The sequence below is a fragment of the Lampetra planeri genome, chromosome 29 (assembly GCF_965212315.1).
Source record: "Lampetra planeri chromosome 29, kcLamPlan1.2.h2, whole genome shotgun sequence".
Classification (NCBI taxonomy): Eukaryota; Metazoa; Chordata; class Hyperoartia; order Petromyzontiformes; family Petromyzontidae; genus Lampetra; species Lampetra planeri.
In genome coordinates this window covers 2,081,911-2,153,999 of record NC_136135.1, presented here as the reverse complement: position 1 = coordinate 2,153,999, position 72,089 = coordinate 2,081,911, and the positions used below count along the sequence as shown (strand labels likewise).

Genomic DNA, 72,089 nt, shown 5'->3' with positions numbered 1-72,089 from the left:
GTGGGTTAAAAAACGACCGAAAGATTTGCACGGTCGTAAGCGCGCAAGCAAGCAAGCAAGTGAACTTAATATAAAGGATTTTTTTTTAAACACGTGGGTGTACGAGGCCCAGGGTAGCTTCCCAGGAGAACCGGTCTGCTGGGAGCCCAGCACGTGGTGTCATTATTATCATCTCGCATCGTTACCTCGGTGTAATCAATTAGTCCACCACGTGCACCTGACGCTGGAACGCCGCATGTGAAAATTGTGAACTGCCATTGCTGTACGCAAATACACCACAGTCGCACTTGTGGTGAAGTAACCTAAAGCCGTTAAGATGCAAAACACACTTGTAGCTGCCATCCACTGAAATAGTCTATACTTGTCAAATTTACGCTATGCAGGCAAGATTTCGATTTAATATTCACGCATGCATTTACGTGCCGCTGCTTTTAATTTCTTTAACGAACAGCTTGAACCAGACTGTTTTACAACCTCAGAACATATCCGGTGTTAATTATTTTCATGATTTACTTTGTTGTTGTTTTGCTTTGTAAACATTGCCATTAATCGGCAGCTTTCATCGCGAGTGTCATGGCGTGCCAGTGTGGGCGCATTCGATGCCTTTTGTGATTCTTGGCTGTGCCTGTCGCCTTTACCGAAAACAAACTCATTTAGACGCTGAAGGGAAGATGAGACGTCACCGTCCTTGGCGGTGAGACGAGACGCTGGCAAGCTATGAAGTCTCTCATCGACTTTGTGACTTCATAAACGCTTTTCGTTGGCTGGTACACTGGACTGAAAGTAAATTGAGGGAAAATCCCTGAGAATATATGCATATATTAAACCGTTTTTGTACAATTTTTGTATTTTACCAGGTAAGGCCCACCGAGCCATATAGCCCCTTTTTTCAGAAGCGACCTGGAAACAAATGATTGCTCAACGAAGTGGCTCATCATCGCGTGGAAATGTACAGCAGCCAAATACTCTGAACGCGTGATGTTGATTTTAAACGTGGAGGGAAACACCGGAGGACCCGGAGACAAATCCACGCGACCTCGGGGAGAACGTGCAAACATGCAAACTCCAAATATACAGCAGGCGTCAGGGTCGACCTCCTACATACGAAGTGAGGGAGTTCACATTTCCCCAACGTGGCACCGTAATATATATATGTCGTTACAAGCCTGTAACTTAGCACTGCTCAGCTAATGTTCTCTTAAATTTTCTTGTATTCTTTACCGAGTTGCTTTTGTCAAGTAATAACACTTTCAAACATGAGTCTGTCTTCAGAAGTATTCAATAAAGCACTAACCTATGAACCAGGTTCAACCATGTTCGTAGCTGTCGGGGGGGAAACACATATTTGCATATTTGCAAATATTTATTTGTGTTGTCTCCAAGTTTTAGGCAACGCTTTGATCAATTTGTCCGGTTTTCAAGATTCGGTTCCTAATTCCACCATAACTTTATACAACTGTTTGGTTCATACTGGCTCATGTTCATGAGTCATATTCACCACCCCATAGCCAACGCTGAGCAGTGTGAGTTGGTGATAAGGAGCATTGGCGTTGGAGAATAGAAGTATAGTTTAACAATGTACCTCTGATGCCCATAACATAACGATAGCAGCTTTACAATACCTGTTTCATGCGCGGTGGTCGTCCATCCAAGCACTTATTCAGACTCAACCCCGCTTAGCTGACGAGATCCGATGTGATTGTACGCATTCTGGGTGATTTATGTCATCGGCTTATTCGTCTAATTTTTTCTATTTCTGGTTCTCAACTAAAATTAACGAGAAGAACGCCAAACTCCTTGAAGCGCCACACTGGCCAACGTGCTCACGATTATCCCATCTCAAGGACCTACTCAAGATGTGCAACTAGAGGGAACGCGCTTGCTTGATGCCCTTGAACGTGAAATTTCAGCTCTGCGATCAGTCTTCCAAAGCTGAACCCACACAATGTTTTCCACAGTTGAGCTGTTTGCACTCTCTGTTGGGACAGTGCTGGATTATGCTGAACCCATACAATGTTTTCCACAGTTGAGCTGTTTCCACTTTCTGTTGGGAGAGTGGCGGATTAAACTGTTGCGGGGCCTGTAGCATATGTTATAAAGAAGCCCTAAATAAAATAAAATAAAACACATAAATATTAAAACACAATATTTTTTACTTGCATAGTAAAGTAATTGTATTTTTTTCATTTGCTATACAGCCAGATAATCCGACAAATCGCTAACCTTAAACACCGTTCATAAAAGTTGAAGGCAGTGTAGTACTATAGTAATAGAGCAAGTGCAGAATCACTGAACCGGAATTGATAGCTTGAAAGCATTTAGCGCGGAGCCCTTGAAAGTGTGGGGCCCGTAGCATATGCTACTTTTGCTACTAGGAGAAACCGGCACTGTGTTGGGGTATTAATCGGGAATTGTAAGGGGTAATGAACGCCGCAGAATTAAAAACTTTCCAACTGACAGAATGGCGGTGGGATTCCTTTAAGAATCCAACAGATGGGCATGCCCTCCCACATCCAGGCGCGTTTTGTGCAATCGTCAGAAGCCATCAACCGGGCATCTTTTTAATGGGCCATCTGAGACAAAATTTTGCAAGTGGTGTATGAAACACTTTTAGACACCCCTCCCCGTGTTCGAGTGATTCAACTCTTGGGAGAGTTTTCAAAAGGCGCATCGTTGTTGGGCAATTCCAGTGAGGATCTCCGCTGGATCAGCCTTTCGTGACCTGGTTTGCGACCAGACTTGATTAAAACAATGTCCAACACGAGCCCCCGTGTAGTGGAGAGTACCGCCGTGAAACCTTCAATAAAGTGCCGAGATGTCTCACCCAAAAACCATTTGAGCCCTTAATAACACGTGACATCAGATTCAAATGCATTACATGGACGGTATAAACTTCTGCAAGGAGCGTGGATTAAAACTGCAAGCTTTGCTCGACAAGCCGACTTTTACCGTAGTGTCATCCTTCGCCTATCTCCACATTTGCATTGCAAAATATGACCCCACAACAGCCACTTACAAAAAAATAAGCTCCATCCACGATTCTGCCCCCCCCCACCACCACCACCTTTTGTAAATGACAGGACACAAAAAAGTGATTTTCATAAACGGGATATAGCGAGGGCAATCGTCTTCTGTCTCCAAAGGACAGCTGCCTAAGAGGACTTCAGAATAACTCTGTGGGGAGAGCAAACTTGGCTCCCAGGATTCGGGCTGGCGAGTTGGATCGTGGACTTTTTATCTCTCATTTGTTATAACCTTGTAGGGTGAACAACCTGCCAGAGCCAAGCGAAGCCTCATTTGACAAAAGATCAATGGCAACATCGCGGGGGGTTATTGTATGTACAGTTTCGATAGCTGACATTTGTAAAGCAGCCTACTTGACCTTCATTAGTTATTACAACCTACACAATCGGACGTCGGGTGCAGTGACTTTTTCCGAGAGCGGCAATATTGGCAGCATTATACGATCTCTCAATTGAGCCGTCCCGGCCTCATTCGGTCGTTCGGCTCTGACACGGATGCTATGCCTACGCATGGAAATGTATAACAATTATAATTTTTTTACCAAGATATATTTCTTCGTAATTGTCGTCGGACAATCGGAAACCCAGGCCGAGCCGTTCACCCCTGCGGTGGCTACCTCTCCCTCGGGGGTTTGACATTACATTATTGATCACATTCCTCTACAACGTCTTTCCATGTGTCTATCGAGCCCACAAGACAAGGTGACATTAAGAAAGGGCTGTGATCCAGTCAAGGATATCTGCGATGTTGCTTGCGACCCGACAGTGTTTCGTGGTGTGAGTTACATTGCTTGGCATGTGTTAGCTACAGTTTCAAGTTCACATTTGCTGTGTTTATCCTGACGACTTCAAATTGTTCATTTAAAATATGATCGCAATAACATTTCTCGCTTGATAGATTATATATTTTTAAAAAAACATCCCAAATCTGGAAAAAAATGTTTAATCTGCAAATAACTCAAATGGGTCGACGCTACCGAAGAGTCTCGATACTCAGGTTGAGGCTTTCTGGGTAAACACAACGAGCAGGTTCAAGGCCACGTGATCAAGGCGTCCCAGAATCCTCTCACAAATAAACGATCGCGTTGGTGCCACCATGACGCTGGCTCACCGCCCAGTGGCTCGCAAGCCCCCGGGAGACACCGAGCGCATGGCAGCTCGCCCCTACCAGCACCAGGCTCAAAGCCTGCCGAGCTTACGAGATCCGAAGTGATCGAGGCGGATTCTGCACGGTTTCGTCCGAGAAATTGCGATTTATAAATATTGTAAGATTTTTTTTTGTATTCCTTTCGCAAGTTGCCCTGTCCCACCAGTTGTGCGATGATCTAAAATGTTTTGGCATTTATCCTAAATTGCCGTCTTAACAATGCAGCGTCTTGAATAGGGGGAGGGGGGGAACGCCCCTTGAAAATAAATAATTTTGTAATGCTGGGTTGGCTGTGCTGCCAAAAGCACGAATAACATTGACAAATGTTTCTTAAAATTTATTTCCGACGGTTTACACACGGAAATATGCTGCCCTCTGCTGGCAAAACTTACATTCACGACATAACGTGTGACACCAGTCAAGGGGTCAGTTAACACATTCCTGCGGAGGGAACTGGTAGGAACGTTGGTTTGCTCGGTCAATGGCCAGGGTCAACGGCGGCGTGGTGTATTCCACAATATGCCCGACTGAGGGCGGGCACAAGCCGGCGTGAGTAGGTTAAACGTTGAGTTTTATAAGGGCACCACGGGGTGACCAGCCCCTCCCCACCCAGCCCCACCCCTCCCACCCCCCACCCAGCCCCACCCTCCCTACCCAGCCCCTTTTCACCCTCCCCACCCAGCCCATCCCCACCCTTCCCACCCAGCCCAATCCATGGTGGTCATTTGGCAACTAATTAATATGTCAAAAAGGAATTTCATAAACATTACAAGCTTTTAATATCACCTACATACATGTGTGGCACGTAAAAAAACATGACCATTTAAACGAATTCATTGTACATTTTATTAAATCCGAAGGGGACGTTTGATGATGGTGATTTAAAAGCACGTGCGTTGGCTTGATTGGAAAGCCCCGTCCACTTGCAGGGTTAAATTGTCCCGGGAGGTCTGATGGACAGTTTGATGTCAAACACACGTGCTTACACTTGCTCATTACAAATGTCAGCAAAACTGGGAATTGATTACCGCTCAAGCCGGGGTCCCCTTTCACGTGAAGATGGCACAGAAAGGCTTGTCTTAACACACGTGGTCACTTATAGTGCTTATTCTTCGTTGTTGATTGTTATGGTTGTGTTGCTTGCTTTGTTTTGCACTGAGTTACTATTACTGCAGTATTCTCCAAGATAATGAGACGCTCCTGAATGTAAGATGCACCACAAAACATAGGGCTTATTTATAGTAATAGAAACAACACGCGTTCTAATCGGCAGCATATGGCACTTATAGAGAGTAATCTTCCGGAAGATGATTCTGAACGACTATAAATTAAAACACAACTAAACCAAAAGACAATGCTTTCTCTGGATCGCGAGGCAACACCAACTTTTGCTTTAAAATGAAAATTCTGTCGTATTATCCAGGGCATGCGGTGGTACACCAAATGTGGACTTCGACTGTTCCATAGGAGACTGTTGTCCCCCTCACACACGTGGCGTTTTCTCCACGTGCTCTGGTTTTCTCCCACATGTAAACACTCATTAAAATGACCGACAACGCCTTCATATATTGAGGACTGCAGAGCTTGGGTCGTGTGGGATGGGGATTTTGCTCCGGTTCACTGCCTGGCTGCCTTTCCCACTCGTCTCTGGTTCCTCCTCGTGCCTCTGAGTCGCGGTCTCTCTCTCTCTTTAGTCACTTTAAGATGTTTTCTTGTTCATGTTTTTGTTTTCTGTTTGTTGTGGTTGCACCCGATTCAAGAGCCGAATGGCTCACAGGGCTATACCTAATAAATTAACTTGAACTTGAACTCTTTGAGAGCGAGCGAATATTGTGTGGCACGTGACAAGTTGAAATTACTATTGTTGTTGTACTCTAAAATTCAGGCGAAGGGGGACTTTTAATATAGAAATAGGCTATGCAAACCATAAAGCAGTGTTCTTTACTCATTTTCCGAGGCGGGGCCACTTTGGCCGATAAGACATCATCAATGTAAGACGATTGGGGGTTCGACAGCAGCAAGATGATGGTGATAGGGGGGTGTCACCATTTGTGTTTTGTGTCGGGGCGGCGCATGTCAGGGGCCGCACTAAAGGCCACCAGAGGCTGCCAGTGACCCGCGGGCCTTGCAAGGAAAAACACGCCGTACACAGCCCAGTGGTGACAATAGTAGCGAATAGCTACTAACACAGATAGTGCCAAGTGCGTGATGGCTACATACTAATGGGGCGGAGCAGTGATGCACTATGCTATGAACCAAACCTCCTGGCTCCGATTCCCTGCCAACTCTAATATCAGCGGCGGGTTATATCGGAACTGATCATGATGCCTCCCTTCACTAATCCACCTTGTCCAGCGTGGTTAATTATGGTCAAACAACCTCCATCCAGCAGAGGATTGACAAAGGACTTTGAACATTGCCACTATATTCACATGGTATTATTCCTTAGCAGGCAATTATAATTTGGTGGGGAAATCCTACGGTCTTTTGCCCCTTGGGCTCTCTCGTGAATTCAAAATTGTATATCCCATTCCGGAAGAACCATGGTGAAATGATGTTTGAGTGGTATCAGTGCCACTCGTACAAACGTTGATTTCAGGTGGCACTTGATGTGCTCTCTCAAACTGGGAATGGCACCACGTCGTCACGGAGACCGGTGTGCAGTGTATGACGCTATTTTAAATGCCATGTGTCAAGGCTGCAACAGATGGTAGCTATTGTATTCGCTGGACAATACACGTTGGCATGATATAGCGTGCGCCCATTGAGTGCTGTCAACCATTGCACATAGATTTATTTAAAATGTGCACTTTTAAATGCCAAAAAATTGTTATAGCCTTATTTTCATTAGATTTTTATTTCAAATTAATGCATAATTAGTTTAGTGTGTCTGTATAGTATGATGAATTATCCGTGCAATCTGTAATTATGTAAATGGCCGTAACATTTTTCTCTTTGAAAGGAGAAAAAAACGAATTGCTGCAATGTCCTAGTGGTATCACGTTCGCCACTTGTTGCAAAGGTTCACGGTTCAAAGGTACTGGCCACCCTGGTTAATACCGCTGGTGTATAAAGATCCCACGGCGTCTTTGTCAAGAGCAGGCCATTGTGTGCCGGAGGAGACATGGTCCAAATCTGCTCAATTTGAAAAATGACACCGCAATTTATGCATAGCAAGTATCCCCGCTCTACTGGCAGACCGCAGTTGTTGGCACCGGTTTCTGGATAACTTCCAGCTTAGCTGCGGTTTCCTGGACTAATACGCCAGATGGACTGAACGGCCTCCTCTCCTTAGTAAACTTTCCGATCATCTGATTCTTTACTACAAAGTGCACCGTGTTAAAGTTTGTGTTTTTGAGTTGGACATTAGGTTCTGTACGTGCCCTCATGTCTGTATTGCCCTGCATTTCCAGGCCTACCCATCATAATGGGTGGGCAACTTTTCTAAAGAAACGTAACCTCAATTTAGACACAATAAGAGCGAATATTAAACGATAACATTAATATTTTAAGGTATGTTTTACGTACAACATATAAGTGCAGTCACGAATAGTAGAATTCCATGAAACCTATTCCCTCGCAATGTTTTGCTTTATCATTGATGTTTCATCTACTGAGGTTGATCAATGATACAAAATATGAACTAAGCCACCGAAATCCTCCGGCTCGATGTAGTGGACATTGAAAAGGGACATAATAATTGATTCTGTGTACGATGGTTCCGTCCCCTTTACAGCAAAAACAATTTGGAGAGGCATCAAAGATTTGCCAACGCCAATGGATTAATGAATGAATGCACATAATTTCAAGGCGCAACACGGGATTTGTGGAAGACCAGCTGCCGTATTCTTACCACAATGTGCGCTAAGAGCCCATCGCCCAGGCTCTGCCACAACCGGGAGAAGGCTTTGTGTGTACGTACGTGTGCGTGAACATCTTTCGCCACCGCAACGTGAGTCAACGGCGCTGACTGGAGGTGCTTTCACGGAGCACGGAGAGCAACTGACGCTTTTCCACCCTTAAGGGGGCTCCAATCGAAGCCTGCAGGGGTCTCGGAGAAGGGTGGGTGGGCAGGAGCCACCGGTACGCGTCAGATCCCACGGCAGAGGTCGCAAACGGGTTTTGATTCCTTACCCGTACCCGTACCCGGCCACACCAGGGTCGCAAATGGGTACCCGTACCCGTATCCGGCCGGGTACAGGTACCCGTATCCTACCCGTACCCTACCCGAAATGAGTGACAAACGGTGACTCACCAGTGACTCACGGCCTACCCGTACCCGGCCGCACCAGGGTCGCAAACGGCTACCCGTACCCGTACCTGGCCGGGTACGGGTTAGCCGGGTATCGGGTAGGGTATGGGTATCGGGTACCCGGTTGCAACCTCGGTGGACATTCACCGGCTCAGTCACGTCCCAGAGGCAGTGGATCTGCAACCCAATTCCTCTGCCATCGGCAACAAACCGAGGAGGGACATCGGTGTGGAGAACAGGCCTCAATATTGGCAATTTGCAAATCACGTTGTCTCTGACAACCGGGCCCTGTGTCCAGTGCTCGCGTGGATTTAATCCTTGAAACATTGAGACGAAAAAAAAGAAATGCCGTTTGTTTCGCGAAAGGAACGGAGTTGTGGCGGCATCGGCAAAAGTGGTTTTCAGCTTCAATTTTAATGAAAAAAATCAACTTGTTTTAATTAGACTTTTTCAGACATATTCACACATGCATTGTTTTTTTTCAAAATCGAAAATACTACGCATTAGACACATTTACAAAAATCACGCGGCTTAAAAAATATTTGAAAAAAGTGCTTATTATGTGTTGTCTGTTTATGTTTCTATACCAAGCTTTCCTATCCAATAATGAATCCCTCCTTGCTATGCTGTTAATCACATGACCGTACCATTATTCACTGTATCTGACGCATGTCTGCCTATTCGCTGTAGATTTCTCAACACCCCCCCAACCAACCTTGTGAACCCCCACCCCCTAGCCCCCCCCCCTCGCCACACCATTGCTTACTGTACTCACTTGCCTGGAGTCTGTGTTCACTTCGCCTCCATCCCTTCATGTGCTTGTAAACGTGTAACTGCTTTTGGCTGGCCATCGAACAGAGACGGTCAGCGCATCGCGCGTTCTCAGATGCGCTTCTGCGGCCGTCTGGAACGCTCTTTCTTCCGGATATTAGGAAGCCACTGGAGCTATACACTTTTAAATCAACTAGATTGAAAACTAACTTCTTTTGAACTGCTTTTTGCGTTTAGTTTGTTGTCCTTCCCCTCGCACATCCGATTAGCACGGTGGGCTACGTACGGCGCGAAAGAAGTTCAACAGACATGCATGGAAAAGTAGAGTAGCATTCTAAGGAGCACTAACAGGCCACCTTCCGTAGAGTCATTTCATATCATAATAATATAGTGATAAAAGCAACCTTAATAATAATTTAAAATACATATCAATAATAAAAGTAACAGAAAGAGCGAGAGCCAACCCTGAAGACATCCACCACGATGCTTGAGTCTCCTATCTCTGTGCTCCAGCAAACCTTGTGTGCATGATGGCATTACGCGATTGTGACGCAAAGCATAAGCAAGCTCGGGCAAATGCTCAGGGCTCCAGGGAACTCAAGGGACTCTGGATTAATGTACAAAATAGGGCCGAACCAAAATTTGAGCTCGAATTAAAAATCTTAACGAACTATAAAACGGCTGATTAACATGAAAAAGTGAATAAATATTAAACGCTTAATTAATCTCTGTCATTCCTATCATGTCTGTATCTCTATTCTCTCATCTAAGTCCATCTTTGTCTCTTGTCTGCATGTCTTTCCTTCAACTAAATCCGTCTCATAGGTATCTCCTTTCTCTCATTGCTCTACAGCTCCGCCTTTCATCTGCGCATTGCTCATCTCACGACATCGTTATATCTTTCTAAATCTCCCAAGAAGTTTCTAAATTGAAAGGGGTGCACAATTATTCCGCCAGCACCGTCATTGGTTTTAAGGCCCATTACTTAAATCTCAGAGCCAAATCCAAAAATTAACTGGGTGTAAGAATATTTTACAGTATAGTGATTAAAACGTGATCAATTTTAAGTAAAACCATCATTTACCACAATATCCTCTCTTCCCCAATCGAAAATAGTGACCTGTCCTTTTACCTCCATTTACCTTCTGAAGTTTTGCAGCTATGGGCACCAGGCAGCCGATAATATGAAGGTCACAGGCGCAATCAGAAGTTCGACACAATAGCGCGTGTAGTCACCAAAACATTGCAAGTTGCTCTCTGTGTGACCTCACACCAAACGTGGCCTTTCTCAGTAAGGTCACGGGAGGACAAAGGCATGGATAACATTTTTTTCTTAATCCATTGCACATTGCAAACATCAGCACCAGCTTAAAAGCTTTGTGTTATCATGCATTTTCTATTTACGCCCTAGGCAATGTTCCCACGTTCATGCGCATAGCTTAAAGGAGAGAAGGAAAAGAGGTGTAAGTTTTGCAGGAAAGCTACAACTTGATGCAGTGGTCTCACTAGCAGGGATTTATATAAGGGGGCAGTTATGAAAAAGGCTGATTCAGCTTACGCTTTCCGAGTGATGAGTGTACATGTGTTAAAAATAAGTCAGACTACCTGGATGGTGGCGTGATTCCACAGCAAAGGCGATCAGAAATATATGGGTTTACAAGAGGGCGGAGTGGGTGGTGGTGCAGTGGTTAGCGCGCTGCACTATGAACCCAGAAACCTAAGTTCACATTGCCGTTGTTGAATTGCTGGCAATCAGAGGCAGGTGATTCTAGATTTGAAGCTTTCGTGACTGCAAGTATTCATATTCTTAGGTTTTTTTCGGTAAAGTCACGTAGGTAAAAAATGTAAATAAAAATTAATAAAAGTAAAATAAAACTAAAATAAAAATCAAGACGTTTTGGAGGCAACACAAGCTTCCGTCTTCAGGTGGAACCGTCACAGCACGATAGCTGTATCAAGTAAATGAGAGATTCCAAGAGATACTACCCCGTATATATACTGGTTGAGGGGGGGGTGGGCCAGGAACGGCCCACTTTTTATTAATTTTATTTTTATTTTACTTTTATTAATTTTAATTTTTTACCTACGTGACTTTACCAAAAAAACCTAAGAATAAGAGGCAGGTGATGTCTACACTGGCCCTGTGCCCCAGCATTTTTGACCAACCTGCACTCACCACAGTGAAGCATGGTCAAATTGCTCCCAAGGCCAAATGGGAATGCCTTCAGCTAGCAGTCGATTGACATACGACTATACATTATTACTGTTTAACTTTCGATTTAAAGCTTTCGTAACTGCAGGGATTCATCTTCTTGGTTCTTTCGGTAAAGTCACGTAGAAGGGAAGTAATAAAATAATAAAAATAAAACATAATAAAATTTTTTTTTATTTTATTACTTCCCTTCTACGTGACTTTACCGAAAGAACCAAGAAGATGAATCCCTGCAGTCACGAAAGCTTTAAATCGAAAAGTAATCATCTGGTAAACAGAAAAAATACTGTCATTTGTCGTAATTTCCTATTTATCTTGCGACTTGCATGTGTGCAACAGATTATATCCCCGCTTTCGTGACGCATTTGTAAAAAGTCAAACTATAAAGTGCTCCGCGCATATACATTGAGCCTCATCTCACAGCTCTGAGCCCTGGGATGGCTGCCCTGACCATGACCCCTATCAAGAGGCCTAATAGGGCATACAAAGAGGAGCCTTTGGCAACTCAAAATGAATATGGCGGGCCCCTAGGTTTTTATAATCTTGAAAGACCAGGGATTAATTATCTCCTACTCAGACGAGGACATATTTCATCACAAGCTGCTGTAATTTATGAGTTGCGTCTTGTCTGCTTCACCACGATGAGATAAGATTCATATTATATCTACAGTATGTATTACCAGTGGGAGTTTGGTGAGGTGACCCAATCTGCTTATGGGAGTTTTTTTATTCAAAGTTGTATTTTTACCAAAAGTATTCCCATCAGGGGCAACCCCATGCGGCAGAGTTTCCATCCAGAACTGTCACGGCAAGTGGCGCAGAGAGCAGCCCGTGGAAGCGTATATTGTAGAGCTACTCCTGAGATCCAAACAAGTGACCATTCTGTTTAAATCCACGCAGTAAAGGCAGACTTACCCACCCTGTCACGGAGAGACGTAGCATATTATTAACAATAATATTTACTTTTGATTTAAAGCTTTCGTGACTGCAGGGATTCATATTCTTGGTTCTTTCGGTAAAGTCATGTAGAAGGGAAATAATAAAATAATAAAAAATTATTCTACAATTTTAAATAATAAAAAATATTTATTTTACTTCCCTTCTACGTGACTTTACCGAAAGAACCAAGAATAATAATTATCAGAGCTGCAACTTGACAAAAGTGAAAAATGCATATTCACGTGATTATTTGTGTGTGCAGTTTTTTAATGACTGTAAACAATCAACCCGTTACATTTGAGGTCACCTCTCTGTGCGTAGGATTTCATTGCTACTCTTTGGTTTTTACGGTAATGTCACGTAGGTAAAAAATAAAATAAAATAAATTAAATCACGACGTTTCGGCACAACACACACACTTAAGCGATTGCGCTTTCGCTACGTTGTCCCCACCTGAAGAAGGACGCTTGTGTTGCGCCCGAAACGTCGTGATTTAATTTATTTTATTTTTTACCTACGTGTCTTTACCGTAAAAACCAAAGAGTATGAAGCCTTGCAGTCACGAAAGCTTCAAATCTAGGATTTCAATGCTTCCCGCTCAGTCGTCTCACCCCCTGAGTCACAACCAATGTAGCTGAGCTGTGCGTGTATTTTGATAATTTAATTCAGCCACTTGAATGTTTCACCTGATACTGGGAGACCGTGCTAGAGTGCGTCATTGCCCACACAACTGCAGAATACACAACATGCGACGTTGTTCATTGTGTTTAACAGCAGTGGGAGTTTCTGAGTGCCCTTGTCAATTCACACTCGAGGACAATGATAACCTATTTAAAAAAAAAAAATACCAGCTAAGGCCTACTGAGCGATTTAGCTCTTTTTCAAAAACGACCTGGCCACAAATGATCGCCCGACAAAGTGGCTTTTCATTATGTGGAACATTTACCACAGCCAAATAATCTAAACACTTGTTTCTAAATGTGGAGAGGGAAAATCGGAAGGCCCGGAGAAAAATCCACACGACCACGGCGAGAAACATGAAAGCTCCAAATATACAGGTGTCGGGGTCGGGATCGGGATCGAACCGACGACTTATTGTATACCAGGCGAGGTAGTTAACATCTCGCCACCGCGGCACCTGTATAGCCAAACAGAGTGTTGGAGGAAGCGTTGTTAGTGCACACCATATTAACTAATTCACAGCCACAACTTAGTCTTAGCTTTTGCTTACTGCATGTAATTGTTTTCTTTCCATTTCATGGCGATTTGGGTGGCAGATTTGTGGCAGAAAGGTGCCAACATGTTAACCAAAACAGGCCAGCACGTGTGGGAAATGCAGTGACCAGCACATTGCCCAGCCTCTGAGACTGACGTGAACTCACCGCACCAGGTACTCATTTACCACTCAGTCGGCCTAGCAGTAAGAATGGGCTCAATTATTTATTTCCACTGATGTTATCCATGGCCAGGAACCAAACTCAAGTTTCTGTATTCGTAGTCTGGCAGTTGTATCTCTGGCACTGCCGCTCCCCGTGGTCAACACACTCACACAAAATAAAAAGACAAAGATCCCCCACATAGCCTCTAACAGACTGCTAGGGCAAGTGCTGTTAGCGAGCAACTATGAAGGCCGGCACGACATACGAGGGGTTTGGATGACCAACACCACGCCCGGCCGCCTTTGTCTCCCCGGTGGTGATGTTTACACACCGCACCAGGTACAGTGCTCATACGAGGCTGAGTCGATGTAAGGGAGGCCCAGGACCGGTTCAGATAATCATCACCAGTCTTGGTGTCCGTGAGTGGGAATCGAACTCACACAACGCAACACCGATACACAACTGGGTAAAATGAAAATGGATTAACGGCACCCATGACGCTGCGCTTACGAACGCGACAAAGAAACCGCGCAAGCAGTTTCTACTTCTTTTGCATCATGGTGCTGATGAGGTCCATGGGGAGCGGGAAGATGATGGTGGAATTCTTCTCGGACGCGATGACCGACAGCGTCTGCAGGTAGCGAAGCTGCAGGGCGGCCGGCGCCTCTCCGAGCACCATGGCAGCCTCCTTGAGCGCTCGCGACGCGTTCACCTCGCCCTCGGCCGCGATCACCTGCGCGAGGATAGAGGAAGGGTCAAGGGCAGGGTCAATCACTGCCACTGTGGCACACGTAATAGGCAGAGGATCATTCAAATACACACCACACGTGCACGCAATCTGACACGTATACAACTAATTCTAGATATGAAGCTTTCGTGACTGCAAGGATTCATACTCTTAGTTCTTTCGGTAAAGTCACGTAAGTAAAAAATGTAATTAAAATTAATAAAAATAAAACAATAAAAATCACGACGTTTCGGAGGCAACACAAGTCTCCGTCATCAGGTGGGACCGTCACAGCCAGATTTGCTGCATCAAGTGAGGGAGGGATTCAAGGTATAAGCTCTTATTTTTATTGTTTTATTTTTATTAATTTTAATTTCATTTTTTACCTACGTGACTTTACCGAAAGAACTAAGAGTACGTATACAACTACTCAAACAACCATGATAGCCCAACCGCACATGCATCCACATGAACGTACAACAGTAAGAGGGGGGTCAATGTGCATGTGATTTATGTCAATGTAGTTGTAGTTGAGATGTCACGTGTAGCTGTATGTCGGTGTAGTTGCCGATGCACGTGCGGTGGTTCCATGACCAGTCGTAATCATACCTGTCAACCCCTTATCAATGCCCTACCTTTTTATAGACCAATTCAGACCTTATTGGTCACCCCGTGTCCTTATAAATCCCAACGTTCATTATACAAAGTCCCATCACAAGGGAGAAACACAAATAGACACAATTAGGTTTAAAAAATGTTTGCCCGCATTGAAACGGCTGTACTCCGTATGGACCTAAAAACTCAATATCCCTGTAGAAAAATACGGGGTAAACCGTATGGGTTGACAGGTATGCATATGCATGTGTGATCATACGTGTGGCTGGCTACGTATGCTGCGAAGTTCAACATACATAAGTGTGTACATTGTTGTACTTGTAGTTGTATGTTCATGTGGATCTATGTGCGGTTGAGCAATCGTGGTTGTTTGAGAAATTGTACACGTGTGTGTTTGGTTGAATAATTATCTGGCTAGTATGTGCACCACAGTGGCAGTGCCCATTCGCTTAACCTTCAGCAATGCAAGTTTGACCTCGATGAAGCATGTAGAGCTGAGTGGAGTTCAAAAGAACTCACAAACAAACACTGCCAACGCTGTGAAAGACGCAACTACAGAAGATCCCCTGGGGTTTCACCTTCCGCGAAGCTGCTCACGGGCCACCCTATAAAGCCGCATTCACTGCACAACCCACGGCAGCAGATGCCGATACCTGACGATGCACTAATGGGAAATTTAAAACTCTCCGGCGGCGTGTGACTGTGGTCATCCGGAACAGAGACGGTGCAGCGCGTAACGACGCAATGGCCGATCGACACGTATGAAGGAGACATTGCGGCGACGATGCACCACTCCCCACGTGGTTATCTGTGCTTGACCACCTGCATGAGAAATTGTCGCTGTTGCTCTGCGTCTACATCATCCGTACGACAAGAAGAAGAAACAAGTATAACCCGTAAAAACAAAGTTTTTCACTATAAATCCTTTATATGCGTGGCGGCTAGAGTCCTCTCGTCCTCTGGCTTGAGATGGCTGCCACCTATGGGTCAGATGATTGCATTGCACCATTAAGCAATTGGTAATTAAATATAATATTTTTGTCCTAAAAAGTGTAAAACTTTGGAAAAAAAATTGTCACGAACATTAATTGTCACGCACAACGAGTCTGTGTGGAAAATGTCAGCTCGATTGGATCACGGGAAGTGGGTTAAAAAACGACCGAAAGATTTGCACGGTCGTAAGCAAGCAAGCGAACTTAATATAAAGGATTTAAAAAGAAGCGCCCCTCATACGCGAGTGTGTGCGCGTGCCCCCCACGTGACCCTCTGGGCCTACACACCTTGGCACGAGCTTCTCTCGTGGCTTCCGCCTCAGCAGCCATGGTCCTCTGCAGGTCAAGGGGCAGCTTCACGTCTTTCATCTCCACGCGCTCCACGCGGATCCCCCAAGACTTGGTGGCATCCAACAGGATGGACTGAGCAACCACACAAAGACAAAGATCCCCCGTATAGACTTGACACACTGTCGGGGCAAAGTGCCCGCTCTTCGCGAGTGGCAACCTATGAAGGACGGAACGGCACACAAAGGGGGTTGGGTGGCCAGCACCACGCCCGACCGCCTTTGTCTCCCCACAGTGGTGATGTTTACACAACACACCATCTTCTTGGTTCTTTCGGTAAAGTCACGTAGAAGGGAAATAATAAAATAAAAAAAATTTAACATAATAAAATACAATTCTCACGACGTTTTGGCCACAACGCAAGCAGCCGTCCTCAGGTGAAGAACAGGTCTGTCGGAAAGACGCTGTCCGACCTGTTCTTCACCTGAGGACGGCTGCTTGCGTTGTGGCCGAAACGTCGTGAGAATTATTTTATTGTTTTATTTGTATTATTTTATTATTTCCCTTCTACGTGACTTTACCGAAAGAACAAAGAAGATGAATCCCTGAAGTCACGAAAGCTTTAAATCGAAACAACACACCAGTTACTCATTTGAGGCTGAGTCGACATATGCACACACGCATATCCACGCGTACACACACACACCAAGACAAAATTCCCCCATATAGCCTAGAAACTGCTAGGACAAGTGCTGTGAGCTCCTACGACGAGGTGAATGGTGCACGTGAAGGAGGAGGTGTGATCAGCATCACGCCTGGCTGCTTTGTCTCCCCATTGCTGGTGCTTTACACATCATGCCAGCTCTTCATTGAAGACCAGATTCTGATATCACTCACCAGCAACCAATCTTAGCTCTGGCCAGGAATTCAACTCATAGAGTGCAGTGTGCTAACCACTACAGCACCACGTCCCACAAAGCTCACACACGCACACATAGATGGTTCGTTAAAAGCACCATATGAGCAATGTGGTGCATTTTTCTCAGGTTTTTTCGGTAAAGTCACGTAGGTAAAACATTAAAAGTAATGAAAGTAAAATAAAACAAAACAAAAATAAAAATAAAATTCACGACGTTTCGGAGGCAACACAAGTCTCCGTCATCAGGTGGGACCGTCACAGCCAGATTAGCTGCATCAAGTGAAGCAATGATTCAAAATGTAATCCCTTATAAGCAAGTTGAAGGGGGGGAGGAGAGGGGGGGGGAGTTCATCAGAATGTGGTAGCCAATGAATGGAACGTATCGGGAGGGAGGGGAGTGGGAGGGGGAGGGAGCCAACAAAACATTTGGCGACGGCTTGGACGCGGCTGCTGCGCACGCCAACACAATGGGCAGAAAGGGTGGAGGGGAGGTCTGATACACATGATAGAACAAAGGAACGAAAATGCCCATGTTTATACCAATGCAGGCTGAAAAATGAAGAGAGTACTGTTAAAAATAACTGGGGATGTTAACACTCGGTGAAGTAAATTAAAATAGTGCCTGTCAGATAAGATGGTCCAAAAAGTGTAATTAAGTCTTTTTTGCGTGGTTAATAACATCTTTCCAGTGATTACTGAGTTTGTACCCATCATCACGGTTGAAATTATGTCTGTGTTTGTATATTTGTATGGCTTCGTGTACAAACCTTTGATGGTAGCCAGGAGGCTTGCAGAGAACCTTGGTCTCGGAAAAGACAATATCATGAGAGCCCGCCGAGTTGTAGCAATGATCGGCAACGGCCGAAGAATCAGTTCTGCCGTGTTTCAGATCTGACTTGTGCAGAACTGATTCTTCGGCCGTTGCCGATCATTGCTACAACTCGGCGGGCTCTCATGATATTGTCTTTTCCGAGACCAAGGTTCTCTGCAAGCCTCCTGGCTACCATCAAAGGTTTGTACACGAAGCCATACAAATATACAAACACAGACATAATTTCAACCGTGATGATGGGTACAAACTCAGTAATCACTGGAAAGATGTTATTAACCACGCAAAAAAGACTTAATTACACTTTTTGGACCATCTTATCTGACAGGCACTATTTTAATTTACTTCACCGAGTGTTAACATCCCCAGTTATTTTTAACAGTACTCTCTTCATTTTTCAGCCTGCATTGGTATAAACATGGGCATTTTCGTTCCTTTGTTCTATCATGTGTATCAGACCTCCCCTCCACCCTTTCTGCCCATTGTGTTGGCGTGCGCAGCAGCCGCGTCCAAGCCGTCGCCAAATGTTTTGTTGGCTCCCTCCCCCTCCCACTCCCCTCCCTCCCGATACGTTCCATTCATTGGCTACCACATTCTGATGAACTCCCCCCCCCCTCTCCTCCCCCCCTTCAACTTGCTTATAAGGGATTACATTTTGAATCATTGCTTCACTTGATGCAGCTAATCTGGCTGTGACGGTCCCACCTGATGACGGAGACTTGTGTTGCCTCCGAAACGTCGTGAATTTTATTTTTATTTTTGTTTTGTTTTATTTTACTTTCATTACTTTTAATGTTTTACCTACGTGACTTTACCGAAAAAACCTGAGAATATGAATCATTGCAGTCACGAAAGCTTCAAATCTAGAATTAATGTGGTGCATTCTATAAAAAAAAAAGAACTCACCGTCTCTAATGAATACCGCCCCTCTGCCCTTTCGTCTCCATTGCTAATCAGCATGCTTCTCCATCTCCTCCGCTGGGTCTCGCAAATTACAGACGCCGTTACCTTAATCGTTACACGTCACGGTACGCGTGTCCGTCTGTGCCGTGGTTGAGACGGCTTCCCGCACGGGCGGTGTCGCGCTCCTGCCGCTGCTCAATCCGCCCAGCCCGTGATTTTGTTTCATGAGCTGTGTCTCGAATGTGCCGTCTGTGCCCACGCGCTTGCCGCGTGCGGCATCTTGCGACGCTTCAGATGTTTAGATGCTACGTGCATTTTATATATATATATATGATTCATATGGATCTGTGTTGGAGAACCTTTCCCTTACTCGCAGCCAATTCGGACTTTCAAATATCTTTGGCGGGTAACCACACGTCAACACACTGACCTCAGACACATGTGTGAGTGAGGTCCTTGCAATGAGTCAGCACGATACAGCTAAAAAAACAGTGTTGCCAGCTCTAAAATATACCCCGCTAGTACCTGCACAGTGACATATAATGCCTGCATTGATTGGACGTTGCTTTTGGTGCCGTTTCAAAGTGGTAGGCCTCGTGTATGAAACGAGGTCACAGGTCGGATGTGGCTGCCGGACCGTGGCTTCCGCAACCCTGGACTAGAGGATGTGTACCTCCATGCGGTCAGCCATCTCCTCGCGGTCGGTGAGGATCTCCGACAGGTTCTTGGTGCCCAGGACGTTGCGCAGGGTGGTCATGGCTAGCAACCGCGTGGAGTCATTCGCGTTCTCAATGTTGGCCACCGACATGGTGGGGTTGACCTTGCGGTAGTAAACCACGGCATCCACCTGGATTGTCACCGAGTCCCGAGTCAGGATCTGCAGAGAGGTCAGGCGAGAGGGAGACGTTGTATTAGATGTTGTGCTTCAGTAAGACACGGAAGGGACGTGGGAATGATGTATAATGGGGGGGTGGGGGCAGAGAGGAAAAGTGGAGGTTGGTGTGAAAAGTACAGGGATCATGACCAAAAGATGGAATGACCAACAGGCCTCTCCCCGGCATAGATTTTCTAAATATTTCCAATTGCACCACGAACCTCTTGGGGCGGAATCTGGAAGGAGATGGTCCTCAAGTCCACGCGTATGAAGTTGTCCGTGCATGGTATGACCATAAAAATACCTGCAACAGACACGGAAATTAACCATCTGCGTGCAATGCATGAAATGAAAGGTTTAGTCCATGGATCGGAGCAGAGACTTGGTACCTCCTAAGGTAGCAGCAACTTTAGTGGGACATATTTATTAAAATGGTGAATATTAGTGAATTACTTGAAAGCCCATAATTAATGTAATGGCCACACAAAAAATTGTAACCACTCAAGTTATGCCAAATCCGATGGTAGCGACAAAGTTAATATGTGAACTGGTGGGCTCGTGGACTAATTGATGTTACATAATTGGCATCTCTTAGAATCCCTTGTACACTAAACTTAATTATTTACTATTTTACCAGGTAAGGCCCACTGAAGCTGGACAGCTCTTTGTCAGAAGCGACCGGGCCACATGTGGAAATTTATAGCAGCCAAATACTCTAAACGTATGTTTCGAAATGTGGAGAGAAACTCCAGAGAACCAGGACAAAAATATCCACACGACCGCAGGGAGAGAGACAGAGATTGATACACGCAAACTCCACATATACAGCAGCAGGCGTCAGGGTCGGGATCGAACCCACGACAGCCTGTATACCAGGCGAGGTAGTTAACATCTCCTAGCCACCGTGATGATGATGAGAGATAGAGACACGCAAACTCCACATATACAGCAGCAGGCGTCAGGGTCGGGATCGAGCCCACGACAGCCTGTATACCAGGCGAGGTAGTTAACATCTCCTAGCCACCGTGATGATGATGAGAGATAGAGACACGCAAACTCCACATATACAACAGCAGGCGTCAGGGTCGGGATCGAGCCCACGACAGCCTGTATACCAGGCGAGGTAGTTAACATCTCCTAGCCACCGTGATGATGATGAGAGATAGAGACACGCAAACTCCACATATACAGCAGCAGGCGTCAGGCTCGGGATCGAACCCACGACAGCCTGTATACCAGGCGAGGTAGTTAACATCTCCTAGCCACCACGGCACCCCCTCATTACCGCATTGGCCATGATAACCGTGCAATGCGTCGGTGTCTTTCATACGAACTGAAGCTGGGCAGCAACGTGAATATGCTTATTATTCAGCGTTCAAAAATGAAATATCACACACATGCAGTATTCGCGCCAGCTCTCGGACAGTGTTGATATCTTTGAAGTCCTCTAAAAAGACATATCTTTAAAAAAAATGCTTTCTTCCAAGCGGCTTTCTTTCCTCCGAGGCCTTTATTCTTACGCCCGGCTCCTGATGTGTTTTCTCGAAGGGCGCCTAATAAGTGCAAATTTGTATTATACTGGTAGGAACGAAGTGAACCAGCCTACAATAGATTATATCGTCCGTCCGTCCGATGTCCGATTAGGTGTAGCAACATCGCCCCCTACTGCAAACACTTGGCAGGACCCTACAAAAACCTTTAGACTCAGTGAGGCTTTCCTGGCTAAACAAGTGTAACATTCCCTTATAATTCCCTGAGATAGTTTTTAATTAAAACATTTAAATTCAAAATTAACTCACAGCGGCCTAAAGCCTACAGCTAGGCCTAAAGCCTAGAACTAGGCCTCAAACTCTCCCTTCGTATCGTACCCCCGCCATTTCATTTTATTATAGCCATTCATTTGTTCGTTCCTACCAGCCCACCCCGCAGGGATCTGTTTATTATTTTGCGTGCACTCGTGTCCGGTACGGAGCTTATCTGGAGCGACATTGCCCTCTCTGGCGCGTTAGGGCACTGCGCGTATTCGCTCGTTCGTCACGAATAATAATGTAATAGTCACACCAATAATAATTAATCACAGCTTGATGCTTTGTTTCCTTATATACAAAGCTCTTTCTGAAATTACCGCATTTCGTCCCCCCCCCACCACCACCCCACACACAAAATACATATTTATACAGATCTGAGAATTAATATTGCTCGTCAGCTGTGTGGTGGGTGTTTTCTTTTATAAATGTGGGAGGGGGGGGTTGTATTTTTTTTTCACTGAAAGCAAACAAGTTAAGTGTCCTTGGACAGAGATAATATTTACCAGGGTACTAAGTAGCCAATTGGTTCCTTTCAAACCCAGGGAAAATGTTGGCTTCAAAGTCGAGCTGCCAAAATGTGGCCCCATCGCAAACAGGCACTTCAACATTTCACCACCTAAATTATGAAAGCGAGCCATGCCATTAATCATCGCGGCACAGTATTCAATTACATAATTGGCAGTGTTGGTCTCCGCGTGCGCCGTGCAATGTGACGAACGCATAGATAGGCCTGTCATGAGGCTGTCGCACAATGACCCATAGCCGCCGGGTTTAACGAGCGCACCATGTCACATGCGTTGCAGTCCCGGATTAAGCGAGTGCATATGTTATAAAGGGGCCTTAATTTTACTTTTTAAAAAACACATACATATGAAAACATACATTTTTATCTTGCATAGTAAAGTAATTACATTTTTTCATTTTCAATACAGACAAATATTATGGCAACTCGCTAATCTTAAACACCCAGTCGTTTATAAAATTAAAGGCGGTATAGTACTATAGTAATACAGCAAGTGCAGAGTCACTGAACCGGAATTGATAGCTTGAAAGCATTTAGCGCGGGGCACTTGAAAGTGCGGTTCCCGTAGCTGCTACTGTACATATGTAGCTACTTTTGCTACTAGGAGAATCCGGCACTGATGCGTTGGGGCCGGTGTCTTCGGTTTTGATGCGCGCCGTTGTTCGGTGCGGATGAAGGAAACCTCAAGGGTGCGGAAGGGGGTCACACGACCAGGTGAGCGAGGTGGGTGTCTTGTCAACACTATGCCACCTCGAATTTATACAAGGTGCAGCCACCCCCATCACCTCGACGTTCCTATAAGAAGGCCAGCCAACCAGGGACATGCATCCCGTAAAATGTTGCAGGAGCAATAAAACAAGAGATTGCGAAACGTGTTTGTTCAGCGTCGCTGGACTGATTTGGAGCGGGTTATTTACATCCAGCGTTGCCTGTGACCAAACCAACCCAATGTTGTCAGATTTCAGAAGCTAGGTGAAGTATGATCAAACAACCCCCACGATGGATTGCCATAAGAACTGTGCATGTACACTTACAGCATTACATGACGCAAACTCCATCATATGCTTAATTAAAACGGAGATTATTTCGCGTGGGAAAAAAAACTGAAGACGGTAATATCAAGAGAGGTGATTTTTTTGGTGTTTTAACGAAGGCAGCGTTTTGTTCGTGAGCACAAACAAACGTGACGCCAATCAAGCGTGAAAATTACTGATGTAAAAAAAAATGAAAAACCGCCGGGCGATCAACTCAATCAGCAGCCCGGAGAAAGGTCACTTGGGAATGACCTTTCTCCTAAAACCACCACGGAGCACAATGGCTCTTGGATGGACCAATTTAGCAAGATTGTAATCAGTGCCGCCAAACCACGTGTATACGCCCGGTTGTAAAATGTTGCGTTATTAACAGCAGTGCCAACCTGCTCAAAATATCATTACCTTGTGATTTATTTTCAAATATGTGTGTGTGGTTTTTTTTTTAAGCGGGAGAGTTGGTGGCAGTTGAGGAAACGACGGGGGCGTTTTCATGAGCGGGATTTTACTCAGTAACCATGGTGACGTAGGATAAATAACTCGGCTTCATCTATCATCATCATCAGCAGCAGCAGTAGCAGCAGCCATAATCTATCCACTGCTGGATGAAGGCCTCCCGAAGCCGTCACCATCTCTCCTGGTTCTACGACGTGACAGTCCGCCGAGCAAGCTGACTTACATCGCTCCACCACCTCTACGGCCCATGCTTTGGCCTCCGCTATGTCTTGACCATCGGTCATTATCCCTCACAGCAGGGGTGACCAATCCCTAACAGACAAAGAGCCTTCAAATACCCGCGAGCTCTGCGAAGAGCCAAGTCTGTGTGTGTATATTGACAGTTTTTTGGCCCAGAATGGGAGACATTCATTATTCTTTGCTACTGTGACAGGATCCTCTGCGTTGTGCCCCTTCGATAGAGGCGCGTGTAGTGGATTAAGGAGCCGCATGCGGCTTGGGAGACGCCAGTTGGCCACTACTGCCTGATAGGGAAGTGTCCTGCTCAAGCCGATTTACTTTACTGAACAGTTTTCAATTAATCTATCGTACAATATTTGTAACGTGCATTATAGAGCAAAAAGCTGATCCATATGGTCTCTTCTTTTTATATCTCAATGAATGTATGTACTCATAATGCATGTTTCTGGGTTAGATCGCGTAAGTATAAATGAGCCGTAACCCTCCACTACCCTTCTTACACTCGTCCAAACCGATTACATGAACGACTTCTTACGAAGCGATTACCCCTAATTGACGAAAGACAACACCTCAGTGTTGACCATCGTTGTATGTATTCAAGTATTTTTAGGCTGTGATGGAGAAACAAACATGACTCGAGACAATGTTTAGCGAACCTCCTAATTATTTTCTCATTTTACAGGGTTATTTGCAGTGCACATGACTGTGTCCTCGCGTGTTTGCGTATTTTCTTGATAAACAAACTTGCGCAAATACATAATAACAATACATGTCGATGCGAACATTGGTGCGCCGCGAGGTTGGAAACAGCACGACTACGTACACGTTTTAATATGCTACCACGATAATGAGGTTTTTTTTTTAATACAGCAGCATCATTGTTGCGACTGCATCACACAATTCGCAACGCACGGAGGCCCATAGACTAAGACGTCTTCAGCCAATGATTGAGTATTTATACACGAGATATATGAAACTGCTTCCGTTGCATGATTCGCTCAACTTTAACCTCAGAGGCATGCATATATTCATGAGCATTCAATGGCCCTTAGCTGTGTAGAGGTGTAATTGTGTATGGGCGCGGATGGCTAACAAACACAAGGGGCGTGGTTAGGGCCGTACACAGAGGAGGTGCTCACACCGACGTCCGCACCTGCATCCCCCACGGGCCCCTCCCGGGGGCCGAGTGCTATAAAAGGTGGTGAGCCGGAGGGCTCGAGGTCGAGTATCAGCTTAAACCAGCGAAGACTGAAGACCAGCTAGAATAGGCCCCGGAGCTCCCCTGGCTCGCTGTCCTTGTCAGGGCCAACCAGGGCAAGCCGGTGGCGTGGCCCCGAGAGCCCAGACTGACGTTCTCATAAGAGCCGGTCTGGAGACTCAGGGTGCCGGGATCCCAGCTTGACCAGGGCTGGGATAGGTAGCCTCCCCTAGCTCCGTAGTGGAGGACTTGGGCGTAGGATAGCGGGGTTAGATGTTGCGTCTCCCTGTTAGCCGGGTAAAGGGAACGATAACCCCTTAAGTACTGTGTGTACCCGTTACTGTGCACAAGTTGGTGTTAATAAATAAGTGTGCCTCCGACCCCGTCGTCAAAGCCTCCTGAATACTTACTACAGCTGTACAACCCTGAAACTTGATTAGCCGAAAGCTGTATAACAATATAAATGATTCCTTCACGTGGTTGTTTTTTTGTGTCCGTGAGTATCATTTAATCACGCATTTTATGTGTTTATAAGTAAGATGTTTTTTTTTAATCTGAACTTAAAACTCAATTGATTGAAAGTGGCAGATAAAACTCTAATTGTTTTAAGGTGAACTAATTCGTGGCTCAAATTGAAATGGAATTCCACTAAGCAGCAGCACCAGTTGATGATGATGGCCAGTTAAAAATGATCGCAATTTCAAAATAAATGAACAAACAAACAGAGCATCATCATCAAAGATGGCCACACGTATCATCGTGAAAGGTGGCCAATGACCTAGGCATTGAATGACTTGATTATTTTCTTTGCTAAAGATGAACAGAAATCGGCGCGTCATGTGACCACAACGACAAATTATGATACTCCTACTGATACTCCTGTTATGGAGTGACTCATGCAGCCAGCTATGGCTGCAAAGTTTGGCAGTACATGTTGTGTATATCGTTTATTGTAAAATTTGAATCACAGTTCCTATGATCACTGTTACATTGCTTTTATAGCTTTATTTTGGTGATTTCGAAAACGTTTTGGTTAGCATTATTTGTTTGTTGCAGTACAGAGTTAGACTGATTACTTTAATCTAAATTGTCTTATGGCTGTTATTATTTTACTTGCATCCCACTGGGATGTTTGCACACAGCGTTGATGTGCGGTGCCTTTTCTGGAAGACTTTGCAGTTTTTTCCTGGATTTTTCTGTTTGCGTGTAGTCACTTTAAGATGTTTCTTGTTCATGTTTTTGTTTGTTGCGGTTGCACCCGATTCAAGAGCCGAATGGCTCACAGGGCTATACCAAATAAATGAAACTGAAAACGGATACAACGGGGCTATCTCACAGTGCTTAGGTAACATTACCTGGGCCCTTGGCTCCTCCCTTCGCGATTCGTCCGAGTCGGAAAATCACCGCACGTTCGTATTCCTGCACGACCTGCAGACACAAAATCAGGACCGAGATGTTATGCCCTGTGGAACGTGAAACCCGGCGACAATCTCATCGCAGGCCTATCAATGTGCTGTGAAGAAGGGCCATGGACCGAAACGTTCACTATGAATAGAATTTCGATTTAAAGCTTTCGTGACTGCAGGGATTCATCTTCTTGGTTCTTTCGGTAAAGTCACGTAGAAGGGAAGTAATAAAATAATAATAAAACATAATAAAATAATATAATAAAATAAAATAATATAATAAAATAATATTATATAAATGAATAGAATGTTTCATTTTTTAAGGCAGTGTTATTGACGAATTTGTTGAGCGTGGGGTCGGGGGAGGGGGTTATTGTTGTTATCGTAGGTGAGTAAATAGGAAAGTGTGTGTACCCTCCTGTGTGATGCTAAAAACAGGGCACTTGAAGACGTTTTTGTGGGGGGAGCGTCCTGCGAGAAATCAGTGTGCTGCTCTGTAATATCTACAAATAGATTTTGTAATCACATAACATGACACATCTAGCAATGGAATACATTTTGAGGTGGGTGGGGAATAAGATAAAAGACAAACCAGCATGTGCAAGGCTGTACGTAGTCAACCGTGATAATCAGAGGTGTTAAAAATGCTGACACATAATTTTTCGCAGTACTATGCGATTTGACTCCGGTCATCAAACTCCTTAGATTTGAGAAACCAGTGTGATCACGAGTGGCTGAATAGAATTGCAACCGAGGATCTCGGCGGTGAAGACTCGGTCATCTGACACATCGTTAGACCCCTTGCACCACCAAGACACTTAAATCTACTGATTTTTAACACCAGTTTGCAAGGGGAAAGCATCACCATTTAAACGCTGAGAATGGACTCTGAGCCACACTAAGTGATGCCCCGGGTGAGATTATCACAGTTAAAGGGCCACTGCGCGACCCCATCTTTGGTTTCCATTGAGAGACCTAAACCAACTGGACTTTGCTCCAGTCAGCTTGAAATCCCTACCCTTAAAGCAGTGCCGTTCAAGCGACAAATATAATGGCAGATAAAAGTCCTGTGGTGTTGTGCGTAGCTACAATTGCGTCGCCCTTTGTGAGCCGTTGTGAATGCAAGGGATGCTACGAAAATAACCTTTCGATTTGCTCTCTGTCCACCTGCGTAAACACAAGCAGCTTCGGGCCAGTTGGTTGCGGGATAGAATTACAATTCGTGGAGCAAAACAGATGTCCGTAACTGTGTCATTGAATTGAGGTTTGTGTTTTGTTTAAATGTTACCTCTGAATTATCGTATAGGTTCGCACTAATTGTAGTTTAACCTTAAATTACATTGATTGTTATGAACTAATTCCCCCACCACACTGAATGCCAGCCTTCTCTTTTACATTTGCTCTCAAGATGTATTTGGTTTGCAATTACAGGGGGTCCCCACATTTACGACATATCACGTTATTGGAATCCCCCATCGTAAATCGGGACCCTATTCTCCCATAGACAGTAGGAACAGTGGAAACATTACCTGACGGTGTGTTTTTACTTTCATCATCCATATTTAACAGGGTTTAAAAAGTAAAAAGCCACACACAAAAATTTGAGAAAAGAAAAAAGCACCACGCCAAAGTCACATCGTAAAACCAGACTGACTCTGTGTGTTCGGGGTCATGTCAGAAGATGCGTCGTGAATCAAGTTTCGTTAAGCGAACCATAGTGGCATTATATAAACGTCGTAAATGTAGATCCTCATAAATCGGACCGTCATAAACCGGATACCGCCCGTAGTAGTATTATTATATATACGCTTGTTCACCCAGGAAAGCCTCACCGAGTTCTAGGGACCCTTTTTTTAGGAGGATTCTGTCAAGTTGATGCAACAGGGGGCGATGTTGCGTCTGCGTGTAATCTCAATTGAGCAATTTTCAGGGTCATTTTTCAGCATTGACATGTTTTTGGCTGACAACAATTGCATCGTTTTTTCTTTTTTTTCCTTAGAAAGGAAACCAAATAACTCGGATGAACCCGCATGCACAACAGGGGGAGAACGTGCAAACTCCACACAGGCACCCAGTCGGGAATCCAACCCCGGTCGCTTCTTGCTCTGAGCCACAAGCATTACCACTGCGCTAACGTGTAACATTTTTAAATATATATACATTCTGAATAAACAAAAACATATTGGTATCATGCGAAATGTCATATCTATGCACGGTGTTCGATTCGCACGGTTGACTTCTAACGGTGTGAAAGAAGTTCAACATACATACATACATTTTCTTGGTTCTTTCGGTAAAGTCACGTAGAAGGTAAACAATAAAATAAAAAAAATATAAAAACAATACATTTGTATTGTTTTTAAAATTGTATTGTTTTTTTTATCAAATTGTATTCTTTTTATATTTTTATTTATGTAAAGCTTTCGTGACTGCAGGTATTCATATTCTTGGTTCTTTCGGTAAAGTCACGTATATTTGTATTATTTTATTGTATCCCTTCTACGTGACTTTACCGAAAGAACCAAGAATATGAATCCCTGCAGTCTCGAAAGCATTAAATTAAAACATACATACCGAAAGAACCAAGAAGATGAACATACATACATGTTCAATCTTTTTGTATGAACATGAAAATCGGGAACACGTCCGTAATATCGCCTTACCCACCGTGTACCATGCACATTTACGTAGAGCATTAGCAACCTCGGACAGCGTGACACACACAACAATACACCCACCTTGATGCAGAGCCAAACAGAGATGGGGAAGGTGACGACCAGCAGTATTGCTGAAAAGACGAGCAGCAGAATCCCACAGGCACCATAGCCATCTTCCCTCTGCGAGTCTGGGGTCAGATCGACGATGCCACGGGGAACATTTACAGGCGATGTGTGTTCACAATCACGTGGGTTGATAACGACGCGCGCTCAGTAAGTTCACAACGCGACCACCGACGGACAATTTCCAACGCAGGCATTTCCACACTCCCCCCCCTCCTCCAATGTGGCTGCTATGAACACGAATTTAATTGAATCTTTTTGCAGTCATTTAAAATTGGAATTGGAATCCGTTAGCCGGCTGCTTGCAGAGGAGCTTACACGTAACTCGTGTTTAAAGTTTTTTTTTAGCATTCATAAGGCTCGAAAGATATATTCCATTCAATGCAAATGAATTGTGTCAGCTCGATCAGATTCACATCCAGGTGACATCAGCAGTGTATATTATAGAGCAGTGATTGTTGTTAAGTTTTATTAACGGGTAAATATTACATTGTAAGTATTTAGTTAATTGTTATTAAACATAAACTAAATATATTATGTGTTAGTTACATGTAAATCTAATCAAATATATCTATGCATTTGTATTAAATATAAATATTATGTGCAGACAATTGATAGTTCTGGATGAAGCGTGCATGACAAACAAAATATTGCAAACCACTGCACTATAGTATATGTCAAACAGACACACGCACACGTGGGCAATATTTTTTGGTCACGTGCCACAAAAACCAACGTTGCAAACCGCCCTCCATCGAGGGAGCGGCAGCGTTTGCAAGGCCCCTCGATCGGACAGGTAATCCTGTGCCCCTTCACGGAACGCTTCAGCCGAGAGAGCGTCTTGAGCACACTCGAGTCTCCCGGAGCGCGACGTCCGTCGGAGCATCATCGCTGCCAACAGGAGGGTGATGAACCCCACGTCGCCTCTTCACTCATGTTGCTGCAGCGAGCCACTTGCAACCGCCCAGACGAATCGTAATCTGAACAGATTAGCTCCAGTAGGTAAACCTCGAATGAGCGGCGGACATCGCAGCCGTGTTGACTGGTATGGTATTATGGAATCCCCCACGATATCCTGTGCAAACTAAACGGTGTTCATTTAAATTAACATGGAGGTTTTTCATCGCCAAAACAATCGTCCACGTGTGTGCTTGGGTTGGGCCACGTGGCAAAAAAAAATTAGGGCAACATTCTCGTCTCAATGAAGCTATCTAAAGAGTAAAATCGTGGAGGAAACCCATCTGCAATGTGTACTATCCAAACCGATTACACTATGAGTGACAGCCCTGCCTCAGACTGGAACAGCCGGGTCAAAGTTTGTAGCACCCTCCAACTGGCGCCACGAGCCGCGATTCCACTCAGCGACCGAGTGCCTGACTTGCTGACACAAGCAAAGTGTTTGCGGTTCAGTCGCAGTATGACGGAATTCTGTGCAAACTGGGCGTATGAACACTTCACGTGGCCCGAGAGGTATCGTCTGAAGAACACTCATCGAGTAGGAGGAGGAGCGGGTGTGGTCGCACACACCTGCAATCGAACACTCTGGAGGCGAGGGGTTGGTGGCTCGTACATGTTTGCGAAACTCCTGAAGCCACTGAAAAAGCTGTGAGGTGGCCAGGAGGGTTTTTAGAGGCATCAAAACGGATTTCTTCAATTTCTCCGCGTGTGTGTACAGCTTGGAGTGTTATCCTCCTCGCTTGCGTGGGGGTTTTCACACAGATCTCTGGTTTCCTCCCATACGTCAAACATTAATTACATCCTACTCTTCGGTAGGTACGTGGCTTTACCGAAAGAACCAAGGAGTATGGATTCCTGCAGTCACGAAAGCTTCAAATCAAGATGAATTAAATCAGCGAAACATCCCGCTATAGCAGTACGCGCCTGAACAATAAAGGTCTTAAGACGTGGTGAGACTCTCGTAGCTTAATAAATCATCAATTTTATACATGTTAAACATGAAGGAGAGTTTTACAACGAACAGTGTTTCTGACCCACTTCGCTGCAGTATTTATGAATTGCAGGAGTAAGTAGGTTGTTATGGTTAAGTAATAACTGAGCACGACTGACACTTAAGCACTTGGACGCATATCTAACAGAGAAAGGGTCTTGCCTATAAACATATCTGACTTTTCGCCAGCATTGGTTTAAGCGAGCCTAACTCTGCTGAGATACTAGATGTTGAAACCGGTCCAGAGTGTGCTTGTTCTAAACCAATGGTGCTGAAAAAAACACTTCCGGAAGCCTTTGTGGCCAATAGGGTGTGAAAGAAAAAACAACTTAAATAAATATTTTTTATGTTGAGAGAGACGAATTGTCTATTGATGTTGATACTTAAACGCACTTGTATATGAAAGCCAACCTAGCATTCATGCACTGCTGTGAAAAATACTGGCTGGAGAGTGCAGCAGTAGCGAGCTTGTACAATCTCGATTTAAAGCTTTCGTGACTGCAGGGATTCATCTTATTGGTTCTTTCGGTAAAGTCACGTAGAAGGGAAGTAATAAAATAATAAAAATAAAACATAATAAAACAACTCTCACGACGTTTCGGCCACAACGCAAGCAGCCGTCCTCAGGTGATTTTATTACTTCCCTTCTACGTGACTTTACCGAAAGAACCAAGAAGACTTGTACAACCTGTTAGCTGAGAACGAGTCTCAAGGGTTCTGCATAGCAATGTGCCTAACACCTTGCAGGCTTAAGCAGTATTTTACATGACGTGTGAACCCATGGCATCTCGGCATAAAATCCACATATGCTGGGAGATACCACTAACACCCCTCAAAAGGCAGACAAATAACCTACTTGCTGTACTGCGCTGCGGTGGCTACTTTCTAACTACCTCGTCTGGTATACAGGAGGTTGTGGGTTCCGAATATGACACCTGCTGTATATTTGGAGTTGTTGTGCTCTCCCCGTGGCTGCGTGGATTTTTCTCCGGGTCCTCCGGATTTCCCCTCCACTATTTATAAGCATGCGTTTAGAGTAATTGACTTCTATACATTTCCACATGATAAGCCACTTCATTGCGCTATCATTTGTGGCTGGGTCGCTTCTAAAAAAGAGCTGTACATCTATCTCAGTGGGCCTTACCTGGTAAAATAAAACATAAATAGTTTAAATAGAAGGAAAATAATAAAATAATAAAAATAAAACATAATAAAATAATTTTTGACAGACCTGTTCTCCACCTGAAGACGGCTGCTTGCGTTGTGGCCGAAACGTCGTGAGAATTATTTTATTATGTTTTATTTTCATTATTTTATTATTTTCCTTCATACTTGCCTTTACCGAAAGAACCGAGCAGATGAATCCCTGCAGTCACGAAAGTTTAAATCGAAATTTAGTTTAAATGGCTTTTAACACCAGCCACCCCCATACACCACACAGTGAAACCTATTCCATGATTACGAAGTGCCGGATTACAGGCGTGTGCGTGTCGGTTGAATGGACGGCAGCTCCAAGCCTCTTACCTCCCGACGCCTCCATGCGCTCAGTCACAGCGGCTACATTTTGATCGTCCACCGAGGAGCGTTTTTGAACTTCGTGTGGCTCCGGGTTTATCGGAGAGACCCTGGCCGTGTCCATTCGTCAACTCAAGCCTGGAAGGACAGCCGGACAGACATCGGCGGCAGACCACAACTGCGATAAGGGTTTGCGTGCGTTTTTTTATTTGTTCTGTAAACTTGTCTTTAGTAGAGGGGGGGGGTCAAGTTTCAGGATTATTTTGTGGAACCGGGAGAGTGAATTATGAATTGAGCATCCAATCCCCACTCTCTATCTCTCTTCACCATTATCCAAACACGCACTGTTGCACTCTGTAGTATTAGCTCAATCTATGTTTCGATTTAAAGCTTTCGTGACTGCAAGGATTCATATTATTGGTTCTTTCGGTAAAGTCACGTAGAAGGGAAATAATAAAATAATAAAAATTTAACAATAAAATTATCACGACGTTTGAAATTGCACCTGATGATGATTGCTTGTTTTGCAATCGAAACGTGGTGAACTTTTTATTGTTTTATTTTTATTATTTTATTATTTCCCTTCTACGTGACTTTACCGAAAGAACCAATAATATCAATCTATGTTGTTTTGTCACTGACAGGGGACAGTGAGGTGGTGATCGGTGAGCAGTTCTCTTCACTAGACGCGTTTGGGTTCACTCCCCAGGTCAGATCCACGCCCTTTTACGTGACAAAGTTTCATTTGTGATAACGGGAATCATTTAGTTATTTGGTAATATCTTTCTACGACTTTTGTTTCTGGAGTTTTCGCAAACCGACAAACAAACGTCGTTTAATAAGTTAATAGTGATCCGATGATAAGAATAATAATGGTTTGTTTTCAGTGAGTTTTTAGGCAAACACAGTGGCAAACAGACATCTATAGAATCTGACTGCCTCTAACATTGCAACTGAACTCAAGGACGCCAACTTCCCCCAGCTCAATGCCCAGTACACGAGTCAATGAAAATGTTAACCAGCATTGCTCAGTGCACATAATACCCCCCCCCCCCCCTATAATCCCTTCCCTCTTGCCGAACAAAAGGTCACACTTTCAATCTAACGTACATCTCCGTACATGCGCCCTGCATATGAATTTTCCCATCGCTCTATGCAGCGTATTATTGAGTAGTGCAGCATGTGTTTAACAAGTCCACGCTCTGATGGAAATTGAAACTGGTCCGGTTTGCCTGTTGAAACAAATGCTGTTGGAAACCATTTGTTTTTTTAAGCCTCAGGGGCAGCCAGACAAAAATGTATTGCTTTTGAAGTTTACACAGTGAAAAACAACCATTTCTATACTTATTAGTTATTCATCATATGTTTGTCTGTCTCAGCATCAGTACTGTGTCTTAATATACCTATGGTCATCAATATGAGCCACGTTGCATCTGCTGCTGGATGAAGGCCTACATACACCATGTGGGTTATTCGACCACACTTCGCCAAGCTGGTCAGAGCTGGTTGGTAAAGGTGGGCAGCGTAGACACGAGAGCATAGAGGTGCGGTACAACAATGGATTCGTTTTTCCGCACTGGAATCTGCTGCACGGATGGTAGCCCCAAAGCAGCAGCCTCTAGCACCTATTCGTGCGCGGTGGTTTCCCATCTCAGAAATGTCCAGGCTCAATACTTGCTTAGCTTCTGAGATATTGTCCATATCGGATGCGTGCCGGGTGCCAATCTCCTCGTAAGTCTGGCAATGCGCCTGTTTAGCTACATTCAACAGAGCAATGAGTCAGATGCTGAAAGATGAGCCACTTTCATCACGAGGAGCTGTTGCTCTGATCATGTTCGTAAGCGGTCACTCGGTCTCCGGTGACACGAGTGTGCGTGTGCGTGTGCTCGTGTCGAAAATATGAACCGGTCCTGGGCCTCCCCTAGGTCAACTCAGCCTTAAGCGAGTAAACAATTGGTGTGTAAACATCAGCAGCATTTGGGAGACAAAGGTGGCCAGGCGTGGTGTTGACCGCCCAGCATCTCGAGTTCCATGCGGGCCTGAATAGGTATTTTCTGACAGCACTTGCCCCAACAGTCAATTAAAGACGACATGGGGGATATTTGCCTTTGTGTATGGCGTAAAGGGAGTGGCGGCACAGTGGTTTGCACACTCAAGTTCAAGTTCATTTCAAGTTCATTTATTTGGTGTAGCCCTGTGAGCCATTCGGCTCTTGAATCGGGTGCAACCGCAACAAACAAAAAACAAAAACATGAACAAGAATACATCTTATAGTGACTATATGCAAACAGAAAATCCAAGAAAAGACAGCAACATATTGCAGAAAAAGCACCGTACACCAACACTGTGTGCAAAAATCCAAGTGGGATGCCAGTCAAACAACAACAACCACAAGACCACTTAGATTAATGCCATCAGTCTAACTCTGTACTACAACAAACAAACATGGCCAAACCAAAAAACTTATCGAAAATCACTTAAATAAAGCCATAAAAGCAATGAAACAGTGGTCATAGGAACTGTGACCGAATTTTCACAATAAACGACGTAAACAACATGTACTAGCAAACTCTGCAGCCATAGCTGGCTGCATGAGTCACTCCACAACAGTAGGAGCATCAGTCGGAGTATCAACATTTTTTAATGCACCTTTAAGATCAGCACACTAAATCAAAACACACTGCTGCGCTGCGAACTGGGCCACCCGAGTTGAATTCCCAGTGAGTACCTGATGCAGTGTGTAAACACCGGCACAGAGGGAGACAAATGCAGCCTAGCGTGGTGTTGGCAATCACCAACCACACGATTGCCATGCCGACCTTTATAAGCGCTCGCTAACAGCCTGATAAAGGCACCACATGGGAGCCCTGTGTCATTGTGCTACTGTACGCCTTTGGTATATTCACCTGAATTTCGTGAGTCACTCTACAGGTGTCCCTGAGCTAGCAACACAACTTGACCCAATGCTGCAGGGTTTCCTTTGCAGAAATAAAAAATATTAACTCAGCTTTGTAAATTATCCCAGATGGTTTGACTTCTCTCATTATTACCCATCCAATTACGAAGCAGCTTCTGTGATCTGACATTTAGGTTATTGATTTGGTCGTTGGCAAGATGGCGAGTGAAAGTGAATTCTGTTAGGATTTTGTTAAATGAGTGGGTTAGAACGGTAGTGTCATTTTTACATTTTGTAAAAAAAAAAAATCCATCTCAAATGGTACCAGCAAGTGACGTATCCGGTCTTCTTACATTGGACTTTGAAATCCCCTCTTGGAACCACACCGATTGTTGGAAGCTTAATGAGTGAGATGCACACATGCATTATTAATGATTTATTAAAAGCAAGACCATGTGATCCATACTCTGTGGTTCTTTCGGTAAAGTCACGTAGGTTTAAAATAAATAAAATCACGACGTTCCGATCGCAATACAAGCGACCGTCACCAGGCGGAACCGCAACAGCAGGAGGACAACTGCAGCTGATGACAGTCACTTGTGTTGCGATCGAAACGTCGTGATTTAATTAAATTAATTTCATTTTATACCTACGTGACTTTACCGAAAGAACCAAAGAGTATGGATCACTTCAAATCTAGATTAAGACCGTGTGATTTTAGTCAAACGAACCCAAAAAAAAATAGCTTTAATAACATTCGGATAATCTGCCATAGAGTGGACACCAGGCCTCCACCAATTGCCATCGTCTTGAAGGTCAAACTCTGTTTTACGTTTCGCTGCCTTAGTCATAACGTCCACCGCTGGGTTGTAAAACTGAATAACACGTGGCACTGTGACCGAAATGCCAACAAATCATGTCAGTCCACCACAGTGGACATGCATTTTGCTTGACCCCAGCTGGTGCTGACACGAGTGGAAGAAAGCTTCATAGCTCATCAGATTGTTCCAGCTGAGATGGAATGTCTACGGCTATTATTCACAAGAGGCTTAACCATTCCACAAGAGCTCCTCCTTACCTCCGTTACGTGAGATTTGTGAACCAGATAAAAAACAATTTAAAGCCAAAACCTTTGTTTAAGAATACAGGATGTCCTTGTTTGCCCACTCTCACACAAACACCCATTTTCTCTAATTGAAAATAAAAAAAACGAACTGCTGATGTGCATTATGGCTGGAGTATGTAACACGTTTGGCTGCCACATGAACCACTGTTGTATGATCATACGGCAGCCCAGACGTGTTTTCCTGTTCCCTAATTATTTCTCCTGGAACGACCAAACCAGCACATCTCAGGCAACAAGGCGACATCGCGTTCAACAGCGGGGATGACGGCTCATGCGACCACAGCAGGTCGGTTTGGCACTGCACCAATTCCTCCTCCAAAGAACTCTGGCAATGCACCCCGGTATTACACGTGTTCTACAAACCATTGTCTGTAAAATCCCCTAGAGTAAATCAACATTAATACGAGTATCACGAGTATTGCTCCGTGAGGCCTGTGTTGTTTACAATTTTCACCGGGTTATATTTAGATCACTTCATCGAGATCAATTAATGCAAACAATTAAGGGTTGTTGTTTTTTCCCCCCGTCACCTGAACCCCCTACGTCACGCGTTGTGGAAAATCCCCGGGATGCCCCCACAGAACAATGCCTCGTGCCGCAGTGCGCAGGCTTCACGGCAATTTGTCTCCTTCGCTGACAATGTTGTCCGTCTCCTTCACAAATCCGTCCATCCACAGAAACAGTTACGTGCGAGCATTACTTTGACAAGCCCATCGGCCGCGCAGCCTTCGAGGAGTGCGTCATTCCAGCAGATTCAACACGCAGCGTCTCATCAGCAGTCTGGCTTGGTTAAATCAATGCCGGTGAACTGCAGATCTTAAACGCAACGCAATGATCCTCTCATTTACGACATGGTTTTCGACCAACGACATTCGCATATTGTGGCATCCTCCTCACCCTGTGACATTACAAATGGCACAATTCAGCCCACACCTCCGCTAGCTTGATGCTCAATGACCCTTCTATACCCCCCCCCCCAGAAAGGACAGTCGAATAGAAAGGACGCAGTCACGCAGGGCAGCCTCTTATGAAGGCAGTGGGTCCACAAAACCATAACATGCCGTGCCCTTTATTGGGATTGACATTCACTTCGAGAGGAAGGCATTTGCAGTTCAATCTTTCATGGGCATGCTCCTGAGTTCAAGGAACGATAATTCTGAAAACAGTATTGCGATGTGGGCAGCATATCATTCTGCTCATACAGTATTGACACAACCATGCATATACATAGAAAACGCTTTTTGTCGGTTTAAATATTAAACGTAAATTTATTAGAATAATTTGCATGCACAAATAGCCAGTACACATGTAATAAACATAATTTAATAAGATATCCAACACCACACCTGTTTTTAAATCCTGGACATATTAAATAATTGTGAGTGGTTTTAATTTTAGCGATGTTCTAGAAGGGCTAGAAAGATAACATTTGGCACATATATAATTAAGTCCCATGTTTCTAACTACAAATAAAATAAACCGAAATTTTTAATTTGGGTTCCCAAGGATTACTGCCAAGTTGTTGAATAGTTTAGCAGAATCCACCTAAGATTATTCATTCCTTTAAAGTCTTGTAATAAACACGTGATAATATACAATTCCGTCATCAGAGAGCAAAGTAACTTAACTTGTCTTCTTTTAAGTGTGACAAGTGTTTTTTACAGCCCATTATCAATTCACTTATAGGTGAAGGCTTCCTGGCACCAGATAATTTATGGGGCGTGTTTAACCATACTTCACCACGCTGGTCACTGTGGGTTGAAGGGGGGAGCCCAGGACATCCGTGACAAAATATCACTCGGCAATGAAACTCAGGTCTCTGGGTGCGGATGATAGTCAGCTAACCACCACAAGAACTACCACTGCTCCACCATAATGTGTTACTGCTGGTAATCAGCTACTAGCAATGCTGTGTACACATCATGAGAGCAGCCACAAGACTTTGATAATGAGGCTTAAAACATAAGCACACAATATACACTGACACTAATTGTCCATCCCACCATTCATGTATTACGGCACAATTCTACTCTATGTGCAAATGTAATGGCCTTCAAAAAAATATATGTAAACAGACAGAAACGTGTATTTATATCCTTCAATCTTAAAAAATAAAAATTGACCGTCCATGATTGCCGGCCACTGCTGTGTTCGCAGTAGGGTGAGGGCATGAGAGCTGTCGCTGCCATACCTCGAGCAGACGGGAGCGTGGCGAGTCGCTGACAGCTTCGAGCCTCGAGTGCTCTCCACTCGTGAACGTGTCGCTATTATACACCGCGCTATGGCAACGCACGCGACACTCGGAAAAGGGGCTCGGCACGCAGAACCACAACAGCAAACAGCAGCTCACGTTGCACAACCGCCGGTTCTTGGAGGTCGCCGTTCTCTTCTGCGGTCACGTGCACATTCAGAGGCGATTGAGACTTACTCTCAAAGAACCTTGCTCTATTGCACGTGTGATAAAGAGTTGCCTCTGAGATGTATCACTTATTTGCACTCGCCCTCCCACCCACAACACCATTGCCATCGCGACTTTCCACACCCACGTTTCACAACAGCAAAGGAGAAGGTCTGGGGGGGGGGGTGTGGCATCGGCGTTCACTGAGAGCGCGCCGGCCGGCATGGGCAGCGGAGGCGTGCGAATCTTTGCGCAACAGCGCGAACCTGTAGCCAGGCACCATCCTAGAAACGCCACAACTTGACTTGGTTGGCGACTCGAGCTCTATGCAATGCTCGATGAGGGTTTCCAACGCCTCTCGGTCGCGTGGGCTGTTTGACTATACAGTACTTAGTCAGTGCGGGTTTGTCTGACTCGAAGGAGGAGGTGGGGGTTGCCCCAGGACCCGTTCAGATATCACTCGCCACTGATGTCAGCCGTGGTCAGAAATCGATCTCATAGGTGCAGTGTACGAACCAGTGTGCTAACCAGTGTGCTAACCAGTGTGCTAACCAGTGTGCTAACCAGTGTGCTAACCAGTGCACAACCGTTCCAGACCCCAATTGTGCACGATCCTCAATGACAATTATTACGCATTTATGTTCCAGGCATAACCATTGTATTATCTTTATTTTACACAAGTGATTTCTCACATATGATGCATTATATATTTAATAAATAACACTTTGGTGACAGTGGCTAAAGATGGCCTGTCATTTTTTTCTTATTTGTAATCTAGTTGCGAGTCAAATTTGGATTTTGGCAGACACTGAAACGAAATACTTCTCTTGTGAATGTAGTCACAGCATTCTAAACATCCCACTTCACAGTTAAACGTGCTTCTTTATTCATTCTAAACAAACCGTAGTGACATCTGCAAACATTTAAATGACATTTAGATGTAATTTTCCACGTTCATTTTCACATATAAAAGATTTTAGATTCAATTGTTACCCACCTCAAGGAAAACTCGGTCCGAATTGCACGACAAACTACCTTAACATGACTACATTGAGGCACATCAATAATCATCAACTGTGGCGAAATCATGGTAAAATAACCTCCCAATACCCGCAAAGCATGGGGAAGCCTTCATCCAGGGCTGCGCATGTATGGTACGTATATGTGCTCACAAACTCTATGAACCTTCAAAACATGTTAAACTAAACTATGTAGAACTCAAGACAGTAATTATAAAGCATAGATTTCTGTTCATATGATTGTGGTTTTGGTTGTACTTTATGAATCCCGAATCTCTGACATTACATACAATGAAACAAGAAAAGGTAAAAAAAAGAAAAAAACAGCAATGTAATACAATACACTATTAGACATTATTGTAAAAAATAAATCAAAAGTCCATCCCATGTGTTCGTGAATTTTGTAATATTTAAGGCAGGAAATGGCAGGAAATTTATTTTCAAATTCAGATTTTCTTTCTGGGGGGGGACTCCAGACCCCCTGGAAGATTTAGTCCCCCCAATGTTGACTCTGACTACAGCCTTGGTAGAACTTACTGCTTATTTAACCAGGTAAGGCCCACTGAGCAATCTAGCTTATTTTAGAAGCGACCTGGCCACAATTGATAGCTCAACTAAGTGGCGTATCGCGTGGAAAGTCAATGCGGCCAAATACTCTAAAGGCGCATTGTATATGTGGAGGGACAAACCGGAGGACCCGGAGAAAAATCCACGTGACCACGGGGAAAACATTAAAACTCCAAATATACAGCAGACGTCAGGGTCGGGATCTAAGCCACAAACTCATGTATACCAGGCGAGGTAGTTAACATCTCGCCACCATGTTCCCGACAGAAAAAGGCAGCTCATTTAAACACCCCCTGCTTCACATCTCCAGGGCTCCAGGCTCATTTAGACACCCCCTGCTTCACATCTCCAGTGCTCCAAGCTCCGACATCGCATCCAAAAGACGACGAAGTATCCTTCCTTCAACGAGTCATCCGCACTGGACGTGCAGTTTTTCCAAGTGGGTCCTTGGAGTGACAATGTCGCATCGCAAAGTAGCTGCGTCTCCCCCCTGCACCGACACAGACAACCCAGTCGTGGATTCCAGAGGGGGCCCGCCAAGACTCCATTATGGCGGGTTTGACAAAGTGACGGTGGCTACTCGGGGCAGCATCCTGTTCGGCGGGAAGAGGTACTGCCCAGAGCGTACGATAAGTTTGGACACCGCAACCCGCACCTCTTTGGTCCTGAGTCCGTATACGAGAGGGTCCAAGACTGGGGGCAGCGTGACGAACAGGATCTGAGCCGTTACCTGCGGGAGACAAAGACAAATATCCCCCGTATAGCCTTAACAGACAGTTAGGGCAAGTGCTGTTAGCAAGTCGCGCCTATGAAGGCCAGCACAGTACACGAGGGGGTGGGTGGCCAGCACCACACCCGACCGCCTTTGTCTCTCCAGTGGTGATGTTTTTACCTAACGCACCAGCTGCTCATTTGAGGCTGAGTCTACCTCGGAGAAGAGGCCCAGGACCGGTTCAGATAATTGTCACTGGTGTTGGCCGTGAGCGGGAATCGAACCCGGGTGACCAGGTTCGTAGCGCAGCGTGCTAATCGCTACACTACCTATACACGCAGCATTGTGGCATTGTCATCCATTGAAACGTCAAGGAACACATTGGCTAAACTAATAGCCTTCTGTATTCATATGCTGTACACCTACTGTGTATGTAATGTACATGCACAGCACGTTCATTGCCAAACCCACTGCTGGATGAAGGCAACCCCAAGCCGTGTGGGTCACGGGGTTTATGTGACCATACTTCAGCATGCTGGTCAGTACAAGTTGGAGACGGCAGAGCAGAGCCGGCCCAGCCACTAAGCGACCCTTGCAATTGTAAAGGGCCCCGTGGCCAGCAGAGGGCCCCCTAGAGTCACTGCTAGCGAGTGGGTGAAAACAATCATACATCAAAGGTGCCTCCAACCAAATTTTGCTTAGGGCCCCCAAAGGTCTAGGGCCGGTTCTGCGGCAGAGTGTGTAGATGTTGGGGCATAATACCTGTACAGTCAGAGTGATTGAAGCAGTGCTCATCTTCTGAGCCGTTGGGTGGAAATTTATCGTTACCATTGCTGGGGCGAATCTCTCCATTGGAAGAAAAAAAAAACACTGTTGACTTCCCCGCAAAGTGGTACTAATTCTAACTATCCTGATTTGAAGCTTTCGTGACTGCAGGAAATCCATACTCGTTGCTTCTTTCGGTAAAGTCACGTAGGTATAAAATAAAATAAATCACGACGTTTCGGGCGCAACACAAGCGTCTATCATCATGGCTTTCCCACCTGATGATGGACGCTTGTGTTGCGGCCGAAACGTCGTGATTTATTTTAATTTTAACTAACCTCGGAGTTACGATGGGCTGAGTCAACCACCAATAAAGATTTGAACTGGCTTCCTCTCCCGCTGACGACACAGCCCAGCAGCAGCAGCTTGCAGCAGCAGCCTGTCACATCAGCTGAAGCAGCAGCCTGTCACAACAGCTGAAGCAGCAGCATGTCACATCAGCTGTATGCATTGGTGGTCGGCCATCCAAGCACCGTGCAGACTCAACACCGACTTAGCTTCTAAGATCAGACGAGATCGAGCGCATTACAAGGTGATTTGGTCCAGGTGATCATCGAATATAAATTATGGATGTATTTGCCGTACACTGTCAAGGGATACATCCTATCTTGATTTGAAGCTTTCGTGACTGCAGGAATCCATACTCTTTGGTTCTTTCGGTAAAGTCACGTATCTAGCCTTGTTGTAACAGCTCTCTCGCTAGTTCAGCAGTTCCACTGCTGGATTATATTTTTTTCCACCTGATGACGACCGCTATTGTGTTGCGATCGAAACGTCGTGATTTATTTTATTGTATACCTACGTGACTTTACCGAAAGAATCAAAGAGTAGGGATACATCCTGTTGGGTGGCGCAACGGTTATTTATGTAGTTGTTTTTCATTTATTTATTTTTTTACCTACGTGACTTTACCGACAAAAACTAAAGAGTATGAATCCTTGCAGTCACGAAAACTTCAATTCTAGAATTCAAATGTAGGGTTATCTATTTATGTATACAACCTAGCTTCCAATCGACACGTTGAAGGTTCAAACCATGCTCGGAGGCTTACACAGCTTTTCATCTCTATGGGGTTCATTAAACGCGCAGGGCTTTGTGAGTAGTCAATTGAGCTTAACCGATTGGTGGACTCATCCCTTGGCAGAGGAATGTGGACATTTAAACGCTGGCTCTGGACTGTAAAACAGGAGGCATCATTGCCGTGTTCGTTTGAGCGAAAGACGAACAATATTTTAAAATATCGTAAAGCATAGGTCGGGTAGTGTAAATATACTTTTATTTTTTTATGTGGAAGGACTGCTACATGAAGGAGATCATATCGTCGACTCATGCATCTTGTTATTTATGTTCTCCACAACGACGCTCTTGAATATTTCGTTACATATATATGTCACAATGCGTTCGCGTGTGTCAGGAACACACGTACGTTTGTAAAATAAATGTCTTAATTTTCTTTAATGGGATTGTTTGGTTTTCATTGGTTTCCATGAGTATGCTAAACAGCACAATGGCATCATCAATCATCTTCGCCGTTGTCAACAAACTGCGACTCCCCTTACAAGGGGCAGACATCGCCACCTGCTGCATTTCTTAGTAAACAAATATTGGTGATGCCGTTTTGGTAGTAAGTTGTGCACAAAGCACAATTAACATTCCACTCAAATTAATCATCGTTAGCGTTGCTGTCGAAAACATATATATATATAAATAAACAGACATGTCCCCTTGATATAGCAATCTCTCCACATACAGTTTAGTTAAAAATATATCATCTTATTTAAAAAAGTTTTACTGGCTGGCTGGCTGGAGCACGGGCGAGCGAGTGCGCAGTGGTGACGTCACCGCGCACATCTGCGTGATGACGTCGCCCGCATCCCACAACGTTGAGCCGGATTTGTACGTCATGACGTCACGCCCCCTCCGCCCCCACCATCCGTCCCAACCGTGTATCCCGCGCAAATAAGCCGTCAGTCTTGGTTCGTCTCTTACAAAACACAACACAAATATAACGGGGCATTTCTCGCCTTGAACCGGGGCCCATATCGTAAAGAAAGAGAGGGACCCCCCTCCCCCACCGCCACTTTTGCCTGCAAGATCGACAGTTCACGAGCAATAATAATGATAAATAAAAAAACTGATAATTATATTATCAGTGGTGGTCGCTTGCTTAAAAACCGCGAAGCTGTGCAACAAACGGGCCACGAGGATGTCCCCCCACCTGAAGTTTGTGGACGAACGGGGGGTCAAAGCACGGGTCAAGAAACGGAGCGATTCCTGCCAAACTCCACGTGCAGTAGAAGAGCAGAAACACCATCACCTGCACCGGGCAAAGGTTCAACAACCCCATCAGCCGAAAATGTCATCGCGCTCATCTCAGCCAAGTTCAGAGCACATTCAGGCTGCAGCGACTGTTTCATGAACATCCCATGTGAACAGTTGACACCGGGAGAAGTTTTTAAAAAATATATTATTGGAGGTGGTGAAAGTTGAAAACATTGTTGAGAGTTAAAAGTTATACTGGTAGGAACCTCCTGGTTGCACCAGCCCACAGGGGATTATTGTGTCCGTCGTGCAGGGAGGGGCTGGGTGGGGAGGGAGGGGCTGGGTGGGGAGGGTGGGGAGGGGTGGAGCTGGGTGGGAAGGGGCTGGGTGGGGAGGGTGGGGAGGGGCTGGGTGGGGCTAGGTGGGGGTGGGAGGGGTGGGACTGGGTGGGGAGGGGCTGGTCACCCCGTGGTGCCCTTATAAAACTCAACGTTTAACCTACTCACGCCGGCTTGTGCCCGCCCTCACAGTCGGGCATATTTGCGGAATACACCACGCCGCCGTTGACCCTGGCCATTGACCGAGCAACCCAACGTTCCAACCAGCTCCCTCCGCAGGAATGTGTTTATGCTGAAAAGCCTCCTCATTCAAGTCTCAAAATTAACACGAATTAATCGTTGATGCTGCGTTGGCAGTGTCGAACAAATAACAACAAAAACTCAATAAATTTGTCAATAACACTGCGGCCCTTGGGCAAAATATTTTGAGCAACGGCCCTTCATCATGACGCACAAACTCGCTCCGATATTCTTGCAATTGAGGATGTTTGGTCATTTCCATTGACAGAGCGTTTGGCATGTGGGTTGTCATCTAGGAGTAGCTGGAGAAAGCGCACAGATACGAGGTGTCTAATGTTCAACGCTTGATACAGATACGTCCACAATGTATTGCTGGACTGCCAACTCCTGAGCACTATCCCCCCCCTCCCTCATTGTGCCTCTGTGTGTATATTCATCAGTGGGAGGAATATAGGGGACTCGTAGTAAAACCTCCCACACATAAGGGGAAAAAAATGCTCAAAGCTCGCAGATTAAATTCTCCTGCCAATGTGCATCATCATGGTCCACCCAGTGTGACTCACGGTTTGTATAATCCAACCGAGCTATTGTTACACAACCCCTTGCCGATGTTTTGGGTTTCCCTAGCAACAAAATGTCGCACGAGAGACTCGTGACACATCTATCAACATTCACTGTTGAATGGAAAAGCTTAAGCCTTTTTAATTGAATAAAGCCACCCAGTAGCAGGCAACACGCCCAAACCGTGCACCAGTGATCAAGACAAATCTACGTCAAAAGAGTGGCGACTGCCATGTATATATGTTGAATGATGACATTGGGCAGATATATACCAGCGATTCCAGGTATACATTAAAGATCCTGTATCAGTTTAGTGTGTGCTACACTTGGTCAATTGTATGGTCACATTGGGGCTGTCTAGAAACTGTCCCGAGGTTCATTTGGCGACTTTCCCATTTTAAGCGGCAAACGCCACCTACCCCGCGCCTCCGCAACGGTAGATTGCAGGCGTCGCTCCACGCCCGGCTGATCGCCCCCTTGGTCATGGGAAACGTCAAAATTCCCACCACTCTTCGATTTAAAGCTTTCGTGACTGCAGGGATTCATCAGACAGCGTCTCCCCGACAGACCTGGTCTTCACCTGAGGACGGCTGCTTGCGTTGTGGCCGAAACGTCGTGAGAATTATTTTATTATGTTTTATTTTTATTATTTTATTATTTCCCTTCTACGTGACTTTACCGAAAGAACCAAGAAGATGAATCCCACCACTCTCTCAAGATAAGCAACAGACACACGCACACAAGCGGGGCACCACCCAGTGCCGGATTATCCTAGTAACAAAAGTAGCTACATGTGTAGTAGCTACGGGCCCCCGCACTTTCAAGGGCCCCGCGCTAAATGCTTTCAAGATATCAATTCCGGTTCAGTGATTCCGCACTTGCTCTATTACCATAGTACTATATCGCCTGCAACTTTTATGTACGACTGGGTGTTTAAGGTTAGCGATTTGTCGTATTATCTGGCTGTATCACAAATGTAAAAATACACTTACTTTACTATGCAAGTAAAAAAAATTGTGTTTGAATGTTTTATTTTTTATTTAGTGCCCCTTTATAACACCATATGCTACAGGCCCCGCACTGGCTCAATCCAGCACTGGCACCACCCCCATCCCACTACACGTGACGGGCAGTGAAGACGATAGAATCGAGCGCAACTTGTATTTTTTTTAAGTTCCATCCGCCGTTACCTGGGTGGTGCACGTGCGTATGGCTTTGGAGCGACTCTCCCCGTACCCGGGCGTGCAAAGCACGCGCAGGATCTGCACGTACGAGAAGACCATGCACCCGATGGCCGGCAGGAGCAGCGCGGAGGAGACAACGGCCACACCGATCTCGATGGCCATGGTGCGAGGGCACGTGAACCTAGAGAGCGCCACCACGTCGCAGTAGACGCCGCCCATGAGCGTGTCGGCGCAGAGGTTCTCTCTCGACGACAGCAGCGTAACGAGGAGGGCCGAGGCGAGGCACACGACCAGGGCACCGCACGTCGCCTTCTCTGTGAGACGGTTCGTGACGAGTGCCGGGTAGCGCAGGGGCAGGCAAACGGCGATGTAGCGGTCGAGGGCCATGAGACCCAGGGCGAGCACCTCGCTGAAGGTGGTGAAGTAGACGAAGAACGACTGGGCGAGGCAGCTGGCGACGCCGATCCTGCGCATCCGCCCTGCGCTGGCGCTGAGGACGAACACGAGACCCGAGACGGACGCCAGGAGATTGAGCACGGAGAGGTAGAGGAAGTGGATGTACATGGGGCTGTGCAGCTTCGGGCTCAGAGCCACGGTGGCGATGAGCAGGCAGTTGAGGACGAGCGAGAGCACGAAGCACGACGCGCAGTAGATGTACATGGCCACGCCGCTCGCATCCGTGTCCGCCCTGAAGTACAGGAACACCGAGAAGGTGGCGTTCGGGTCGCGTACGTCGTCCCCTCCACTCCCGTTGCAGTTCACGGCCACGATGTCGTCGAACGCCATCGCTGCATGCTCCGAGAAAGGCGTCTCGGACTGGCGAGTGCTCGGGGTTGTCTCGAGTCGCGTTGCTTCGGATGAGATTGACGCTATTCGCGAGGCGTGCGTTGTTTTTTTTTACGCAGCACCGGGCTGAACAAGGTCCCACGCGTGTCAAGACATACACCCCGCAAAGATACGAAAAGAGAAGCCTCTGTTTGGAAGTTTATCTTTCCGGTGAGAACAATTACCACGTTAGGCGCACCTTTAGCTTTTGGACTCAGGAATCGCACAAATAAATGAGATTGAACGAGCTGCACGGGATATTAAGTGTTCCAGCTACCAACTCGCAGCTCAGCCTCTGCTGCAACAGTCAATGCTGGCTAAACCTTGGCTGTTAAAATAAAGGGGCTGACGTCAACAGGTCACAAGCACGGCCACACAGGTATTCCTGGTCAATTAAACCCTTGAGCTATTCGTGTGTGTGTACGCATTAGCAGAGTGAAAACACACACTGACACGTGTGCAAAAAAAGGCTCATGACATGCAGGCCCATTTCTTTGTCGGAGCAAATCAAAACAATGAACCTATAAATTTACTGTTTTGTGTTGTTAATTAGTACTGTGCTTGAATTTTGGCTTATGGCGAGGATGCGGTCTTTCAGTGATGAACAGTGAAGGTTGCATGACCACTCTATCTCAGTAAAGAGGAAAATATATACGGTTAAATACAAATTCGCCAGATGACAAAACTGAAGTTTCAAATGGGATTAAGTAGTGCACTGGTTACCAACGAAGCTACATTAATGGTGGCGATATTGATCACGATTACCGACTTATTAATATAATTCTCTAACCTCACCGGAATATTTACCAAGGTGTAATGTGCACTCTCCACAATGACCAACTATATATCTAAATCAGCTGGAGCCATCCCTAAGTTCTTGAGTGACCACCATCCACTCTGAATCCCTCCCCTTCTCCCCACCCCCTGTGAAAACAGACGCCGTTCAGTGAAGATCGCTTCTTCTTTCTCGCTCTTCCCTCCCCTCTCATCATCACGCCTCTCATGCCCGACATCTTGGCCCGGTCCTTATCTCCACTCCCATTCCTGCCCAGGGTTCCTTCCTCCTTGACCCGTGCCGTGTGTCCGTCTTGGGCACTTCAGTCCCAGAATCCTCTTTCTTTAGCCATATATCGTGACATCGCTGGATGTCAACATGCTGGGTGTAGTACCGGCCCTAGAGGGGCCCGGTGAGCGCTGAATAATAGCGCTGGATGGCACCACGCTTTACGTGCAGCGCCGACCCTACAGGACAGTGTGTGTGGGTGCCGGCCGAAGGATGAGGTCATGTGAGGCCATGGCACTCTGGTTGACCCGGGAGGACACGTGACCAGTTAAGTTGACAAAGGGGCACCAAGAGGGGGCTAGGGGTGGTCACGTGATTGGGACCCAGATCCTTCCCGAGGATTCTGGAAGGTGGACGTAGCCAAGGGTGGAGCCGGCCACGCCACAGAGAATAGAAGCCGGGTCCCGAGAGGGACCGGGTTTGTTGTTCATCCTGGAAGAAACCCTTCATCTATGTTCTCCGTTCAACGAGTCTCCAACACGTGGACCTGGGTCGAAGTCCTTGGTCCCAGTCCGAAGCAGCAGTAAAATAGTAACTAGTGGAGCTCGCCTGGTGGTCACCATCCGGCTAACTACACCAGTCACGTGGTAACTAGTGTAGTTAGCCTGGTGGGGGAAAGTTACCCCGTGTGTTGGAACTGAATAAATGTGTTGCCTCCAAGTCTACGTCTACGACTCGGTTAAACTCATTACACATACATTCTATCCTTGGCTCTACGGCCCCTTTCCATAATGCTACCGATAACGGCTTTATTAATATCGAACACTTCGTATAGAAACTGATCATTGATTATGGGTACATAGCATGCTTCGAGGTTGTAATCAAAGTATTGCATAGTATATTATTGTCGGCTGCAAGTCTTGAAAAGAATCAGCCCCCTAAACCCCCGAATAATTAAACGTCACAATTAGTGGTTGCGATATCATTCAACAGAATCAGTCGTTTTCACTGTGTACCGTTTCGTGTGTGTGCCCGATTTGAACAGTTCTGTCCGCTCTATTCCCTTGTATGGCTTATTTCAACATCTGGATGTTATTTTCCTAAATTATAATTATCAAACACACCATTGAATGCAATTGATGAATGATACATCGTTACATGCCTATTGTCTTCTGTTCATTTCCCATAATGCACGACACTACCCCAGATGGTGGAGGGCTTTTGTGAAATTGTATCATAACACTCGAAGCCTCGCCAACATCTGCTAATGCTATGCAAGGTCACACGCGCGTTCTAAATGCCGAGCGATAAGACAGGTTGTGGTTAAACTACCATGGGCTAGAGGGGCATGCCTCCTCACACGATGCTTCCTTCCAAAGGTTAGTGCGGAATGACGAGCTATTTCACTCATGCCCTCATGAGAGCGTGCGTGTCTGCCCTGCCATGGTGAGAGTTGCGTTAATGTGTTCCTTATCACCGTTGCATTACCAACTTCCAATTGAAATAAAGTGGTGGGCTTTCCCTTTAAGTCCAATATTGCCAAAACACAGAAAACAAAGAACACCCTGTACTGTCGAGAACACACGTTGTTCTTGTGCACTCCTAGAATTGTAATACTGTCTAAGAACAGAAATGTTCCTGAATGTGGCAATCCAGTCACTGACATTTGACATTATGTGAATGTATTCTGTGTCCGTGTTGATTTAGGTCTGTTTCTAAATAAAAACCAGTAAAAGGCAATGAGTTGTTACAATTTGGCAGAGGTGTGGACTCGAGTCATGTGACTTGGACTCGAGTCAGACTCGAGTCATGAATTTGATGACTTGCGACTCGACTTGGACTTGCATAACAATGACTTTGTCCCACCTATGAGATGTGGACTCGAGTCATGTGACTTGGACTCGAGTCAGACTCGAGTCATGAATTTGATGACTTGCGACTCGACTTGGACTTGCATAACAATGACTTTGTCCCACCTCTGCAATTTGGTTGTGCATGTCTTCAAATACAACAGTAATTAATGCTAGTCCTATTAAGAGGAACTATGTCTGCAGTTACGAAAGCTTCGAATCTAGTTGGAACTATACTGGTAGGAACCTCCTGGTTACACCAGCCCACAGGGGATTATTGTGTCCATCCGTCATGCAGGGAGGGGCTGGGTGGGGAGGGGCTGGTCACCCCGTGGTGCTCTTATAAAACTCAACGTTAAACCTACTCACGCCGGCTTGTGCCCGCCCTCACAGTCGGCCATATTTGCGGAATACACCAACCCGCCGTTGACCCTGGCTATTGACCAAGCAACCCAACGTTCCTACCAGCTCCCTCCGCAGGAATGTGTTATCCTGTAAAAAATTCTGGTGCTACTTTTACAATATTGGTTCATTATTTGAAGATAAACACATTTAATGCTCTATTATATTCAAGAGACATTTGAGCATCAATTCCAGTCAATATTTAAAGCAAAAATATTGCCATCAAATCTCAGTTCCCCCAATAGCAAAATGTTATTCAAGCGATATCTGATTTACAGATTTCGCTTTAATAACATTTACAAAACATTAAATTAACTATCGACTTTCTTTACAACCTATACAGCCTGAATGATCCCCCCAAAAGATATGTTCGAAAACTTAGGGGCTAAGATTCAGGGCTGCAACGGGCAGCATGGGAAAGTAGAAATTGTACGGAAAGAATTGTCCATTCCTAGAACGTTAATGTTGTTCAACCGGACAATAATATTTTACATAAACATGACCTCAATGTTTCATTTATGAAATATTGTCTTTGTGCCCGCAAGATCTTTGACCACAATCACAGAATAGCTGCACACTTTAAACTGAAAAGTTGTTTTATTACGCTTTTGGCACCCCTGAATATCCTGCAAAACTTAAAATTCCATTTTGGTGCCAGTGCCTTACACGTAAATCAGTTACAAATTCATTACAAATCAAAGAACAAATTAAGGACAGGGACACACCGCAAGTGCTTTAAACAGCGCAAAGCAACAGTTTTATGCAGACACCCTGACAGTAAATTCTTAGCTTCACACACATGGCTCAACATGTTACTCAAATTATTATTTTCATCAAATGATATTACGATCAACACAAACATCAAACACAGTGAACCTTGCGAGTAAATTGTAATTGTTATGGTGTTATTTTTTTGCCTTGGTTTAGAATTTTTGGTTTTTGTTTAATTCATTTCGTAATACCTTCAGACATCTTAATTACACATTTCCTTGCGGGGCAAATTACCAATAAAAGCGAAACAAATTTTCTACTCAGTTCACAACTTGCCTAACGATCTTTTGGCCAGTGTATATTTATAAAAGGGGCTGAATGAAAAGCTGCCACAGACTGCAGCAGGTTAAACTCAACCAAGGTGCCCCCCCCCCCTATGTTCTTGACTGTCCTCGATTTTCAAGATCTTTGACCTGAAAAGGGAAAAAGAAACATTTTTTAAAAGTTTCCATTGAAAACGACAGATATCACAATATTCTAAAATTATCCTGTTTATATTCGTCAGTTGTCCAACCTCCCACGTTTAAAAAAAAATGCTGCTGTTAGTTAAGCAAGTTTTCAGAGGCCTGATTCGCGGTGTCTGAATGGCAGAGGTCGCAACCGGGTACCCGATACCCGTACCCTACCCGATACCCGGCTACCCGTACCCGGCCGGGTACGGGTACCCGTTTGCGACCCTGGTGCGGCCGGGTACGGGTACGGGTACGGGTAGGCCGTGAGTCACCGGTGAGTAACCGTTTGTCATTCATTTCGGGTAGGGTACGGGTAGCGTACGGGTACCCATACCCGGCCGGGTACCCGGCCGGGTATGGGTAAGGAATCAAAACCCGTTTACGACCTCTGCTGAATGGATAGACTTTTGCCATGTGTGGTTGAACAAAGAAACTTGACTTAAACATATTCTTGGATCTTTCGGTAAAGTCACGTAGAAAGAAAGTCACACCGAAAGATCCAACAATATGAATCCCTGCAGTCACGAAAGCTTTAAATCGAAATTTTACTTAAACAACTTGACTGAGATTTTATGCATTTCTATAGATATTGGTAGACCGTTAAGCCCCAACGCCATGCAAAAAAACCACGTTATAGTCTGCAGTGCAGCACAATCAATTTGTTGTACTGTACTTCTATGCCCCGACTTTCACCAACCTGCACTGACCAGCAGTAGATGGACATCAGGGCCGTGGTGCATGAACGTAACCACGAATTACAATGTTTTGGTGCAATAACACGAAATGGAACCTTTCGACGTTCTTATCAGGCTGTCAGTAGGCGTTTTAAGTGGGTTTGGCAAACAAAGAGAGGCTTTCGCGTTCAGGTGCGAGTAAAACCAGGGCGTGACATCCCCCAGTGAAATGTAAACGACATGTTACTGTAGGTAGCAATAACAGGAGGCAAGGGAAGCACTTGTAAAGATACGGCAAGTCAGCGATTACCACAACAAACAATGATAAAGTCTGTGCGCGTGCGAATTTAAAACATGACCTAACACATGAATTCAATATGTACAGGTACATCCCCCTACTACTGTATAGGTTTCGCCAGTTTAACACGTAGGCTTTTGCCAACCAGTATTATCCAGGTTTTTTTAGGTTGCATCGCATAAAAGTTCACAGTTGCGCTGTCAAACTCCAGTTTTGTACACCAGCCAACACGGCGGTACAAGCCCGAAAACACTGATAATTTTGTCAATCCACAACTGGATGAGGGACTCGCCATGCTGTGCGAGTAGGCAGAGTTTCATTCATCTACACTTCATCACGCTAGTCAAGGTAGGCTGAGCATAGATGTGGAAGAGTAAGAGGACGGTATGACAACAGATTTTTCTGCGTCACCCTCTGCTCCCCACAACGTAGCAACAACGGCGCTTGCTGCCTACGACAATTTGTTTGTGCATTGGCAGTCGCCGCCTTCAGCACTCTCTCCAGGCTTAAAAGCCCTGCTAAGCTTCTGGTGAGATCGGGCACATTCTGGGGCGGTTTGGTTACTGGCAAATATTTTAACGGGTGTAGAGAAACGATCACACCCGTGTATATATACCACACAGATTCATAAGTTTGCGAGTATTTAGACATCCAATAAGGAGACCTTATTCATGCAAGCCCAGCTGGTGTATTAAGCGATTGCCTGCATCATTGATTGCAAGATTTAATTGGGGGAGGGGGGGCGGGATACGGGCAGGACAGGGGGAGAGACGTAAACAATGCACTGCTTTTATAATCTGCTTGAGGCTCAATTCATCAGCATGCTGGACTGAATCCATGTTTGACCCCACTCCTGATAATTAATTTTGAAACATTATGTTCAACACTTACTTCGTGCATGTGCATGTAAAGTATCCCATAAAATAGGTCAATGTAAGCTGTGTCATGCCAAAATTTAATGAATTGCTCACAAATTCACAAGGTGTCATTCTTTTAACGACGGCTGGAATAGCTCACTATGTGAAGCAGTCAGCGCCACGGTTTATCAGACTAATTTTACATCCGGTCCCGGGCCTATTTAATCCACAAACTTTTCACGGTCAGATTATTAAGTGTCACCTGACAAATATGCACGAAATTCTAGATTTGAAGCTTTCGTGACTGCAAGGATTCACTCAGGTTTTTTCCGGTAAAGTCACGTAGGTGAAACAATTCATAAATTAAAGTAATAAAATAATTCAGTTTTTTTTTTTCACGTGACTTTACCGAAAAAACCAAAGAGTATGCACGAAATAATTCACAATGCCATCAATTTGGGGTCACAATATACTATAAAATGTAGTTATATTTTTTAGCATCCAATTGAGTGTTATTCATTTTTCTTCTGCTTCTTTTGTAGCTTCATTCATGCCATTGGCATATATATAATATGAGCATTGAATCTGAATATATCATAATAGATTCTTACACGCACAATTCATTGCATGTATCAGTGGATCACTGGCAAAATCAGGTGGGATAAGTGATTCCAAGCCACAGTGATGAAGAGAGGTACACACACTAGATTGTGGTGTTTTGGGTGCAGAAATATCTTTACAGGCCACACCGCTGCAGACTGACCTGGCTGAAAACTAAGGCCAGAGTTTAACAACTGATTTTAATTGACGAGTCGATGCATCAGAAAAGCCAACAAACGCCGAGCACCGCCCATATTTGACCACCTTAAGACTTGCCACCACGGAACCATCCCAACATTGAAGGCGACATGCGAATGTAGCCGCATCCATTTAAAAATTGCACAGAAGAAACGATTTGGCGAGGCAGTGGCCGGGGGGTGGGGAGTGATGACCAGCGGCGCATGTGTCCGTCACCTTGTAGATGCGCACGAGCCAGTGCTCCGTCGTGTACGCCTCCTCCAGCACGTCCAGTTCAAAGTCCTTGTTGCCGATCTCCACGTTGCGCACGCGGTCGTAGCCGGGCGGGCGCTCTGCCACCGCCACCACGACACAGACAATGCGCTCGTTAACACTTTCACGGCTCCGGCTGACACGCTGTGTTTAATTTTCGATTTAAAGCTTTCGTGACTGCAGGGATTCATCTTCTTGGTTCTTTCGGTAAAGTCACCTGAGGACGGCTGCTTGCGTTGTGGCCGAAACGTCGTGAGAATTATTTTATTATGTTTTATTTTTATTATTTTATTATTTCCATTCTACGTGACTTTACCGAAAGAACCAAGAAGAGTGTTTAATTTGTTGTACTTCACCCGCACCTCTGATCAGCACGGTTTCGGTTACGTACGATGCGAAAGAAGTTACATACATAACAGGGTGTATTTTTTGTTGGGTTAAAATCGCGTAAATGTGTCATTAAATCCGCCACTACCTGACACAGCCAAATAGTAAAAACCTGTATTATGGATAATATTGGTCGCAAAAGCCTACGTGTTTAACATACGTTAGAGAGGACTGCGCTGAGAAACTGGCTTACCAGGTTAAATTATTTTCCATCGCAAATACGAGTGGAAAATTATAATTCCACCTCTCACCCCCAACCCCCATCTTTCAAATGCCTACGTGAATCTTAGCACTGTTGACCAGCTATATAGCTCCCTATACCTACTACAAAGTGCACTGAACTTGCAATCCAGAGGTGGCCTGTCCGATTCAATCTTTCAGTGACTCCGTCTACCCAGCAGCGGTATCAATGGGTATACACCACCGCAGTTAGTCGATCGACAGGTGTGGTGGGGTAAAGCGTGGGTACGCCCACCTCTCCCGACACATCTTGTCAATGTGGAAGAGTAGACATATAACTCACTAGAGTTCGCACTAATGAAGTCCCTTCTTGCCAGCATTGGTGGGACAGATTATTATGCAAATGGATCACAGGCATCCTTGTTTCAGGGATTAAATTCAGGGTTAACATTATTGTTTACGATTAAACAGCTGCTTCCATAAACAGTAGGAGCCTTCTCAGATGGTAAGATTTTTTACACGCTTTCTGCTCAGTACAATGACTGCCATGCTTAACATTGGTATTCAGCTCACGTCTTGTAGATATGAAACTAGACTACACATGCCAGGCTGAGCATCCAATACGAGTTTGAATCTTCATTCGACAGATAAACACTTGAACGTCCTCCAGAAGCATCACCATAGCGCTGCAGTAACATTGAACGGCACAAAAGCCACAGACATTCTTGAGCACTCTTGTAAGCCACTTAAGTTTTTTTTCATATTACCAAAGCTCAAAATTCTCATTTGCCCACGATACACGACCTTGGTGTGTGGCTACAAAATATAAAGAGCAATTTTTTGGGGTATTATTGTACAGTACTGTCCCTATGACATTGCCATCCACCGTCAAGTCAACAGAGAGAATCCGCTCGCCCCCCGGAAGGCCACTTACTGGCTTCGGTGTAGACCTGCCCGAAGCGGTAGTAGCACATCTTGTACATGAGGCAGTTGAGCAGCACGGGGGATCCCTCGCGATCGACGCGGAACTCTCCGGCCGGCGTGTAGTAGTCGTGCTCCTTGATGTGTTTCCCCGTGTCCGTGCTGCCGCCAATGCGAACCATCCACAGGAACTTGTTGATGTCTGTGGCCCGCCGGAGGTAAAAAAACGACACGACGTGGATTAACGGCGGCGTCTCAAGACGCTGTGCACAAACAGTGGGTGAGTGTTTATATTACCGTGCAGGGGTGGTGGACTTGCAGCTCACCGGCAGCACGAGGCTGCCGAGGCATTTTAACGGTGGCTCACTGGAGGTGCAACTAATTTGTGTCTTCGGTAAGTCACGTAGGTAAAAATAAAAAATAAAATAAATGAAAATAAATCAATTAAATCACAACGTTTCGGAGGCAACACAAGCTTCCTTCATCAGGTGTAAAAAGGCACAGCAAAATAACTGTAGTGTTATTTACAGTTATTTTGCTGTGCCTTTCGTGATTTAATTGATTTATTTTCATTTATTATTTTAATTTTTTCCTACGTGACTTTACCAAAAAAACATAAGAGTATGAATCCTTGCAGTCACGAAAGCTTCAAATCTAGAATTAATTGGTGTCTCTTCAACAAAAATATTTAATTATAAGATGAAAAATCTGTACTTGCTCCTGGCTAGTGGAACCAGACATGAGGACTCCCGGGGCGTACACTCAGAATTCTCAATACAATGCTCAACCACCCAGTGCGCGCAAGTCGGCTGTGTAGCTACCCCACTTTGACATGTGTGTCTGGTGGTTTCGTGGCTAAATAAATATTTTTGTCTGTGGCTTGGGGATCAGGAAGTTTGCCCACCACTGATATAGACAGCCACCATCATTAATCAGCATTGATCATTCCAAAAACGTTCCCTTTCCAACATTTTACAAAACTGACAATATAAATATTCCTTGGGGGTTAAGCAGTGGGTGGTTATGGGAATGTGCTCCAGAACTTGAATCCCGTCTTTGGCTAACATTATAGGCAAGTGATATCTGAACCAGTTACATGTATGTCCCCTTCACTAAAGTGAAATAGAGTCAAGCAACCCCTCAAACTGAAGAGTATTATCACACTTATTACACTGCCAATGTTGATTAGTACTGGGAGGGTGTGCCATTTCAAAACGTTACGCGTTTGTGTTTTATTACAAGTTAAACGTGGACGGAAGAAAGAGTGAGCGCAACAATCAGCTTTTGTCACGTGAACCTATGAAGTTGAGAGTAATGCAAGTTCATACCGTCAGAAGAGTAACCGGTCAGCCCTCCGAATATCACCAGCACGTAGCCCACGTCCAACTCCCGCATGATCTCATAGGCCTTTTCCTCCGTCGATGACATGGCCTAACCGAAAACACGGGCACAGCCAAACGTTTCAAAATGCTAAAGCAGATTGGCGTGTTAAGTTAAAATGACACCAGTGTGTCAGTGCTCGGCCTCGTTTAGCATTGCCAACCACAGACTTGCATGGTCTTAGATTATACCGCAATCGGCAAGAAAGCGACTGATCCCATTGTATTTTGAGTAGCCGTGCTCCTAGACATGCCAAAGCACTGTAAATGATATGAAGGGACGCTGCCGTGGTGTGATGGTCAGCACAACGGACTTGAAATTCAAAGGTGGCCACAGTTCCATCTTCCGATGTGGCATTTAGGCAAGTTTCTTAAATCTTCCCCAGCGGTATAAAAGGGTACACTGCAGTTAGTGGTGCGGCAGGTCACATGTGGTGGGGTAAAGAGTGGGCACTCAGACCTCTTCAAAGACATCTGGCTGTGTGGAGGAGTAGGTCAAATTGCAACATTATAAAGGATGTTTAGAGCCAATAACAATTACATCGCTGTAAATTATATCTAGGGATGCTTGTCATGTATTCTAAATTGAAAACTAATTTTCTCAATTGAAACTCATTTCTTTAGAACTGATTTTTGTGTTTCGTTTGTAGTCCTAACCCCGCACACTCCGATGAGTACGGTTGGCTACATACGGGTGCGGCGAAGGAAGTTCAACATACACACACACATGCGTACGTATCTGCGTGTAATGCAAGCACACAAGGACCAGCGATCGGGTGTTTACCTGCCCGACGCGGGAGATGTGCGTGTTGTTCCATGTGTTGTTGTCCACCAATATTGTTCGATTGGCCATGGCTGTTATCTGATAGCCGTAATCCCACCATGACATCACCTTCGCATCCTGGATGGTCCCAAGGCCCAAAAAAAAATCAAACAACAAACTCGTTATTTTATTGCTTCACCCCGTCGGCATCAAGTCATGTGATTACGCATCCATGAAGTTATAAACTCCTAAAAGGCAGTTTAACGTGTGAAGAGAATGCCCTGCCACAGAAGATCTTACAGAACTACTCCTAAAACCCATGCAAGTGACATTTTACACTTTCACGTACACACCCTGCTACACAGAACATTTTGTTGTAGTGGCACCCAAAACCACACATTTTCTTTTTTTTTCATTCTCAGAGCTGGGAATTTAGTCAAATTAAATTACACAACAACTCAACCATAATGTGATGAGGTTGTTTTGTGCAGTCACTGGTGACCAGAGTGAGACAAACAACGAACTCGACTGAACCTAGTTGCTCAAGAAGTCCTGAAACACCCGGTCACCTCTAAAAATTTTACATTTTAATGGCTTAACATCAGCGGTATTTCAACAATATCTGTAACTCAGGTTGAGGGATAATCTGGGATTTAGTTCAACTGGGTTCATCCGGCCCATAAAAATGTCCATACCCAGCACACCACATACAGAAATATCTCCCGCTACGGCTGTGGCTACTTAAATTACGCGTCACCAAAGACCCGGAAAACATTCAGCGAGAAATAAAGTCGTGGGGAGAAGGGGGTCACACACCTCGGGCGTGTTGTGTCTCAGCCAGTAGTACGCCTCGCGGAAGTCGTCGAAAATGATGCGGCTGCCGTCGCCGCCGCGAGCCGACAGAACGATGGAGGGCGAGGAGTACGCCTCGCTCGTCACCCACGTCGAGTGGAACGTGTACGTGATGAGGAAGAACGACATCAGCAGCACCATGCCACTAGCCACCTGCGGTGTGGGCGACAAGAGACAAAGATCTACCGTGTAACCTTTAACGGACTGCTGGGGCCAGAGCCGTTAGCGAGCAGCTATTGAGAGGCCGACGCAGAGTGTGAGGGAGTGGTGTGGCAAGCATCACGGCCGTTCTCCAGTGACGACGTTTACACACGGCATCAGGTACTCATTTAAGGCTGAGTCCAAGGGAAGAAGTAGGATGCTTAAAGGATTTTAAATAGTGAGGGCATATTGAATTAGTTGGTATCAGCCTAATTGTTGTCCTTCCCCCACACCTCCGATAAGCACGGTTGGCTATGTACAGTGCGAAAGAAGTTGAACATACATAGCATTACGAATTACTAAAAAATACTTTTCCACTAAATTTGGCTTTGCACTTGCAGCCCTTTGTCAATCCACTGCTGGATGAAGGCCTCCCCATGCCGTGTTGATCATGGCGGTTTGTACGACCATATCTAACCATTCTGGTCAGTGTAGGTTTGTGAAGGTGTTGGAGGGAGGGCACGGATGTTAACCATGACCAGGAATCAAATCCATGTTTCTGGGTTAATAGTACCAAGGGAAATCAACTGCACCACATTTTTCACCAGTGTTATACGTATAACAATCTAAAATTCAAGTAGGATTTCGGCAGTGCTGGCTCAATTCCCAACACAAACATCAACTCACGAGGCCCCCGGGGCCACGCCAAATCACCTCGTTCTTGATGGGGTAGGAGGCATCGTGGGTCTTCTTGCTCTTCTTGTCAGGCCGCGAGATGTCCAGGTTGCGCATGTAGGTGGTGAGCACGTGAGACACGCCAATCCCCGACAAGATGCACATGACGGGCGCCAGCACCAGCATAAGACGCACCTGTGGCGCAAAGCCATACACAGCAACAGCGATAAATTAGTTCACATTTAAGCACTCCTTTCATTCCATACGCATCGAATGTAGCATTCGTCACGAGCATACAGATTTTCTTAGTTTTACTTCATAACACTTCTCTCCCCCATCTTTCCATTTGCCTCATTATCACCCTTCTATCTCTCCTGCCCTGGTTACTGTTCCCACGAAATTTACTCAAGGATTCCTCCACCCACCTTGAAGAATCGGGTCCACTCGACTATCGACTCATCCATACTGTGTTGAGCCACCATATATACAGGCCAACACTCTCTACCAATAAGTGCACAATAAGAGTGAATCGGCGAGCTCTGGTTCAATAAACCAGACTCCTTTGAGGTAGGAACTGGGTGGCCCACCTCAGATATGAAGGGGTGCACCCAGACTGATTGGGCTTCTGTTACCTCAGTGGTGATTGAGAGAGAAGTCTATTCATGTTGGGCAGAAAACAAGTCTATTAACCTTCAGCTCATGATTTAAAGGAGCATGATTTATGAAGCATACCGTCACCTGAAAAATGGTGGATCATATCGTGAGTGGAAGAAAGCAATGTGGGAGGAAACTGGAGTAAGTGCCACAGACAAATGGAAGAATGTATTTCTGGCCACCTGACAGGTCAAGCATTCAACTTCCAGTAGCTTCCAAGATTTGACGACACACGACGCATTCAGGGTGATGCGATTACAGGCACGCATTTCACCATCTCTACAGGGCATGATGCAGCATCAAGTGCACACAAAACCCAGGACAGAGACAAATGGACCATGGTGGTGACGACGGTGATTTTTGTTGCCACCGTGCATGGCTGGTGTCACCATGGTGGTGGGGGCGAAATGTGGTCTGTTACTGACGGAAGCCTTCCCCAACTCACCATGACCGCTGAGAAGTACATGCTGGTGACGCCGTAGAGGATGATGAAGATGCGAGCGTCATTCAGGTTGCAGAAGCAGTAGTAAAGCCCGACTGGGGAGAGCAGTGGAGGAAAATAAAAAAACGAATGAATAATAAAGCAACCACGAGGGGCGGGGGGGGGGGGACCAAACTTGTTCAGAGATGACGTGGCCAGTTCTAGGACTTGGGATGTACACCTTAAACACTTCTTAGTCATGGACAATCATTTAAATATTAAGTGGGATTTTACTTACGCATTGTATGTTAACCAATTAGGGCTGTAATTCAGATATAAATACTCTGTCCATCTCTCTTGATGAGGAACAGTCATAAAATACCAAGGTGTCAGTCGCGCTCATACAAGCTCTTTCATCTGCGCTAGGAACACCACCCATCTCCGTTCTTCCCTCGCATTCACACCGACGACACAATTTGTGAATTTGAATGTTTGATACGATAGAGCTTAAGAGAGAGAAAAAAAACGGGTACCAGGAAACATGAAAACGAGGAGCTGCAGGTCGAAGTAGTACGAGGACCACGTGGTGGGCTGGTGCTCCGACACGGAGGCGATGATGGGGATGTTGTTCTTGGCGTAGGACGGGTCGAGCAGGGAGTAGAAACGCCCAGTCCACGGAGAGATCTTACCTGCGCCACCGAAGACGGCCATGTGTCACTGCTGTGCACGGTTGTATTTTTCCCAATTATAAATTTCTAGCCGGAACACTTATGGTTGTTGTTGTTTGACTTGCATCCCACTGGGATTTTTGCACACAGCGTTGGTGTACGGTGTATTTTTCTGCAATATTTTGCTGTCTTTTCTTGGATTTTCTGTTTGCACTGTCACATATTCACTTTAATATGTTTTTTGTTCATGTTTTTTGTTTGTTGCGGTTGCACCCGATTCAAGAGCCGAATGGCTCACAGGGCTATACCTAATAAATGAACTTGAAATTAATGAACTTGAACTCAAAGAAAGCAGCCTGTATAAAGTGATGCTATAGAACTACTTCTGAGAAAGCTTCACTTGCCTCTTATTAAGATGAAGCACACCGCACATTTTCCTGCTATGAACTAGATTGCCATATGGCAATCAAACCAACATGTTTAACTCTCAGACCTGGGATATGTTTAATTAAATATAAAATCCCACACCTGGATAAATGCAGTGATTTGCTTTACCAACTTTAAATAATTTTCCGATTGGCAATTGGGCTTCAACATGGACACCAAGTGACCTCCTCTTACAACTCATAACAGAGACTCCTCAACTTCCACTTCAACTCGCTTCTCTTCACCATTTTACTGTATAGTGAGTAATCACAACCTCAATGCTTTTCCTTGGTGTGCCCTCACATTTACAATACGATTCGTCAACCATTGCCTGCCTTCTTTTTTCCTTCCGCTTTGCCCAACGTCAACGGGATCCTCCACGTTTCCCCCCCCCCGTCACGCCTACCTACACGTTCAAAACGGTTTGCGTTTCCGTACCTCTATCATGGCTGCGTACAGTCCTAGCTTTTGCCACCGTGACCGCTCTCTGAGAAATCCGAAAGCGTGGCCGCTCTTACCAGTCAGCATGAGAAGGGTGCCGGCAACGCCAACCACGGCCCCCACGAGCGAGATCATGCTCTTGAAGAGAATCTCAAAGTTCTGCGGGCTCAGCTTGCTCCGCAGGTAGTCCACAAAGGAGTAGACCTGGCACAGGCCAAACACCCCCAGAGCCGCCATGTGCTCCGAAGACTGTACCGGCTGCAAAAAAGGGGGAAATTTAATTCACAACATCGTCAAGCATCGCAAGCGTACAAAAAAAAGGACTTCAACTGAATAAGTAAAACAAACAAATCCCCAACTTGTATACCGAACGTGCGATTGTAATCATGTCAGGAGACAAAGTATCCATTCGGATCTCTCACAGAGCATGCAACCATTCGTGTTAGAGAACGAAAGAGATGGGTTTTACACAAATTAAGTGCAGAATCAAATTTAATGATGTTTTTATTAATGCAGAATCTGGTTTTAATGAGATGAGGTTTCTTGGATTCGAACCCAGGATCTTCGCAGTGCCAGCTCAGCACCCTTGACCTCTGAGCCACTTGCCCAACTAAGATGAACAACAAGGGAGTGCCCAACTCGAGCAGAAGAACAGAAATACTCAAGTAAATCATTAAAACGCTTTCACATTTAGCTCGGAAACTCATAAAATTGTAACATTAATGAACATTTCCCACAATCGAGGAAATGGCGCAATGTTTCTGCAGAAAATCATTTGACCGAGTTAACAAGACAAACCCTGAACCCAGAAGTCAGCAAAGCTAGTTTGTTCAGTCGTCGTCCACCAAAGAAAATAAAACCGTTATCAGGCCTAAGAATTGCACGTTTACCTGGAAGCCTACGAAGGAAATCTGCATGGAGAGGATGGTGCCCAGGCAGTACACGGTGCTGTAGGCCACGTAGATGCGGTGCGAGAAGCGGCCCGTGATCATCAGGGCGAGCACGTGCAGGGGGATCAAGTTGATGAGGAACACGTAGCCTCCCCACGACGACACCTGCGAGGCCAGACGCAGCGCGCGCGGGTCGTGATGAACCGCGAACCGACAATGGTTGCCGCCAGGCACGTGATGATGCGTCATCTCAAAGGAATGTAAAGCGATTGTTACGTTGGTGGTGAACACATGAAATAATGTGGTTCGGTTCGATTCATATATGTTGTATATGATGGGTTCGCAAGAATCATATAGCCACAAGAGGCACTACATTCACAGCAATTATAAAAATATTAAGATTCTTTGCCTCGCCACACACAAGCATCTTCAACAACTCACAAGCAACTTTAATAAACACAATCGCAAGTTGACGTAAGATGATGATCTTTTAAAGAGTGAACACATCTTAGTTTGGCTCGCATACTGTGTGAAAGAAGTTCAACATACGTACATATAGTGCATTGGCCAGTTTAATTCAAATGCAAGAACAAATCATTCACGCGCATGGTTAAACAATGCTTTCCAACGTGCATTAGTCCTCAGAAGTATTCAATAGCAATAACGGTCACGCAGGAAGCAGTCGGTTTGCAGGTTGTAATGAGACCACGGGGCTCAGATGGCAGCACTGCCCGGGGGAGGGTGAAACTTGGCTGGCAGGGCCAGGATGGAAAGATAGGCCCTTTTAGCGCTGGTTTATTGTATCCACGTATTGGGTAAGCATTTGCTCCAGTTTTCAGGAGTCTAAATCTTGAACAGCAACACAACATTACACAAGCGTGTGCTTCATATGCGATCATCTTTAAACAAGCTATTGTGTCCCTCCAGTACAAATGGATGGACTGACGGGGATAATATACAAACGTTTTAAAAATTAGTTGGAAAGTGTTAATGAGCATTAACACATTATGGGCCAACTGCCCAGCTTACCATGTAGAAGTAGGCCAGCGCACACATAGCGGACCAGTAGAGCAGGCCAGTCTTCACAGCCTTGATCCACATGTAGTAGGTGAAGAGCATGCAGAATATGGCGATCCCTGCAAGCAGAATAGCAGCAAAGCCATTCCCACAAAAAACTTGTAAGTGGCGCACCAAGGTAATCAAAAATTATTTCATCACAAGTGCTCGAGACTACCCGCAACTTGACTCCACAACCACTTTTTTCACAAACATTACAATTGTGATCATTGGCGTTAGGAGATGAGAGAGACATTTTCACTTTGAGACATCTCCTTTACCAGTGGCAAAATATAGTAATAGGTTTGTACCCTTTCAACTGGAACAAAAACTGACACCTTGATACAAGACATCATGTTTGCAATAACCACAACACAAGCAGTCAAAATGCAAACAAAAATAAACAACTCTGATGATGATAATGATATGCACTGTCCTTGAAGTTGATTGGTCCACACCCGAGACAGCTTTTCTTAGAGCCTAGTCTCTATTGGTGTTCGACCAGATGACGCCAAAAGGCGTACAACTCAAAGACAGCGCACTATCAGAGTATTGAGAGCTCGGGGTAAGTATTTCGGGTGTGGACCAATCAACTTCAAGGACAGTGCATATCATTATCATCATCAGAGTTGTTTCTTTTTGTTTGCATTTTGACTGCTTGTGTTGTGGTTATTGCAAACATGATGCCTTGTATAAAGGTGTCAGTTTTTGCACTAGTTGAAAGGGTAAAAACCTATTACTAGAGACATTTTCCTTCGCAATTCTTGCAGACAGCGCTGTATTCGACAATGGCCTCTGAAAAGGGATATCACGAATTACTTGAAATGTCAAGTGTTTATTTTCACATGTGCCTAGCTAAAGATATGTTTGTCGCACAGTAGTCCCAGGGGGTTTGAAAAGTTTAAAAATGAAGTGATTTTTAAACAATAATTACGCATGAAACTTCGTAAAAAAATTGGTGACCAAACTGAGGCCATCAACTCGCCACACTTCAAAACTCAGTTGAATCCCGGGTGGCTTAAACACAAATTGGAACTCAGCGGTGTAAACTCGCACTCTGACCCAAGCCACCTGGCGACCTTCCTACACAACGCTTACCCATTTATCTTTCTTAATGTTAATTTCAATGCGCACCTTCGTTATCGTACGAGCCTGCCACAGAGCGCGATATGTAGCCAGGCACAATGGCGATCATGGCAGCAGCCACCAGCCCAGCTCCAGCATCCTATACAAACACACAATCCACACTGGTATTAGGACTTCTTCCAACACTCACAGCCCTCAACTCTCCCAATTGCAGCTCCTGCTACCGTGAATATTTATACTGATTATCTTCGACATCACGGCTTTCCATTGTGCTGCATGAGCCACTTATGGAAAAGTAGTTATCATAGCTACCAGTAACAGGTTTACATCCCAGAGGGTTATAAGTGGCTTGTCCATTTGAATAACTATTTTGTTTTCAGAGTTTGAAAAGTGTGGTCAATAAAACAGAGTTCCCCTCTGGGATGATCATTATGAATGTTTATATATTTGGTCATGGTAACGACCAACGCAAACACTGAACGTAAAATATTAAAATACTTGTAAATATGCAGAGTATTTCCTGCAAGCAGTGTTTACAAGTGCGGAATAAACAAGTTTCCTTTCAAGTCATGCTCCATCACTTAAAAATGTGCTTTAAGGGTAATCAAACCCTTCCATATTTCAACATCCATTTACTTTGTATGCCTCAAGAGATTTGTTCAAAAAGGCTTTTTTACAACCTGTAAATTGTGTTTAAATGGCTTAATTGTTGTATGTTACAGCAACACAAGATTACGGTTTTATTGTTGAGAATTTCGTCGAGTCCCGATCTTGAAAGGTGCTATTACAAATTAAATGCCATTATTTTCTGCTCACCTTGAGCTCCTTGGTAAGGTGGTAGGTGAGAAGCGTGGTGAACGATGCGAAAAGCGGCGCCAGGAAGACGCAGACATTACGGATGTCGATGGTGACGTTCATAAAATGCAGCGCGTGGTAAAGCATGGCTGATGTCACCATAAGACCTGCGCACAACCATCAAACAAACCGGTAACATTTCTGATGCTGCTGCTGCGGGTTCCTTCTCATTGGTAAAGTGTCAATTGAAAAATGAAACAAGAGTACAAGTTAAGTGCTGTACCTGGGTAAATGGTTCCGCCAATAATCCTGCCCAAAGGGTACCATGCTCGGTCATCAAACCAGTTGTGAAACTGATAGAAGCCCTCCTCAGTAAGGAAGCGAGTGGTGCGGTAGTTAAAGTATCTGCAGACAAAACAAAGGTTTCACTCATTCATTCTGGGAGTAGTGCAAAAGAAGTTCAACATACATACATATTGGTGATGTAAAATGCTTTACATGGTTTAAAATTGACATTCTGTTCAAATACGAGCGATTTAGCCAATTATAAATTATTTGGAAATAAATACCCTTTTCCATAAATGTATTCCAGCTGTGCTATCGGAGTGATGTCGTGAGGTGAAGAATCCATTCAGAAATCTCACCGTGTCACAACTGTTTTTTCAAGGGACCTCTCCGGAAAAAAGTCACCTTGTTTCTCCAGTACACAGTAGAGGTGCATTTTCCCATTTTTTTTATTCTCAGAACTGGCATTGAGCCTGATCCAAGCAAAACCAATTTTGACTTTTTTTCACGCAGTTATTTGGTTACTGGGTTCAGACGAGCTCACTGCACTTGAGAATCCAGTGTTCATAAAAGGTGGATGGAAATGGAATTCAAGCCGAGGTTCCAAACAGTGCTAGCTCAGCACTGACACCTCTAAGGCATATATTTCTGAATGGAAACCAGTAAATGTTGATTGCTGAAAGATTTACGAGTATTCAAGCAAACAGAATAATAAAGGGACGAAATAATAACTTAAATATTAAGCACAAGTGACAGACATTGCATCACTTACGGATCAAACTCGTGAATGACGCTTTCAAACCTCAGTACTGAAAACAGTCTTGTTGAAAATGCTGCAAGATGAAACAAAATAAATATGTTTTCATTAAATGCATTCCTTCAATACATTTTATTCAGAAACCACAAAACCCGGGGCAGGCTAGTAACCACCTCTGCACAGACATGCAACATCAGTTAATGTAATCCTAAATGAAACATTCAATGTTACATTACTTAAAAGTAAAACAAACTTTTGACAACACCAATATCTTCACATATTTTTATAATTAACATTCTCATCGCCAACTGTAGCAAATACTGCTAATGCAACAATGCAAACATTACCGTACAAATTGGCAGAGGAACAACTTTCATCATGTTTTTTTGTTGAACGATCCGAAGATACAAAATGATTTGCGCTTGCACACTTACAGAGTATGGCGGCCATGGACAGGATGAAAAGCTTGAGCAGCGTGTCCTGCTTCTCATAAGAGAGACGCAGAAATCCCAGTTTGGCTGTCATTTTTAAGCAGTTTCAGGGACAATACTGTATATACTCCAGTCCTGAAATGAAACAGGAAAAACGAGTTAAGTGTTAATCATGTCTAGCATGAAGAATCGTGAAAGTACTGCCACACAACATGAAACACCACGTCACTATGCCTGTGTATGATACAAGCCAGTGGTAAAGACTCACGATGGAATAGCAGCCAAAGGACATTTACCACAGAGATGGAGCAATTAAATCGGCTCGTGTATCTATGTTGAACTTCCTTGGCACCGTACGTAGCCAACCGTGATAATGGATTGCTACATTTCAGGACCATCAGGATAGATTGGGGAGGCCTCCATCCAGTAGTGGATTGATCACGGCTTATTGTGACTGACAAACCTCGGAGCCGGACATGTGTATACTTTACTCACCGAGGCCCCACTTGTCTTTAGTTACGGCTCAGTAATGGTTCACAACTTGATTATTTCAAAGTGTCAATATTAATTCCACAGACTGGAATTTTTTTTTATAATATTGAAGCAAAATAAAGCACTTCTGAGGCTAGGGGTCAGATGCGTGCATAGACACATAGGATCCTGTAAATAATCGTGAGTCCATGATGCACACTGGTATAGCGTTATAACATCCTTTGTAAATCCACTGCTGGATGTGTACCGTGCTCCGCATTGCCCGCCCCCTCCACGTCTGTATTCCTGTACCGACCTACTTGTTGAATGTGGTTGCCACCCTGTCCGGATTTGTCCTGGACATTCTGCTAAATGAGTATCTGGGTTCAAATGGCAGCTGACCGATTTCTACCGAGGTCTGGTGGTTTGTTTGTGTTGAACTTTCATTGCAGCATACTGTAATTCTCAGTTCTGAGACCGAGGCTTAGCAATGCCGGAACTTGGTCTGCGAACAATGTTGCGTCCCTAGTGGTGCAGCATGGTCATTGTTGTTAAGGTATGATACAAAAAAATAACTCTTTGTATGTACAGTACAGGATATATTTGAAGACAGCTCAGTTTGTACGAAGGAGCTCTCAAGTTTGAAAGTCACAAGTTCAAATCTCGACCACGATGCACTCGGGCACATTCGCCACGCCGGGGTCAATTAACCAATTTGTTCATAGAAGTCAAACGTGTTCCCTTATCCGAAGCATCTCTACTTGTTCTCGCCACGGGAACGATAACTTTCACAAGCAGTGCGGGGGAGGAAAAAAAATACATGACCAGTGCTGGGGGTTTGGTGATTACAGCGCATGAACTTTCAGTCAACATTAATTCTTAACTCTGACCACGAGTAGCCGCTACATCGCGTATTGCAATGGAGACTGACAATCAACCCCAGGGTCCGAATAAGAACTTGTGGTTTAGTACTTGGTCCCGACAGCGACGAGTGGCTGACGTGTTTGCTTTACACAAAGGTTATTTTCTCCATCCCTTTACGTCTAATCTCTTGGTCTTCCTGTGTGTGCGTGTGTGTACATGGCACTCCGTTTGTCAATCCTCTGCTGTACGAGGTCCTCTCCAAGCCGTGTGGATCTTGAGGAGTTATTTGACCAAATTGACCATGTCACCATGCTGACAACGACGTGGGAGCAGTTTAGTACAGGGCAATGTGGTGTTTGCTACACCGTCTGTGATGCCCACACCAACCTATCCTGCACATCCCCACGTCTCCCTGCATAAGCTTCCTTGAGGATACTTATCCTGTACTTCCTTTCTCTCCGAGTGTGTCTCTCTCCGTGTAGCTGTGCAATTGTCGGAAAGCACAAGGCTCCACGCCTCTAGATGACATACAGCACGAGCAATTGGATGTTAACAAAAACAATCACTGCTGCTTCCAAAGCAAACCCGAGGCCGCCACGTCTGTAAGATCTCCCCTCCCCACCCAGGGCAACCCGAATCGTGAAATAAATCGAAGTTGAGTCTCGTTCCCGTTCTTTGCTCCCCGGGGGTCGAAATAAGTTCGCGTTGAAGTTCCGCGAGCCAGCAAAGTGGACGCAAGTGCGAGAAAGTGGACCTCAAAGTTGACTTTGGCCAAAGGGGCCACGGTCCCTACGGCTGGACGCAACGATGCCCGTTGCCGACACGACGCTGCTGGTGTCAGTGACGGGGGAATGAAAAATCCGCACGCACGAAGGGGGGGAGACGGAACGGCCAAATCAGCTGGAGCGCATCAAGGTTGCAGCTCGGGGCCTGCGAGCGGCGGCTTTGGTGGCGACGGCTATCATCCAAACCATTGCCGCCAGACGATGCTCATCGAGACGAAAGCCTCCCCCCATCCTCCTCTCTCTCTCGCTCTCCTCCACCCATTGATCACGACGACGGCCTCAACGGCAGCGACGGCTTCGAGCCACAGCGAGCGACAAAACAAGTGAGGCCCTCTTCAAAAACCAACGCGCGTGGTCTACCCAAGACACCGATAACGCAACGCCAAAAAAAACACTCACCGAGGCTTGCACAGCGGTGTAGCCGCTGCTGCTACTGCGGCTGCGGCGGCTGCTGCTGCTCTGCTGCTGCTCCCAATGTCGAGAGCGCACGGGAGGAGGGGGGCGGGGCGCCACGTTGACGCCGAGCGGCCGCGGGGGGAGGGGGGCGGGGGGGAAACGACGGACGCGTTCGATTTGGTAGCGCGGATCGGCGGCTCGGGGCCAATCACGCGCGAGCACGACCGTCGTCACGTGACGCGGCGGCGAGCGGGCATGGCATGGGGCCTGGGCCCGGCTCGCCTAAGCGCGGTGGGAAATTCAAACTTCCGGGGCCTTTGCGAAAATCGTTATCGGCTGCTGCCGCTGCCGCCGTCTCCTCCACGCCCGGCAAAGAGAGAGGCAGCTGCCAGCAAGGCGGTGGTCGGGGGTGGGGTGGGAGCGCGGCTAAAGGCGTGAATGAATGAGGGAGAGAAAGAAAACAAATCCGTGCGTCTCTTTGCGAGTTTTTGCGAACGGATTCGCACTCGCGGTCGAAGGCGCGCGCGCGATTGGTTGACCCGCGCGGCGAGCCATCCAATCGGCGGCGAGCACCGCTGTTCCACGTGACGGGGTCACAACGTGGAGGCCACGTGGCGCGTCGCGAAACCTCATTGGGCCCCATGCTCTTAGGTTTTTTCGGTAAAGTCACGTCGGTAAAAAATGTAATTAAAAATTACTAAAAGTAATAATTAAAATAAAATAATAAATCACGACGTTTCGGAGGCAACACAAGTCTCCGTCATCAGGTGGGACCGTCAGCTAGATTTGCTGTATCAAGTGAGGCAAAGATTCCAAGATACAAGTTATTATTTGGTTCTTTCGGTTAAGTCACGTCTAAAGATAAAATAATAAATTAAATTAAATAATAGAATACGACGTTTCGATTGCAACACAAGCAATCATCATCAGGTATAATGAAATAGCGACATAATATCTAACCAGAAAACTATAGACAGACATATTAGCAGACAGATATCACAAGATACATACATAGTGATATCTGTGATATCTGTCTGCTAATATGTCTGTCTATAGTTTTCTGGTTAGATATGTCGCTATTTCATTATACCTGATGATGATTGCTTGTGTTGCAATCGAAACGTCGTATTCTATTATTTAATTTAATTTATTATTTTATCTTTAGACGTGACTTAACCGAAAGAACCAAATAATAATTCCTGCAGTCACGAAAGTTCTAAAATTAAGAAAGATACAAGTTCTTAAATACAAGTTAAGGGGGTAGGAGGGAGGGGCTTATC

At 45.2% G+C, this 72,089-nt stretch overlaps 3 protein-coding genes across 3 annotated transcripts; all 3 read right to left on the bottom strand.

Moving 5' to 3' along the window:
- Window positions 1–13,181: 13,181 nt before the first annotated feature.
- On the bottom strand, window positions 13,182–39,229 carry LOC144728574 (stomatin-like). The gene is made up of 8 exons (XM_078608102.1): window positions 38,989–39,229; window positions 32,785–32,913; window positions 29,271–29,377; window positions 26,482–26,554; window positions 20,092–20,174; window positions 19,670–19,873; window positions 16,346–16,480; window positions 13,182–14,456 (listed from the first exon to the last, which is right to left on the bottom strand). The coding sequence occupies exons 2-8, from the start codon at window positions 32,897–32,899 to the stop codon at window positions 14,265–14,267; spliced, it is 909 nt and encodes a 302-aa protein (XP_078464228.1). The 5' UTR covers window positions 32,900–32,913; window positions 38,989–39,229; the 3' UTR covers window positions 13,182–14,264.
- Window positions 39,230–39,637: 408 nt separating this feature from the next.
- On the bottom strand, window positions 39,638–47,932 carry LOC144728508 (putative olfactory receptor 1F2). Its single transcript, XM_078607995.1, has 3 exons — window positions 46,910–47,932; window positions 44,537–44,635; window positions 39,638–41,511 (listed from the first exon to the last, which is right to left on the bottom strand). The coding sequence occupies exons 1-3, from the start codon at window positions 47,687–47,689 to the stop codon at window positions 41,329–41,331; spliced, it is 1,062 nt and encodes a 353-aa protein (XP_078464121.1). The 5' UTR covers window positions 47,690–47,932; the 3' UTR covers window positions 39,638–41,328.
- Window positions 47,933–51,561: 3,629 nt separating this feature from the next.
- Window positions 51,562–70,924, bottom strand: STT3A (STT3 oligosaccharyltransferase complex catalytic subunit A). The gene is made up of 18 exons (XM_078608101.1): window positions 70,813–70,924; window positions 68,297–68,428; window positions 67,878–67,938; window positions 67,104–67,225; window positions 66,842–66,987; window positions 66,074–66,164; window positions 64,913–65,019; window positions 63,884–64,048; window positions 63,071–63,251; window positions 61,992–62,147; window positions 61,483–61,574; window positions 60,423–60,578; window positions 59,532–59,720; window positions 58,737–58,853; window positions 57,902–58,004; window positions 56,587–56,775; window positions 55,050–55,165; window positions 51,562–52,167 (listed from the first exon to the last, which is right to left on the bottom strand). Exons 2-18 carry the CDS (start codon window positions 68,385–68,387, stop codon window positions 52,129–52,131), a joined length of 2,121 nt encoding a protein of 706 aa, XP_078464227.1. The 5' UTR covers window positions 68,388–68,428; window positions 70,813–70,924; the 3' UTR covers window positions 51,562–52,128.
- Between the last annotated feature and the right edge of the window lie 1,165 nt (window positions 70,925–72,089).

What these genes read in the sequence shown, in the direction of transcription:
- STT3A (XM_078608101.1), bottom strand. Translation starts at nt 68,387, where the DNA reads ATGACAGCCAAACTGGGATTTCTGCGTCTCTCTTATGAGAAGCAGGAC. An exon ending in TGTACTTCTCAGCGGTCATG is followed by an intron (nt 60,579 to 61,482) that starts GTGAGTTGGGGA and finishes TTTGCGCCACAG; the next exon opens with GTGCGTCTTATGCTGGTGCT. An exon ending in CCTACCCCATCAAGAACGAG is followed by an intron (nt 59,721 to 60,422) that starts GTGATTTGGCGT and finishes CCCACACCGCAG; the next exon opens with GTGGCTAGTGGCATGGTGCT.
- LOC144728574 (XM_078608102.1), bottom strand. Translation starts at nt 32,899, where the DNA reads ATGGACACGGCCAGGGTCTCTCCGATAAACCCGGAGCCACACGAAGTT. An exon ending in GCGCATGGAGGCGTCGGGAG is followed by an intron (nt 29,378 to 32,784) that starts GTAAGAGGCTTG and finishes ATCTGACCCCAG; the next exon opens with ACTCGCAGAGGGAAGATGGC. An exon ending in CTGTTTGGCTCTGCATCAAG is followed by an intron (nt 26,555 to 29,270) that starts GTGGGTGTATTG and finishes TTGTGTCTGCAG; the next exon opens with GTCGTGCAGGAATACGAACG.
- LOC144728508 (XM_078607995.1), bottom strand. Translation starts at nt 47,689, where the DNA reads ATGGCGTTCGACGACATCGTGGCCGTGAACTGCAACGGGAGTGGAGGG. An exon ending in TACGCACGTGCACCACCCAG is followed by an intron (nt 44,636 to 46,909) that starts GTAACGGCGGAT and finishes TGCCCGGTGCAG; the next exon opens with GTGATGGTGTTTCTGCTCTT. An exon ending in CGTTCGTCCACAAACTTCAG is followed by an intron (nt 41,512 to 44,536) that starts GTGGGGGGACAT and finishes TGTCTCCCGCAG; the next exon opens with GTAACGGCTCAGATCCTGTT.